General features: G+C 43.3%; 1 protein-coding gene across 3 annotated transcripts; it reads left to right on the top strand.

The window, feature by feature from the left end:
* Window positions 1–3350: 3350 nt before the first annotated feature.
* MFAP3L (microfibril associated protein 3 like) lies at window positions 3351–53744 on the top strand. 3 transcript variants are annotated; one of them, XM_040333236.1, is made up of 3 exons: window positions 3351–3441; window positions 38736–39082; window positions 52652–53744. In XM_040333236.1, exons 2-3 carry the CDS (start codon window positions 38749–38751, stop codon window positions 53491–53493), a joined length of 1176 nt encoding a protein of 391 aa, XP_040189170.1. In that variant the 5' UTR covers window positions 3351–3441; window positions 38736–38748; the 3' UTR covers window positions 53494–53744. The 3 variants fall into 3 exon arrangements, with proteins under 3 accessions (XP_040189170.1, XP_040189162.1, XP_040189178.1); XM_040333228.1 differs by having other exon boundaries at window positions 3368–3450; XM_040333244.1 differs by lacking the exon at window positions 3351–3441 and adding an exon at window positions 38252–38461.
* The last annotated feature ends 7204 nt before the right edge of the window (window positions 53745–60948 follow it).

Below are 60948 nucleotides of genomic sequence, written 5' to 3'. Positions count from 1 at the left end.
ACGAAACGCCGTAACGCACATCGCATTTAAAAAAAACGTCGGGGCGCTGTAATTTTGCGCAATGCACGTCGGGAAATTTCCTAATGGAGCATGCGCAGAACGTTCGGGCGGGAACGCGCCTAATTTAAATGGTACACGCCCCATTTGAATTAGGCGGGCTTGCGCCGGACGGCTTTACGTTACACCGCCGTAAGTTTACACGCAAGTGCTTGGTGAATCAGGCACTTGCGCTGAAAACTTGCGGCGGTGTAACGTAAAGACGATACAGTACGCCGCCGCAAAGGTATGTGAATCTGGCCCTATGTTCCTTGGAGTGCCAAGAAGTGGAACACTCCTCCCCAGTCTGAGATGTGCATCAATTGTGATAACTTTCCATTGATAGGGAAGGAAGAACTTCCCCACTGTTAGGGCTGGTGATCCACCAAGACAGGGAATTCCTTGCGTGGCTGTAAAGGGGCATGGGCAGATTGAGAAAAAATGCCTGCTTTCTCTAGGTGGGCAAAATGTTTATCTAAGAAGTTCTTCTATTGAATTGAGTAAATGACCCTGCCTCGAAGGAAGTGTGTCAGCACGGTTCGCCCCTCCTCCAGGGCGTCATCAAATTACTTTTGAAGACGCCCTGGAGGAGGGGCAAAATGTGTCGATGCACTTCCGATTCACGTTAACCATTGATGCAATTTCCGGCTCCGTGTAGCGCACGCCATACATCGCAAACTCGGATGTTTTCACTGATGCCTGTTTTTGCCAGATATCCTGTAAGTGGCACCTAGATTGCGCTCTACAATTTAATTTAGCGGTATTTCACTATAAGATTTTTCTTTATTTCCCCATCACTGAGCATCAACGTGTCACTCTCTTACCACATCTTCTCAGCTCACTCACTGTTATCAGTCAGGATCCCAGAGAGCAGCGAGTCACAGCATGCCATGAGCAGGGGCCATTTTAAATGATTTAAAATAGGATGCCGAGTCAGCACTGCAGGGGCCACATTCTCTCCCCAGGGGCCATTTCACTTGGGGGGTCTTAGCAGAGCACCACCTCCCTGAAATTAGTTTTGGTTGGGATGTCTGCATTGGGGATTGCACTAAGACCCCTTTCACACTGGGGCGTTTTTCAGGGGCTTTAGCGTAAATAAAAAGCGCCTGAAAGAAGCTGCATCTGCAATCCCAATGTGCTTTCACACTAAAGCGCCTGAAAAACGCCCCAGTGTGAAAGGGGTCTTAGCGTTAAAAAAAAAGTGCCTTTAAAGCGCCTGAAAGAAGCTACATCTGCAATCCCAATGTGAAAGCCCGAGCGCTTTTACACTGAGGCGCTGCGCTGGCAGGGCGTCAAAAAAGTCCTGCAAGCAGCTTCTTTGCATTGCTTTAGGAGCATTGAATACACCGCTCCTAATGCCCCCTTAACGCCAAAGCGCCTGAAAAACGCCCCAGTGTGAAAGGGGTCTTGGCAGCGATTTACCAGCGTTTTTCAGGCGCTGGCAGTGTGAAAGGGCTCTGAAAGCACTTGGGCTTTCACATTGGGATTGCAGAGGAGGCTTCTTTCAGGTGCTTTACAGGCTTTTTTTAATGACAAAGCGCCTGAAAAACGCTCCAGTGTGAAAGGTGCGCGTGCGCGCGGGAGATTTCATTCCGGCATGCCGGTCCTTCAGCCGAGGATCCCCCCTGTGCATGCGCCGCTGCAATCAGCGGTGCATTGCGAGGGGAATATCTCCTAAACTTTACAGGTTTAGGAGATATTGGCCCAGATTCAGGTAGGGGTGCGCACTGATACGGCGGCGCAGTGTATCGTTTTTACGCTACGCCTCCGTAAATTACTGGAGCTACGCTGCATTCACAAAGCATTTGCTCTGTAATTTGCGATGGCGTTTCGTTAAAGGGGCCGGCGTAAGCGCGCGTAATTTAAATGATTCCGTAGGGGGCGTGGATCATTTAAATTAGGCGCGTTCCCACGCCGAACGTACTGCGCATGCTCCGTCGTGAAAATTTCCCGACGTGCATTGCGGTAAATGACGTCGCAAGGACGTCATTGGCTTCGACGTGAACGTAAATGGCGTCCAGCACCATTCACGAACGAGTTACGCAAACAACGCAAAATTTGAAAATCGCGACGCGGGAGCGAAGTCCATACTTACCATTGGCTGCGCCTCCTAATAGCAGGAGCAGCCTTACGGCGAAAACGAGCGCCGGCCGCGCGTACGTTTGTGAATCGGCTTTAGTATGCAATTTGCATACTCTACGCTGACAACTACGGGTGCGCCACCTAGCGGCCAGCGTCAGATTGCACCCTAAGATACGACGGCATAAGAGACTTATGCCAGTCGTCTCTTAGGCTACAGTCGGCGTATCGAGCTTTCTGAATACAAAAAGTAGATACGCCGGCGCTACTTAGCAATTACGCTGCGTATCTATGGATACGCAGGCGTAATTGCTTTCTGAATCTACCCCATTCTTTATACCTACAGGTAAGCCTTATTATAGGCTTACCTGTAGGCAAAAGTCAAAAATTTGGGTTTACAACCACTTTAAATGTATTTTTCTCCTGAAATTTTGCTTTTGATTAAACAATGAATTGCGCAAATATCATGAGGTAAAAAAAATAAAAAATAATTCAACAACCGCTCTCTGAAAATATATCACATTTGGGGGTTCAAAGTCATTTTCTAGGACAAAATGCTAATTTTAAAATGGAAGTGACAAATGACAAAATATCTCCAGTAGGCAAGCAGTTAAAAAGTGTTGACAGGAAAGGATTACAGGACTAATCCTGAGAGGAAAAGAGAGCGCTCACTGCACAGCTGTCACTGGAAGCCTACATCCCTGTGTATATATATTTATTATTTTCCACACAGTGCTGGGGGCACGTTACACCCCAGGAATGTCTCAGTACTGTTCCCCCCACACAGCCCTATGAACAGTCCACTCACACATCCCTCCCCTTCATTTCTCCGCACTCAGCCTAATACCCGAAGTGACGGAAGACACTGGCGCATGCGCTTCAGCCCCCGCTCTGCAGTCTATGCAGTTACGAGTGAAGTGGGCGGGATTGATTGTGGAGGAAAAAAAAAGCTTCAAGCCTGTGGGCGTCTCAACGAACGAGTCAATGACCCCGCCTACAGAGGTTTTTGTTTTTTTTACTTATCAGGGGCGGGACAAGTCAACCACGCCGCGCTTTTATAGGTTGGGTAGGCGGGGCTTGATAAAGAGATACTTTCTAAGAGTTTGGGGCGTGGTTTAGCCTCAGGCTGGTTGGCCGTTTAGTGGGCGGTTTTTTTTACGCAATGCGGGGCGTGTAAATAGTAGAGTAATAGATGGGAGAAGCGTGAAGTGGGTGGGATTTGTTGGATGAATGGGCGGGACGTGAGGTTAGCGGCTGAGGGGGCGGCGCGGTGCTCGGGAGCTGGACGCATTTTGGAGCCGGGGGAGAGTGAAGAGCGGAGGACAGGTGACTGAGGTGAGCTGGGCAGCCGTGCATGGGGCGCCTATGTCTGGGGGGAAGCTGTCATCACATGGAGGTCACAGCCGGCGTACTTGTCAGTGAGCTGCAGTACTTAGAGCGCTGTGTGTGTGTTCAGCCGCACAACTTATCCCTCCTCTGATCATCATTCTTCTAATTATCTCTGGTCATCCCTAAGGGAGGGAGATGTATGGAGGAGTTACATTGTGTCCTATGGTGGGCTCTCTTCTTCTATACATCCAACCTTTCTGATGTCTGCAGTTGTAGCATCACTCTCCTCTGTATGATGTCCTCACTTCTGTGTCATCTCATCATCACAGGGACCCATAGATCTCCTCTGTATAATAACACCTATAGGGGCCCCAGCTTGCACATCACAGGGACCTACAGAACTCCTCTGTATAATAACCACTATAGGGGCCCCAGCTCCCACATCACATGGACCTATAGATCTCCTCTGTATAACACCTATAGGGGCCCCAGCTTGCACATCACAGGGACCCATAGATCTCTGTATAACACCTATAGGGGCCCCAGCTTGCACATCACAGGGACCCATAGATCTCCTCTGTATAATAACCTCTATAGGGGCTCCAGCTCCCACATCACAGGGACCTACAGAACTTCTCTGTATAATAATCTCTATAGGGGCTCCAGCTCCCACATCACTGGGACCCATAGATCTCCTCTGTATAATAACACCTATAGGGGCCCCAGCTCCCACATCAGATGGACCTATAGATCTCCTCTGTATAATAACCCCTATAGGGGCCCCAGCTCGCACATCACATGGACCTATAGATCTCCTCTGTATAATAACCCCCTATAGGGGCCCGGCTTCCACATCACAGGGACCTACAGAACTCCTCTGTATAATAACCTCTATAGGGACCCAGCTCCCACATCACAGGGACTTGTAGATCTCCTGTGTATAATAACCCCTATAGGGGCCCAGCTCCCACATCACAGGGACCTATAGATCTCGGTAAAATCACCTCTATAGGGGCCTCAGCTCCCACATCACAGGGACCCATAGATCTATGTATAATAACCTATAAGGGGCCCCAGCTTCCACATTGCAGGGACCTATAGAACTCTGTTTAATAACAGCTATAGGGGCTCCAACATCACAGGGATCGATATAACTCCTCTGTATAATAACCGATATAGGGGCCCCAGCTCCCACATCAGAGACCTGTAGATCACCTCTGTATAATAACCTCTATAGGGGCCACAGCTCTCACCACAGGGACCCATAGATCTCCTCTGTATAATAACCCCTATAGGGGTCCCAGCTCCCACTTCACAAGGACCTACAGAACTCCTCTGTATAATAACCTCTATAGGGGTCCCAGCTCCCACATCACAGGGACCTACAGAACTCCTCTGTATAATAACCTCTATAGGGGTCTCAGCTCCCACATCACAGGGACCTACAGAACTCCTCTGTATAATAACCTCTATAGGGGTCCCAGCTCCCACATCACAGGGACCTACAGAACTCCTCTGTATTATAACCTCTATAGGGGTCCCAGCTCCCACATCACAGGGACCTACGGAACTCCTCTGTATAATAACCTCTATAGGGGTCCCAGCTCCCACATCACAGGGACCTACAGAACTCCTCTGTATAATAACCTCTATAGGGGTCCCAGCTCCCACATCACAGGGACCTACAGAACTCCTCTGTATAATAACCTCTATAGGGGTCCCAGCTCCCACATCACAGGGACCTACAGAACTCCTCTGTATAATAACCTCTATAGGGGTCCCAGCTCCCACATCACAGGGACCTACAGAACTCCTCTGTATAATAACCTCTATAGGGACCCCAGCTCCCACATCACAGGGACTTATAGATCTCCTCTGTATAATAACCCCTATATGGGCCCAGCTCCCACATCACAGGGACCCATAGAACTCCTCTGTATAATAACCTCTATAGGGACCCCAGCTCCCACATCACAGGGACTTATAGATCGCCTCTGTATAATAACCCCTATAGGGGCCCAGCTCCCACATCACAGGGACCTGTAGATCTCGGTAAAATCACCTCTATAGGGGCCCCAGCTCCCACATCACAGGGACCCATAGATCTCTGTATAATAACCTATAAGGGGTCCCAGCTCCCACATCACAAGGACCTACAGAACTCCTCTGTATAATAACCTCTATAGGGGCCCCAGCTCCCACATCACAAGGACCTACAGAACTCCTCTGTATAATAAAACCTCTATAGGGGCCCCAGCTCTTCTATAGGATATCACCTTCCTGACATGTCTGCACTCAGCACATCACAGGGACCCACAGAACTCCTTTGTTATAATAACCCCTATAGGGGCCCCGGTTATTCTACAGAGGGAGATACTGTAACTCCTCTATATATTATAGTTGATCATGTTGTAAAGTCCCATCAGTTCTTGTCCTCACATGTAGACAAGAGCCAATAAACCTACCAGCATATCTTTTGCCGTGTAGGTGCAAACTCCATGCAATAAGGGTAGGTCCTTGCCAAATGCGGTGCGCAGAACGTTTTCTCACGTGGGAGCGTGCTGCCTACTGCAGATGTGTGCAGGTATTGATTCGCCATGGCAACCCCTTGCATCTGGCGTTCACAGCCACAAAAATGCATGGTACCATGCTGTTTGGTGTGGCAGGATTTTGAAATATGCGCCTACTGCGCTTTTTGCACTTTTAGCAGCTCATTGGAATTAATGGGCTGGGGAAAATGTGCAAAAACCGTATACGTTCAGATGGTGTGAACCTGCCCTTAGTGCCCCGGTGGGATTTGAATGGAGGATACCTGTGCTGCAAAGCAAGCATGTCAACCCCTAATTCGCTATGCTACCCACTTGGTATGTCCTATAGTGTGTCCTCAGCTCTTATGTCTGTTATATAGGATCTAACCTTCCTGAGCAGTCTGTAGTGAGGCTACTTGTCTGTATATTATGCTCTATAGCAGGGATTTGCAATTAGCGGACCTCCAACTGTCACAGAACTACAAGTCCCATGAGGCATAGAAAGACTCTTGCATCCACAAGCATGACTCGCAGAGGCATGATGGGACTTGTAGTTTTGCAACAGCTGGAGGTCTGCTAATTGCATATCCCTGCTCTATAGTGTCTTCGGCTCCCAGGTGTGGTTATAGCTGACCTTCCTGAGCAGTCTGTAGGGGTAATGTTATGACTCCTAATCCTCTTGTATTGAATTACAACTGTAAAACACTGCACAGACCACTGGCACTATAAAAAAATAATAATAATTCCTGTACGATGATGATGATAAAATAAATTGTATAATGCAACCATTCTCAACCAGAGTTCTGTGAAATTCTGGGGTTCCTCCAGAGGGTGCTAGGGGTTCCTTGAGCGGTAGCTGATTGACTGTTCATCTGTTGGTATTTGGCATTTCTCCACTGTTCAGCAATAAAAGGAAATATTTTTCCTATGACCACAAATCTAAGGAGGCGCTTCTCTAATGAACTCCAATGTAAGCAGGCGTCTCTAATGACCTCCAATGTGAGGGAGGTGTCTCTAATGGCCTCCAATGTGAGGAGGCGTTTTTTCTAATGACCTCCAATGTGAGGAGGTGTCTCTAATGACCTCCATTTTAAGACCACTTATTCATGGAGGCGTCTCTCCAGTGACCACCACTTATTCGTGGAGGCGTATCTCCAGTGACCACCACTTATTCGTGGAGGCGTATCTCCAGTGACCACCACTTATTCATTGGAGGCGTCTCTCCAGTGACCACCACTTATTCATTGGAGGCGTCTCTCCAGTGACCACCACTTATTCGTGGAGGCGTCTCTCCAGTGACCACCACTTATTCGTGGAGGCGTCTCTCCAGTGACCACCACTTATTCGTGGAGGCGTCTCTCCAGTGACCACCACTTATTCATGGAGGCGTCTCTCCAGTGACCACCACTTATTCGTGGAGGCGTCTCTCCAGTGACCACCACTTATTCGTGGAGGCGTCTCTCCAGTGACCACCACTTATTCATTGGAGGCGTCTCTCCAGTGACCACCACTTATTCATTGGAGGCGTCTCTCCAGTGACCACCACTTATTCGTGGAGGCGTCTCTCCAGTGACCACCACTTATTCGTGGAGGCGTCTCTCCAGTGACCACCACTTATTCATTGGAGGCGTCTCTCCAGTGACCACCACTTATTCATTGGAGGCGTCTCTCCAGTGACCACCACTTATTCGTGGAGGCGTCTCTCCAGTGACCACCGCTTATTCGTGGAGGCGTCTCTCCAGTGACCACCGCTTATTCGTGGAGGCGTCTCTCCAGTGACCACCACTAGTTTGTGGAGGCGTCTCTCCAACGTTAGGGGGCGTTTCTCTACTGACTATATATTTTGGGTGTGCCACTATTCTTTAATTGTATTTACTTATTGATCATTCTAATGTACTATGAGCTGTAGACATATCAGAGTCTGACAAGTGGCACAGTCAAACGCTTGGCTCTCAGTTGTATAAGTTCCATATTAATTGTAAAAAGAAAAACAAGCAGGAGGTGGCAAGATCACCGCCTGAATGCCAGACAGCAACTGTTTAGCCAAACTCTGAAAAGCAGTCCACTGTGGATCACTTTTCAAAGAATAGGTTGGTGTGAATCTAGCCCAAAAGGTTCTATGTCCTCTTATGCAGGATCTTACCCTCCTGACAGGACTGCCAACCCTGAATCTTGATAATGTGTTTTTAGGTCTTGTATCTTGCTTTTATATCATTTAACCTTTCTGACATATCTGCAGTTATAACATCACACCACATTAATGTTATAGCGCTGCTCATTTTCTGGCAATAAACAGTATGTGAACCCTTCAGATTAACTGGTGTTATGCAGTAATTAGTCATAACAATAGATAAGCACAATGTGCTTAAGCTGATAACTCACAAACAATTCAAATGTTTTGTTCTTTATTGAACACACAAACATTCACAATACTGTAGGAAAAAGTAAGTGAACCTGTAGGGTGCTTGGAGTCAGTAGTTTGCACACCTGAAGTCCAGTTAAAAAAATAATGTTGAGGTGTGGTTTATAGCTACTGTGATTGTTAAGACGCTAAATAGTTTTAAGATTGCTGTTCATAGGAAGCGTCGGTTGATGTGAACCATGCCTTGCAAAAAGGAGCTCTTTAAAGACATACAATTAAGAGTAGTTGATCTGCATTAAAGGAGTTGTAAAGAAATTATTATTTTTTTTTGCCTAAAATTAATGTCTGCAAGGTGTAGACAGAATTGTGTAACGATTCTGTTAAAAAACAAGTAAATACCTATTAAATTCCTTCATCTATATCACCTCCGGCATTCTAGTTTCTGTTCTCTCATTCACTTCCTGGTTTGCGGCGCTTGTTCATGTAAGAACTACATTTCCCAGGATGAATTGCGGCACGCCCAGTAATTGACACCTCTATGAAGTCTCTAACACGTAGAGAGCGTCCTGTCACACAGATGTAGTTCCCAGGAGGGGGTGAGCATGTTACTGACCACCGCAGTAAAGCCTCCCATCACGGTGGTCAGTAAAATCAGACAAGCAGGTAGTGAACAGAACAGAGAAGAAATAGAGCAACTTCTGAGCAAAAACAAACAATGAGGAAGTGAAAAGAGGAATGTCTGCAGGTAAAGGATGCTTATTATGAAAAAAATGTTTTTCCTTTACAACCACTTTAAGCTGGAAAGGACTACAAAGCAACCTCAGTGTTTAGAGATCCATCAGTCGATATTTATTTAGACAAATTGTATAAATGGAGACCATTTAGTACTGTGGTAACACTTGTAAAAAGTGGGTGCCCAGCCAAAATGACTCCCAAGGCACAATGCAGAATCCTCAATGAGGCCCATGAATAACGGCTAAAGACTTGAAGACATCACTGGAACTGGCAAACCTCTCTGTTCATGACTCTCTTATACATAAGCCTTTGAATAGGCAGGGTTTCCATGGAATAACAAGAGAGGAAGCTGCTGCTCTCCAAGAATCTGCAACGCTACTGAGAAAATGTTTTGTGGACTGATGAAACAAAAGTTGAGTTGTATGGGAAGAATATTCAGCACTATGTATAGTGCAAAAGGCCACAGCTTACCAACGTCTTTCCAACGGTGGAGGGAAAATCATGATTTGGGCTTGCTTCGCTGCCTCATAGTCTGGACCACTTGCCATCATCAAGTTTACCAAATTCAAACAGGATAATGGCGGGATGGCTGAACTAAAGCTTAGAAGTTGGGTGATGCAGCAAGACAATGACTCTAAAGGCCCGTATACACAATCCTGATTTTCCAACAACAAATGTGTGATGGCAGGGTTTTGTGGGAAAATCCAACCGTTTGTATGCTCCATCGGAAATTCTTGACAACAAATGTGTGTTTTTTTTTTTTTTTTTTTTTTTTTTTTTAGCATGGTTTCAAATTTTCCGACAACAAATGTGTCTTGCCGGATTATCCGATCGTGTGTACACAAGTCCATCGGAATAAAGCCCAATGTACAAACACGCATGCTCCAAACCAATGCTAACCATAGCGCAACGTTGGCAGAAGTTGCCCAAAGGGTGGTGGTAAAGAGCTGAAAAAACAGAGTTTTGTGTATGTTGGCTGAACAATTTCTGCCGTCTGTATGCATACCAAGTTCACGGCCAACGCCCTTTGCACAAAGTTCCACGGATTTGTCAGATGGAAATCTGATCGCATGTACGAGGGCTTAAGCGTCAAAGTACATCCACAACAGACTGGTTTCAGAAAAATAAAATGGGCCTTTTGGGTGGCCCAGTCAAAGACAGGACCTTGCCCCCATAGAGATGCTGTGGAATGATCTTGGGAGCTGATCACACTAGACATCCAACAAATGTGTCTGAGCTGGCGCAGTTTTGTAAAGAATGGCCAAAAATTCCTCCTGAATATTGTACAGGTCTGATCCAGAGCTACCTAAAGTGGTTGATTAAAGCGGGTTGTAAACTATATATATATATATATATATATATATATATATATATATATATATATATATATATATATATATATATATATATATATATATATATATATATATATATATATATATATATATATATATATATAAAAAATTTTTTTTTTTTTTTTTTACACCTGCAAGGCAAAAGCCATGAAATACTTACCTCGGAACGAGGAGAAGAGAACTTACCTGGTTCACGCCGAGCGAGATGTCATCTTGACTCGGCGTGTCTTCCAGGTATTGCCACTCCAGCGCTGTGATTGGCTGGAGCGGCGATGACGTCACTCCCGTTTATGCGCACGGGAGATTTCATTCCGGCAAGGGCTGGCGGCGGCCGGCCCTTCAGCCGAGGATCCCCCCCCCCCCCCTGCGCATGCGCAGCTGCAATCAGCTGCGCATTGCGAGGGGAAGCAGATTAAACAGGACAGTGCTTTTTAATCTGCCCTCTCTAAACTCCCCCAAAAAACTGCCTGATCCTGCCACTTCCTGTATCCCCCTCTCTGTGCTGACTACGAAAATCTCAGCTTTCCTCTCTCCACCTCACCCCCTCCTCCCTGCCTGTCTGCTCTGTGTTCTTTGTCGGTCTCTGCCCCCACCCCCGTCGCTATTGGTATAAAAATGTTATATATGGTCATTGCCACCCCCTCTGTTATAGTTGGGCATAGCACACTGTATTAGACTTTTATAAAAACAAGGCTTGTAAATACTGTTTTTTTTATTTATTTATTTATTTTTTTTGCGTGATCTTGTACCCGACTTTACCATGGATAAGGATCACATTTTATGGCAAATTACTGAAGAAAACCAGTTAATGCCAAGGGGTTCATATACTTTTTCTTGCCACTGTAGACACAGCCCAGTAATTTTATCATCTTTCTGTGTATGTCATCACTGTTTGTCTTATTGGTTGCTTGCAGCCTTAGCTCACCTTGCGGCTTTCCTTCTCTAATACTTTCGCCTTCTGTTTTTTTTTATAACTGTATTATCTTATCCTTTGTGATAAGGGCCTGAGGCTATCTTTCTATTCATTTGCATTTATCTCACCTAGATTGTAATTATTGTTTCTTTTGTAGTTTTTTATTCTAACACCTCGTTATATTTTATCTAATGTGTGTTATATTGGTACTTTTTTTTTCTTTCTTTTTTTTATGCTTGTAGCTGCCTAGACCAGCCATTTTCACTAATTTTACCCTGTAGGAACTATGAGGTTTACATTTAGTTCCCAGGTAACCCCTGAAAACAATATCTACAGGGTACAGTACATTGGCATGATCAGAAAGTTGTAGATATATTAATTAAAAATGAATACATGTACTTCCCTAATGCTTTCTTTTTGCCATCCAAAAGAAAACCATTAAAAATAATCACCATATAGGAAGGCAAACGGTGTAAATTGTGAGGGCCCCTTACATTAGTCGTCAGTAGAGAAACATGAACACCAGAAATACGTAGGCAATGTCGGGCAGGAAATATGGAAGCCACTGCTTACTCCTTATGGATCCCCTAAGGACACCAGCAGGAATTGACAGATTGAGATTTTGTTTTCCTCACCACACTTGCAGATGGAAGGGAATACATCAAATGTAGTCTGATCCATTCGTCTGCATTTGGGGTCCTCAATATTCAAAATGTTCAAATAATCGCTATCGGTCAAACTTGGACAGACCTCCCTCTGTGCCCACGTTGCGCTCTCTACAGTCTCTGAAAATGCTTCTATGAATACTATTTAAAGCAGAGGTCCATAAACCCCAGGCCATGAAGGCAGCTCTGTCAGCGGGGCAGCAGAGAGATGACATCTTTCATGTTCCGCCCCTACAGCAGGGCCGCGAAGGCTGCTCTTGACAGCTGCTGCCATGGTCGAGCAAAGAGATCGTTGCAGCATCTCTCACCGCCCACATGTGGAAGTTTACCTGCTTGGGAGAGGCTGCCAGAAGTAGTAAGTAGTGACCGGCTGCATCTGGGTGGCTGGTGACCGGCTGCATCTGGGTGGCTGGTGACCGGCTGCATCTGGGTGGCTGGTGACCGGCTGCATCTGGGTGGCTGGTGACCGGCTGCATCTGGGTGGCTGGTGACCGGCTGCATCTGGGTGGCTGGTGACCGGCTGCATCTGGGTGGCTGGTGACCGGCTGCATCTGGGTGGCTGGTGACCGGCTGCATCTGGGTGGCTGGTGACATGCTTTTATAGGTATTTGTGCAATTTTTCTATGTTTTGGGAAGCTATTTTAAAAGAGAAGTAAAGTAATTTTTTCCCTCCAATGATACTTGCCTAGGTGGATGCAGCATTGGTTTCCCGGCACCTCTGCACTGAGAACCGAGTGATCGAACACGGCCAATCACTGGGTTTTCAGAGCTCCGTAAGCAGCAGGCTGTCAGTGTCGGCTCTCTGCTCTTCTTCCTCCTCGCTCACTGGAGCACTGAGCTGTGGAGGGGGCGGAGAAGCCGTCTCAGTGACTCGCTAAAACAGGTGTCCGTCCAGGCACCTGGCGGAACCAGACTTTGTCGTTGGGATGACGCGGTGCCTGCAATGACATTGGTGATGTCGGCAGAATAAATTGCACTCCTGTGATCCATAGAAGTACAGCCAAACGAGCTTTGGCTGTAGTTCTCCTTTTTTAATACGTTATTTTTTTTAAAGCACTTTATTGTTTACTTTTAATGTATAACATTTTCATAAACATGTTCAGTTTATACCAAGTTTGTGTATCAATTGTTTGAGTTTTTAAAGTGGTTGTAAAGGTACAATGTTGTTTTTTTTTTTCCCCTAGATGGCTTTCTTTACCTTTTTAGTGCAGTCGTCCTTCACTTACCTCACCCTTCGATTTTTGCTTTTAAATGTCCTCATTTCTTCTGCAACGTCCTCACTTCCTGTACTTCTGTCTGTAACTCCACACAGTAATGCAAGGCTTTCTCCCTGGTGTGGAGTGTGTGCCGATCCTGACCTCCCTTGGGGCCCTAAGCAAAATTACATGTCACATTAAAGATGAGAGAAGCGGGGGGGCGCTGCTGACAGTGACATGTCACATTAAAGTTGAGAAGCAGGGGGGTGCTGGCTTCTTACCTCTTCTCCCATGCAGCCAGCGAGTTGAGAAGCGGGGTGAGGGTCCGAAAATTACTTCTCACCAGGCGGGGACTCCAGTAATTTGGGGGCCCTCCGCAGCTTTGCGGGGCCCTAAGCGGCTTGCATAGTGAGCCTATAGGGCTCTCTACGTTGCAGCTTGAGAAAGGAGCTGTGTGTTAGTGGGCATTCTGACTCTCCTGTAGTCCAAGGGAGGCGGCGAGCACAACACTCCACACCAGGGAGAAAGCCTTGCATTACTGTGTGGAGTTACAGACAGAAGAACAGGAAGTGAGGATTTCTCAGAAGAAATAAGGACATTTAAAAGCAAAATGGAAGGATGAGGTAAGTGAAGGAGGACTGCACTAAGGTAAAGGAAGCTATTTAAGAAAAAATTGTACCTTTACAACCCCTTTAAATGTACAGAATATCGGCATTTGTTATCGGCTGATAACCTGAAAAAAATATATATATTGGTCGATTCCCTAGTCTGCATGCTTGTCTCAATGTTGGTGCCTTAGATCTAGTTACATGGGAGGCCAGAGGGTGGTAAAATCAGGAATTTTGTTTCACAGCCGCAGCAAAAAATGAAATGGTAGGTCACATTCAACGTGTAGTACTGCTGCCAAACATGACACATTCAAGTATATGGGGCTGTGCCACAACTCCCCTGCCGGGCGGTTAACGCCATATCACTTCTTCCCTGCCTATCCAATGCTTCTGAAAAGTGATCCACTGCGGCTTAAGTTGCATGTACATGTGTTTTTGGTGCATTCATGTGTGTTCTGCAAAATGCGAAAAATTCGGTTTTCATAATTAACGACATCTCCGTGTTTGTGTGTGACCGGCTGTGATTAGACACAGCCGATCACATGGTAAAATTTTCACCAAACACTTAGACAATGTTTGGTGAAAATTCTTCTGTAAGCAGTAATGTCGGGTTATAGAAGCTGCAAATGATTTATCAAGCTATTTATTACTAACCATAAATAGTATGCGTGCCGGATTGCTGATTTACCTGCTTTGCCACACACTGTTACTTTCAGATTGTCAGTGGAAAAGGGGCATAATTAACCAAAGTCCATGATGGGTATCTTTATTGTGATGAACCTTCATAATTAATAAGCCTTTATATGTTTGTATGCATTTCTTGGGCTTGAGAATGTATATTGTAGTCTGCGCTGTCTCCACCCAAACAACCATAAACTACTCAGTCGATGCGTGTTGTCATCTCCTGAACTTCATTTTAATAATCCGGTCCTTAAAACATGTCTTTGCATGTGGGAGGAAAACCAGTCCGGTAGCTCGCCCAGTCCATGCTCGGCAGGAAACGCTGGGAGATGTTCAATCCCGCAGCCAGGCATGTTCATTTTTACTTGTCTATGCTTTATTTGCATCACACAGGAGTGGATGGATTCATTCAAAATGAACATGCTTGTGTTTTTTGTTTTTTTTTCTCCTTCTTCTTCTAATTAAGACCAGCAATACACAGAGCAAATTTCTTTCCTGCAATCATGGGTAGTGATGGTGTTGATGAGGGAATCCCTCCTGCTAAACCATTGTCTTCTCCTGGTGGGGGAGCTGTCACGCCAGGAGAAGACCATAATTATTGCTAGTGTCTCGAACAATAATTTGAGGTAAAACCCAGCAGGTTGGTTGTGTTCAAGTTGATTATCTTGGTGCATTCAATTCAGCCTGCCCATACACGGTTCAAATCGTGTTCGGTTCCTACTGAACCCAGCCGAGATTCAAACCGTGTATGTAAACTTATGAGCACAAGAGACATTTTCGGGCTAGTACGGCTTGCGCCTTTCCAAACCTCATGCCTACAAATTACCACATACATGGTAGAACATATAGCTCATCGTCAACCGATTACTGTATTTATTGGCGTATAACACTCACTTTTTACCCTTAATATAAAGGGTAAACTGTGCCTGCGTGTTTTACGCAGGGGGACGTGGAACGTTTTTCCCTGAAACTTCCCTCTTAAAGTTAGAGTGCATGTTATACGCCGATTAAATGTGGTAATTGGTAAATCATTATATGAAACTCTTTATAAATGCATATCTTGGAACCAAATAATCAACCGATGTTCCCACCCCACAAAGAGTACGTCTGTCGGTAACCTATGTAGAATGAAAAATAAATGAATGATCAAAAAAACAAAGGCTGTACAATAACTTGTGGTATATGAACCTGTACAATGATGTACATGCATATCTGCCATATCACAAATAAAATAACAAAAAAAATGTAATATATGATTCTAAACCTATAAAAAAATAAAAGTCAACATCTAAATTTAACCCCTTCAGGTTGTAGGGTATCAAGCTGATGTATGCAACTGACCTCCCTTTTTTTTTTATTTCCCCAATTCCTGTTCTCTATTTCCTCCCCGTCTGTTTTTGGATACACCATCAATCTAAGTTGTGATGCTGTATGCCCTTTTTCTATATACTGTGTAGCTAGTGGTAGTTTTATACAACTTTATAACTGATGGAATATTTGTGTCTCAATACTATCTTTGACTTTGTGTGGTCTCCCCCACATAAAGGAGGCCACAGAGGCATTTTATGTATATGACATGGGAGGCTTGGCAGGTTTAGTGATCTTTTATTCAGATGTCATAACCTTAAGGCCCCTTTCACACTGGGGCGGGAGGTGCGCTAACGGGATTGCGGCGCTATACCGTCGGAATTGAGGTGGTATTCGGCCTTTAGTGGTGTGGTTTTAACCTCCACTAGCGGCCAAAAAAGGGGTTAATACCGCCGGCAATGCGCCTCTGCAGAGGCACATTTCCGGCAGTATGACCGCGGTTTCCCATTGCTTTCAATGGGATGGAGCGGTAAACACACCGCTCCAAAGATGCTGCTAGCAGGACTTTTGGAGCGGTCCTGCTAGCGCATGGTTCCAGTGTGAAACCCCTTATGCCGCGTACACACGGTCGTTTTATGTGATGAAAAAAAATGACCGTGTGTGGGGGAAAACGTCGTTTTATGTCTTCTAAAAAACGACCAAAAAAAATTGAAGCATGCTTCAATTTTATGTGTCGTTTTTCAAAACGTCAACTTTTACTTCACAGAAATTGACCGTGTGTAGCAAAAACGTCGTTTAAAACGACGTTTTTTCATCCGCGCATGCCCAGAAGCTACTTATGAAGCGAGCTTCAATGGAAAAACGTGGTGGAACGTAACCTCGCTTTGCTAGAGCATTGTGAAAAAACGATGGTGTGTAGGCAACGTCGTTTTTGAAAATTGAAGTTTCAAAAATGTCGTTTTTTACTTCACAGAAAATGTCATTTTTTTTCATCACATAAAGTGATGGTGTGTATGCGGCATTAGGCTTTCACACTAAGATTGCAGTGCAGGAGTTTTTCAGGCGGTATTTAGGCGCTTTTTTTAGTGCTAAAATAAAATGCCTGAAAAACTCAGTGTGAAAGGGGTCTTATGGGGGTGAGAGAAATTCTTACACTTAATCATACTTGTACATTGTATACAGTAGAGACGACGGAATGATCCCTTGGTTTTTAGGACCTAAAAAGTCGCACAAGGGGTAGGTATAGACTATTGGTCAGATTTTACTAGTCTATCATAGATTGTTCTCCCTCGACGGTACGAGGGCAAAGGGGGATGGTAAAATTCTAGGACCGTAGGATAATTGCTATTCAGAATCGACCAGTGTTTGTTTTCTAATGTTATTGATTTGATTAGAAAATGGATGGACTTGAGAAGCGAAAGGTTTTCTGCGACTCGTGACATTCATTTTATTATCTAGATTGATACGTTCTCTATGAATAATTTCTTTAGGATATACTCATTGTCGCAGTCTTCCATTTTTTATATATATATATATATATATATATAATTTTTTTTTTTCCTTACGGTCACCAGTCGGTGTCCCTGATCATCGCCACACCGGTTATATGAAGACACTGCACTGGTGACTCTGTTAAAATAAAATAGTTAATCTTAGTTTCTTTTACCAGACAAAGTGAGGAGAACTTTCCAACCGCTACACAGAAATAAAAATGCTCCCCTTTAGTAGGGTTGGGGCAGGCTAGAACCCCTGTCAGAATTTTTTTCTGTGGCTCTGTTGTAGATTTTTCATAACTTCTATTGTCGGCATGACAGGAAGTAAAGGTTAATCTTGCCAATGGAGCCCCTGTAAAACCAGACAGTGGTTCGCAAGTCAAAGTTCTCATTCTTTTCAGGGGTTTTTGACATTTTAGGTTATTGCAGTAAAAATCATGTTTGCACAAGTGTGGTGTTTGAAGATTATACTTGGGAATGTATCTAGTTTGTAGCTCTACCTTAGGGCTTGCATGTTCTAATGTGTAAAGTAAGTCCATAGTATAAAACTAGCTGGGCTGCCCATAGGCTTCGTTGTGTGGAGTTGCTATCCTGGAACAAGTATGCAGATCAGCAGCCGCCTACACGTCTTGTAAAGTCATTCTGGTTACCGCTTGTTTGCATTTATTGGAGAGCTCCAGGTTATGTAAAAAAAAATGAAAATGAGGATCTGCTAAATTTTAAAAACTGTGACCAAGGAATTATTTTTGCATCTCTTGCCTGGCTGTGGGAGAGCAGCAAATGTGCCGTTGAGATTCTAACATGCTGGTAATTTGTGTCTGTACCTGCCACTTTAGCATGCTAATTGCTGGCACTATGCACATAGGGCAAAATAGCTTCCATTATATCATTGGAGACAAACTTTTTGTACTTGTCCCAGTTCAGACATGTCTAGTAGGATGGCACAGACATTCCTGCAAATGAGTCGGTCAAAGTTCCTGGAAATTACGGCAGTAATTATCCGTTTTTAATACATTTTAGCGGCTGACAGTACCGTGATATGTCTGCCCTAGCTGCCAGAACCTGGTAATGTCGCATCTAGTTTAAAGGCAAAACTTTTATTTTTAGACTTTTATATAGAGTGGTAAGGGGTTAGAACCTCTGACATGTTGTATTGCTGTTTGTGCTTGATAGAGATTCACTCTTAATTGTCCTGATGACTAATCTCAAAGGGAATGAAAAGTGTAAATCCAAAATTTTGAGTTGGCACTAGAACAGGAATAAAGGGAAAGTTGTCTAATGGGGACATTTGTTCCTGTAACAATGCTCTAAGGCGGTGGTTCTCAACCTGGGGGTCGGGACCGCCTCGGGGGTCAAATGACAATTTGCCAAGGGTCACCGAATCATGGGCTGTTCCTGAAGCCTGCAGCACTCTCAGCCTTTTCGCAGCCATCCAGCAGGGCTGTCACTGGAGCCTGTGGCTGCCCAGCTAGGCTGCTTCTGGAGCCCGTGCCCGCCCATTCAGTTCACAGCATGGCTGTGGGGCAGGGACTAGAGGTCAGCTGACTGGTGAGAAATGTGAAGTGGGAGGGGCTGGAGGAGACCCTATCTCCTGATTTCGGCATAGGTGTCACTGCTGCGAGACACCACAGAGCTGAAGACACATTGAGTAACACTTTCTGTGATTAGAGTTGCCATTTTAAGTCCCCACTACAGTTCCCAGATCAGCAGATGATCTTGATAAAGAGCATCTAAGCTGGCTGAACAAAACTCCCTGCCAGCAATGCTGTGATCAGCATTGGAAACCATATAACCTACTATCTAGATAAAAACTCACTGGACTGTATGTGGTGTGAAGCGGCCCTAAATGTACTGGTGGTATAGTTTTATTAACCACTTGCCGCCCGCCATATAGCAAAATGTCAGCAGCAAAGTGGTTTCAATACCCTGACTGGACGTCATATGACGTCTTCAGGATATTGAGCCGGGGCGCGCATCGCGGCGATCGTTGTTGCGGGGTGTCAGTCTGACACCCCGCAACACTGATCTAGGTAGAGTCTCTGACGAAGACTCTTTACCACGTGATCACCCGTGTCCAATCATGGCTTATCACGATGTAAACCAGGGCTCGACAAATCCCGGTCGCCATGGCGACTAGAAATAGCGTCCTGGCGACTTGGCTTGGAAGGCGGGCAAAAAAATAAATGAATACATTTTGTTCCATAGGACCGGCGCTCCGCGGACTAGGCCGAAGCCGCGGCCTCGCCTAAAACATCCTGTCCGCCGCGATCCTGGGAAAAGCCTTTTCCCAGGATCGCTGCGGGCAGGATGTTTTGGGTGAGGCCGCGGCTTTGGCCTAGTCCGCAGAGCGCCTTTTCCCCAGGATCGCGGCGGACTAGGCCCCCACCTCCCCCCGCCGCTCGGTCGCGGGGGGCCCGTGATGTCCAGTAATTGAGGCCGCGGCTTTGTGAAGTCCCCAGCTCTTCCTTGTGTGAGCTGGCTCCATCTGGTGGTGGCCGTTGGTATTACAAGTTAAACAGCAATTCTAATGTAATTTTTCACTGCCATCTTCTTCCCTCTAATTAGAACCCCCAAACATTATATATATTTTTTATCCTAACACCCTAGAGAATAAAATGGCGATCGCTGCAATACTTTCTGTCACGCCGTATTTGCGCAGTGGTCTTGCAAGCGCACTTTTTTGGGAAAAAATTACACTTTTTTTTTTTTATAAAAAAATAAGATAACAGTAAAGTTATCCCCATATTTTTTTTTTTTATATTATGAAAGATAATGTTATGTCGAGTAAATTCATATCCAACATGTCACGCTTCGAAATTGCGTCCGCTCGTGGAATGCCAACAAACTTTTACCCTTTAAAATCTTCATAGGCGACGTTTAAAAAAAATCTACAGGTTGCATGTTTTGAGTTAGAGAAGGTCTAGGGATATAATTATTGCTCTTGCTCTACCAATCGCGGCGATACCTCACATGTGTGGTTTGAACACCTTTTACATATGCGGGCGCTGCTCACATATGTGTTCGCTTCTGCGCGCAAGCTCGTCGGGACTGGGCGCTTTTTCTGGCTCCTAACTTTTTTAGATGGCTCCTAGATTCCAAGCAAATTTGTCGAACCCTGATGTAAACAGGAAAAGCCGGTAATCGGCTTTTCCTCACTCGCGTCTGTTAGACGCGAGTAGAGGAGAGCCAATCGGCTGCTCCTCTGACAGGGGGCATTTGTACTGATCATCAGCGCAGCCCCCTCCCCCCGAGGATGCCCACCACAGGTATGCCACCCTAGACCACCAGGGATGACAATCAGAAATTTATAATGGATGCCAATCAGTGCCTACAATGGATCACTGGCAGGCATTATTGTTTGGCACTGATTGGCATCCATTAGTACAACACATTACAGTACATTAGTGCCACCTATCGGTGCCCATCCGTGCCGCCTATCAGTGCCCAACCGTGCTGCATATTGGTGCCCATCAGTGCCGCCTTATCAGTGCCCATGAGTGAAGGAGAAAACGTACTTATGTACAATGTTTTGTAACTGAATAAACAATTTTTTTTTTTTTTTTTTTTTTTCAAAATAAAATTTTCGGTCTTTTTTTTTTTTTTTTTGCAGAAAATAAAAATCCCAGAGGTGATCAAATGCCACCAAAAGAAAGCTCTATTTGTGGGAACAAAATGATAAACATTTAGTTTGGGTACAGTGTAGCATGACCGCGCAATTGTCATTCAAAGTGCAACAGCGCTGAAAGCTGAAAATTGGTCTGGGCAGGAGGGTGTATAAGTGCCCAGTATGGAAGTGGTTAGGCAACGTGCTGGTTCACTTCAGAGATGTACGTTTTCCTGCAGCCAAGTCCTTCAGGAGACAGTCGCTTGGTTTTTTAGTTTGTAGCTTCTGTATTGTTTTTGTGCAGTGTCATTCCCTGCATGGGACCTGATAAAGAGCGGAGAAGGAATTGAATGTAGATTAAGAGAATGCACATAGTCTGCAAAGTCCTTGGTTAAATGTGAATAGTCGTGTGGTTAGTCGTGTGCTGTTATCGCTGGGTGGTCTGTATCATTTTCCTCACTGGCAAGTTTTTTCTTCTTCCTCCATAGAGATGTTAGATTTGTGCCAGCTCAGACTCATTTTTTTGACATAAAAGGGCATTGCAGCTGCTGAGCTCAACATTGCAGTCAGCTGGGAAAAAGCAAGCACTCAGGCAAATGAGGGGGCTTGATTCGCTTGAATGGCGACAGAATGCGTGAAACGAGGCGACTAGCATGGTGTATGTGCTGTGTAAGTAGTCTGTTTATGCAATATTCCACTATTGATTTTATCTGCTGTGTCGGCATTTCTCATTTAAAATCTTTCTTTTTAAATATGTGTTTATAGATATTATGTCCTGATTGAAAAGTGGTCAGAAGCTGAAAAAGCAATATTCATTCATACACATAATATTTATTATAGTTTTTATTGGCAAGGTCAAGATTGTGTCACATATGAGTAAATTATATGATTCAAGTTTCCTTCTTTAGGTCCATATTGCTTACTAGGCCTCATTAATTTTAATGTAAAGCTTTTTGGTTCAATCAGGTCAGTATTTTTATGATTATATTGTCAGCTGCCATATTGGGATTTTGTTCTGAATCCTTTTGGTTAGAATGTATGCAACCGGGTTGATTGTCTGCCTTTTTTTTTTTTTTTTCTGCAAGTAAAGGCATAATGGACTAGTATTCAAACTATGCAAGTGTGTGAATGTTCCACTTGCCTGCAATGTCCCCGCTGGTGGCCACATCCTTCTTCCTTCCAGGGCCGTGAACTCCGGCTCTGTGACTGGCCGGAGCTGCGTGACATCACTCCCACGCATGTGTGCGGGAGCCGCCAGTCATGGCACAAGCCCCTTGGAAAGGGCACGATTTTCAGCTTTTAGCTATGTCCCTTTTTAAATGACAGTGTGGTCATGCTACACGGTACACAAACATTTTTTTATCATTTTGTTCCCACAAATGGAGCTTTCTTTTGGTGGTATTTGATCACCTCTGTTTATTTTTATTTTTTTTGTTTTACGATTTTGTAAATAAGGAAGGGTATTTTTTTTTTCCTCTCTCCTTCACTGATGGACATTGATAGGCGGCACTGAAAAAGACTGCACTGATGGGTACTTATGGGTGGCACTGATGGGAATTGATACAAGGCACTGATTGGCATCTGCCTGGGCATCCTTTGTGGCCCTGCGGGCATCCCTGGTGGTCCCAGGTGGGCATCTGCGCGCCGGGGGGGCTGCACTGATAAACAATCAGCGCAGACCCCTTCCCCCTGTCAGGAGAGCAGCGGATTGGCTCACCTCTGTCAGACGCAAGTGGGGAAAAGCCGATAAATGCCTATTCCTGTTGATCAGCTGTGACTGGACACGGCTAATTACGTGGTAATGGGCCTCCGTCTAAGGCTCTTTACCGAGATCGGTGATGCGGTGTGTCAAACTAACACGCCGCACCACCGGTCAGCGTGCAATCGTGGCTTATCCTGCTGGACGTCATATGACTCCCAGTCAGGATAACTGAACCACTGAAGTGGTTAAACATCCTAAGACCCATAAGTCTGGGTGTCGCAACACTTCCTCAAACTCAACCTGTCAAAAACTGAGGTCATATTTCCTCCCCCACATGCCCCTTCCCTGACTAGATTAATGGCACAACCATGAACCCATCCTCGAATGCCAGGGTGCTTGGTGTTATCCTAGACTCGGATCTCTCCTTTCGGCCCGACTTCCACCCACTCTCCAAAGCTTGCCGCCTCAACCTCTGCAAACCAATCCAAACCAATGACACCACAAAACTAGTTCACTCCCTGGTTATCTCTCGCCTCAACTACTGCAACTTCCTTCTCATTAGCTTACTTTTTTAAATGGACTATTCTTCCTTCAGTCCATTATGAATGCTGCTGCCAGACTCATCCACCTTACAAACATCTTAACGTCTGCTACCCCTCTTTGCCAATCCCTCCATTGGTTGCCACTCATCTAACCCCCCCAAATACATAACTCTCCTAGTCTCAAAATGCCAACCAAATTGTTCCTCCCAAGACCTCCTGCTCTCTAGTTAATTTGTCACCTCTTTCTATGCTCGCCCCCAGGACTTCTCCCATCCTTTGGAATTCCCTACACCAATCTGTCTGACTATCTCTAGTACTATCCATTTTTAGGCGATCCCTGAAAACTTTTCTCTTCAGAGAAGCCTATCCTGCCTCCACCTAACAACTGTACTTTTATTTTCTCCATCAGCCCATCCCTCACAGTTATTATCCTCTTTCGCTTGACCCTCCCTTTTTTTAAATTGTAAGCTCGAACGAGCAGGACCCTTGCATTCCTATTGAATTGTATTGTAACCGTACTGTCTGCCTTCACGCTGTAAAGTGCTGCACAACTGTTGGCACTATATAAATTCTGTACAATAATAGAAATCTAAGTATATTCATCGCCTGATGAAGGGGATTATCCCCGAAACGCGTAGTCTGTGATCAAGCTTTTTGCACCTCCCTCCCTATGCTGTGTGATCAGTGACCGGCTTGAGACTGTTCGGTGGCTGTAGCGGCCGGCTCGTGCATGGACTCGGCGGCTCTGCTCCTCTCCCTGCTCTTGCCTCTTTCCATTGCCGGGACCGTACAGCTCCACATTGTTCTACCGAGTTCCAGTACTGAGTGAGCTCTCCTGGGGCTCCCTGTGCCACTCCAGGACTTGATGAAGCATTTTTTATCTGGCTCTGCCTGGAAAGTTTGGGGGCTGAGCTTTTACAATGGACATCACTGTCCCTCTAAATCAGCCCTAGGGCTTAAGACAGGGGTGCCCAACCAGTGGCCCGCGGAGCCCTCTGATGTGGCGCACGGCCTCCTTCTCTGGGATGGAATAAAATGGAATAGAATACTGTTATTAAAGGTAAATTTTACTAAAACCACAGTGTATATATGGACATATCTGTTCTGCAGTGGTTACTGGGCTGCTTTCAAACTAATCCACAGGTGCAGAGAAGTGCACCTGCGGGTTACCTGCACTAAGCCATAGACTTCTGTTACCTGCGCGTTTGGTGTGCTGAGAGTAGAGTGGGCTCTATAGAGCCGAGTGGGCTGCTATCCACCCGCTCTGCTCATTATGGCCCGCGACCAGTTACGAAGTTGCTTAAGTGGCCCTTGCTCTTCAAAAGGTTGGGCACCCCTGGCCATCCATCCCTTTCGGCTCTGCGGAGATCACACGGAAGCCATGAGTTGGTGTTCACAGGGCATATTCCTTCCCCTTGGTTTTATTGTTTTGGAATTTTGATACATTTGTTTCTGCTACATGATTCTTCTATTTGGAATTAAAGTCTGTTACTTTTACATCAATTTTTACCTCCTAATTATTCCACTGGAACTGTGCTCCCTTATGTTGATATATTTCTGTTCTCATCTGGTCTTTTGAGATTGGGAGCAGCGATTTAGAGAACAACTTTTATTTTTATTACAAGTTTCCTTTGGATGCATCCATGCACCTTGCTCTCTTGTTTATAGAAATCTAAGTACCCTTTTCCTAATCGATATACAGTTTTCACATGACCATGGGTTTTTCTCTGGCCGATGCCGATATTTGGAAATCGGGGCGGCCGATATGTGTTGCCGATTTTTGCGGCCGATATTTTAGGCCGATTTTATTTATTTTTTATTTTTTTTCCCCTCATTTCAAAAAACCTAGGGTGGGGAGGAGATAATTGTTTAGGGTGGAGAGGTGGGGTGCAGCCCGTTAGTGCCCACCAGTGCAGCCTATTAGTGTCCATCAGTGCCACCTCATTGGTGTCTATCAGTGCCCTCCAGTGCAGCCCATCCGTGCCACCTCATCAATGCCCACCAATGCACCAGTGCATCAGTTTGGGAGATATTTCCACTACCTATACGTAAGCCTTATTCTAGGCTTACCTATAGGTAGAAGTCGCAAATAAGGGTTTACAACCACTTTAAACTTCTCCAACTTTTATCCCTGACCTGTCTGGTGTGTTCCTTGGCATTCATGATGCTGTTTGTTCACTAAGGTTTTCTAACAAACCTCTTAGGGCTTAAGAGCTGTATTTATACTGATATAAAATTACACACAGGTGGGACCCTATTTGGTAATTGGGTGACTTCTGAAGACAATTGGTTACACTAGATTTTATTTGGGGGTATCGGAGTAAAGGGGGCTGAATACAAATGCACGCCACACTTTTCAGGTATTTATTTGTAAAAAATTTGGAAACCATTTTGTAACAGTCACCACCGTTTACGACCTTCCATCAACCCACGACAGCTTATCGACACTCCACAATCGGGCAAACGAACACGACCCATAAGAATTCCCCCCCAGACACGAGACACAGCTCTGTTCTGGTTTCAAATGAAAGACAACTTTAATGGTTAGCTCTCAAGTTTATATACAGTTCAAGCATGAAAGGAACCATCAAACTCTCCACCCACACATCACACCCTGGGGGGCTTCAATACACCTTCAGATGGCTAATTGCTAAACATTCCAGACATCTCGGCGCCGGGCTATAATTATCACTGCACCTGAGAAGTCGCATTCCTTCATTAACAGAATTCAAACAAAACCCCATCACACAATAAATCCCTCTCAATCCACACCTTTAGACGGATGTTCTGTCTCCGCATGAAAGGTATTCACACCTCTGAGCATCAATAGGCTTTAAACAGTGTTATCACACAATGAAAGGCCTTTCAAGAGCCAGCCTTATTTAACATGTCAACAGTCTACACAGAGAGATGAGACATAGAATAAACCAACACTTTGCAATATCTCCAATTGCAATATGAGCTATCAGTAATGTCCCCTGTCCTGTAATTTAGGATATAATTTCTCAGTCACCCTGTGGCTCTATCGGACATAAGGTGACCCTAGACATAAGAGTTGTTATTGACGCTGGCACAGGAGTACCCCTCATCCTTCCAAAGTCTCTGTTTGTCCCGGGTCATTCCGTTACACATTTGTCCCGGGTCATTCCGTTGCACATTTGTATCACTTTCTTTTCATTTCACAATGATGTGCCACTTTGTGTTGGTCTATCGCTTAAAATCACAAGAAAATACATTTACGTTTTTGATTGTAACCTGACGACAAAATGTGGAAAATTTCAAGCGATATTATGAATACTTTTTCAAGGTACTGTATATTTGCATGCCAATTTTAAAATGGTTTATTGGCATAATTTTATTCTTCTAAGAGCTTTTTAATCTTTATTTTGAATATGTGACCAGGGGCAGAGGACTAGAAGCGCCTCCTGCTGTTTCTCCAGGCTGGGAGAAATCTAGGTCATGTGACAGCTGTATATGGATTAGGAAAAATGCACAAAGGGTTTTTTTTTTTTTTTTAAATAAAAGAATTGGTGCCATCATCCACATACAGAAATAGAAGGGACTATGTGAATTAAACAGTGTGTGTTTAGTATCACTTTAATGCACAATATAGTGTTCAGCTGTTTGGAAAGGAGTGCGGCGCTCAAATTACTCTCGATATGCTCAAAAGATATACGTGTACATATAATCTCCGTGTTATACTTAATAAATTAATTGCACACATAATATGAAAACTATGCAAATTATTAATCAAAGTAATAACGCAATCATTGACTTAACAAAATTATACGATGTGGCCCAATTTCTCTCCTTAACATATGTTGGACTGGGAGGATTGTGTATGAAGTAACGTTGCTTAAACCTATGGCATATGCCCTGCTGTTTCCATCTTGTCTGGTAAGCCTTTCATCTTCATGGTGGTGGATTGCCTACAGACAACTATATACAGTCACTTTTATCACAGTGGATCAATTTTGGACTTTATATTTTATTGGTTCACTAGCACTTTTTTGGTTTATTTCCATCTTTGGTGCTTCACTTTGTATTTATTATATTTATTTATATAATATTGGTTATTTATTCACTATATTCATTTGGTGCATTTTCAACCTACGCATGTTATTTTGGATCTTATTCAAAATTTGGACAACACAATTTTGTTAAGTCAATGATTGCGTTATTACTTTGATTAATAATTTGCATAGTTTTCATATTATGTGTGCAATTTAATTAAAGTGGTAGTAAAGTCTTTACTACCACTTTTACCTACAGGTAAGCCTATAATGAGGCTTACCTGTAGGTATAAAGAATATCTCCTAAACCTGTACGGTTTAGGAGATATTCCCCTCGCAATGCGCCGCTGATTGCAGCGGGGATCCTCGGCTAAAGGGCCGGCAGCCGCCGGACCTTGCCATAATGAAGTCTCCCGCGCGCATGCGCGGGAGTGACGACATCGCCGGTCCAGCCAATCGCAGCGCTGGAGCGGCGATACCCGGAAGACACGCTGAGGCAAGATGACATCTCGCTCGGCGTGGACCAGGTAAGTTCTCTACACCTCGTTCCAAGGTAAGTATTTCATAATGAGCTGGTATGCGGTGCATACTAGCTCATTATGCCTTTTTGCCTTTTCAGGTGTAAAAAAATAAATAAATTATTGGGTATACAACCGCTTTAAGTATAACACGGTTATATGTACACTTATATCTTTTGAGCGCCGCACTTTCTCTTTTCCACTTGCTTTATATACAGTATATCTTTTATGCAGGCAGCTACTTACATTCATTATTGACAGCGCGGTTTTCCTTTCACCTTTTATATCCAGTGTTCAGCTGTTTGCTTGGTGTCTGTCTTTTGATGGCCGTAACTATGTTGTGAGCATTAAAAACTGTGCAGACACTTTCTCATGAACAATTTTATGTGCCTAGGAATGTAACCATATTTAGAAATCTTTGCTGTGGACTATTGTCACCGCTGGGTTAGGATGTGTGAACATTAGTGTTTTTCTACGTTGCCCTGTGCATAAGCTGCATTCTTTTCAAATGATGTTGAAAGCAGCTGGGGGCATCTGAGGTGAAACAAGTGTGTTATCTATCTGGCACAGAGGCCAAGCACATTAAAGAACCAAGCTCTTCTTCTTTTTTTTTTTTTCTTTTCTTTGTTCTTTGCATTAATAAAAAAAAGGGGGGGGGGGGCGACTCACTGCCTGGTTGCCAAGGGCTGCTGCACTGTGCAGTTTGTTCTTTGCCTTAGTCCCCTTTCACACTACCGCGACAAGTCGTCCAAAGTTTGAAGTCGTACTAATATGAATGGTTGTCATTGGAAATCATGGAGGAATGACTTGTCATGCCACAAGTGTAAAAGGGCCCTACTAAATAAATAAAAATAAATGCGTAGTGCAGCAGCCCTTGGCCACCAGGTAGTGTTGGGGCGGGGGGGGGGGGTTATTTTTTTATTTACAGTAGACTGACCAGAACTGATACTGACCCAATTGCTAAGCTCTAACTGCATAAGATTGCTCAATAAACCTGTCCCTTTTGTTGCTTATTCAGCCTCGAAGCACATATTTTTCCTGTTTAAAGTGGAGTTCCACCCATAAGTATAACATTACATCAGTAGTTTTAAAAAAATGTCATTAGTCCTTTACGGAAAATTTTTTTTTTTTTTAGATGCCTTCAAAGTGTTGTTGCTAGGCAGAATAGTTAATCTTCCCACTTCCTGCACCTAGGTGCTTAATGCTTCCTAACCTACACCGCACAGACTCCTGGGAATGTAGTGGGTGTAACTTTCTAGGAGTCTGTGCATTCCCCAGTCTCAAAGAATCATGTGACTTGGACAGCACAGGTGCTGAAACCTGATCTGACACTGCTTGTGCAGCACTGAGCATGTGCGAGATTTGCAAGGCTGAAATCCAGGAAGTCATACAGTCTGGCTTCATGATGCCCACACTTAAGATGGCCCCAGTCAATTTCTATTTTATAAAGTGTCTAAATGCTGTAACAACCTAACAAAACGGACCTTAGTTTACAGACTAACTTTACTAGAATACATTAAGCTTGTGTATTTATATTTAAAAAGTGAATTTGTGTCCGGAACTCCGCTTTAATTAGACATAAGAGATTTTAATTGGCATCTCTGAGATGCATCTTGTTGGGGAAAAAAAAAGTACGGTGCTAAATTTCTAGACTGCCAATTCTAAAGCTGGCCATGGAGGGAGGTCAGCCATGATCTGTTCACTTGCTTTCCTGATTATACGCAGATTAAAAGGAACTTGTCATGAGACTGATACATGGCCTGCCACTGCCGATCTTCTGCTGAAACATTTTAAATTGCCCGGTTACAATGGTGACTTTATCTATATAACATTGAGTCAGGACGAGTGGTCTCGGTACCACCTGATTGTTTAGAAGATATACGGTCCTTTCCCTTCCATCATTCCTTGTAAAAGTTCTGCCCGTGTTACACCTGGTACTCCTGATTACACAGGACATTAGAGTGATGATCTCCTTTTAATACTTTGTGTCCTGTACACAATCCGGTGTTGATGTTTTTGAAGAGTGAACCTTCTGCAGGTACCCACAGGCACATACAGTGGATATAGAAAATATATATTTTTTTTATTTTTTTTTAATCCAGCTGTATTTACTCGGTGCAACTTATAGCATCCAAAGAAAAGATCTAACACCAACATGACAGAAAAAAAATCAAAAGCATAATCACGGAGTTGGAAAAAGGATTACCCCCATTTGTCAATATTTTGTTGAACCACCTTTTGCTTTTTAACCACTTGACCACTGGGCACTTTAAACCCCCCCTTAATAACCTGACCAATTTTCAGCTTTCGGAGCTCTCACATTTTGAATGACAATTACTCAGTCATACAACACTGTACCCAAATGAAAGTTTTGTCTTTTTTTTCCCCACAAATGGAGTTTTCGTTTGGTGGTATTTAATCACCGTTGTTTTTATTTTTTGCGATATAAAAGAAAAAAAGACTGAAAATTCTGTAAAAAAAAAAAAAAAAAAGATTTTTTCTTTGTTTCTGTTCATAAAATGTAGCAAATTTTGTAATTTTTTTCTTTATAAATTTTGGCCACAATTTTATACTGCTACATATCTTTGGTAAAAAGAAGTACAAATTGGTGAATATTTGGTCTTTGTGAAAGTTATAGCGTCCACAAGCTATGGTGCCAATATCTGAAAATTGCGCGGGGGGTATTGCGCGGGAGGGATGGCTGGATCTGTGACTGCAATAGTCACAGATCCAGCCCACAGCGCTGCTGACACCCGCTCTCTCCTCTCTGTACCGATCGGTACAGAGAGAGGAGGGAGGAACCAGCGTCATCAAATGACAACGGTTTGTTTACATGTGATCGATCCGTCATTGGCCGGAGCGATCACGTGGTAAACAGCCGCTATCAGCGACTATTTACTGTGATCCGTGATGCGCCGGGTCCTCTGGACCCGGCGGTCACGGACACTCCCATGTGCACGCCCCAGAGAGTTAAGGAACCGCCTTGTAGACATATTTTGTCTATAAGGCGGTGATTAAGTGGTTACAAGGGTTGTAACCACTTGAGGTTTTTCACCTTTAAAGTGTTACTAAACCCACAACAGTAATATCTTTCTGTATATGCAGCATAGCATGCTTGTTATACTCGCTGTGGAACTTAAGGGGTTAATTTTCTGCATTGTGTAAAAAATCAGTTTGATCCTGTATGCACAGATCCTCCCCCCTCCTGCACTGTCTATCTGGGGAAGGTCAGCTAACACGCAGGCAGGATACCCAACCTGCACATGCTCAGTTGTGTCTTTTATGCTGGAGCGAACATTTACTTTTTCTCAGAGCTAGCCAGGTCTCAGGATATTGTCATCACACATGTGGACATGTATACAGGCTGCAATGGAAATCTCCTCCTACCGTTCAGTGAGAAAGTGGTAAAAGCCCCTTCCCTGCTTCCACACATACAACACATTGCATTATATTCAATTTGTATTTAAAAAAAATCTAGTATACCTTTTCATGCATTCTTCTGGATGGTCCACTAACATCACTGGTCCTTTCTCAGTAGCAGTAGAGGTTTTTGGGTCTGGAAAACACTGTGCTCTCATAGTAATGAGTGGGGGGCATTGCTGTCCAGGACTATTGTGAGCCCAGGCTTGCATTATGACCTCACCTAGAGGCTCTCAGGAAGCATGTTAAATGTCAGAGACTGGAAACTGCTAAGGATTCAGGGTATTGCAGCCAGAATTGCTTTAAATCTACACCTGCTGAGTATCCCTTATTTCTAATTTATTTTTAAAAGGTGTAGTTGGGTTTAAACACAAGATGCACATAAACCATGCACCCTTATATCCTATTAAAGTGTAGCATTAGGGGCCATCTGTGTCCCATAGGGGAGATTTCCCTTCACTTCCTGTCCCATAGCAAAATGGTAAGGCTTGTTTCACATAGGCTTCAGCTTGTATAAGAGCTGTGTGAACAGCAAAGGTTTAAAAAGCCTTTGCAGAGCTTTTTGAAACGTCTGTTGAAGCCTTTAACCACTTCCCGCCCGGCCTATAGCCGATTTACGTCCGGGAAGTGGTTATGAAATCCTAACAGGACATTCCAGAACGTCCTGCAGGATTTCATGCCGCGCGCGCCCGTGGGGGCGCGCATCGCGGCGATCGGTGATGCGGGGTGTCAGTCTGACACCCTGCATCTCCGATCTCGGTAAAGAGCCTCCGGCGGAGACTCTTTACCACGTGATCAGCCGTGTCCAATCATGGCTGATCACGATGTAAACAGGAAGAGCCGTTGAAGGCTCTTCCTCACTCGCGTCTGACAGACGCGAGTAGAGGAGAGCCGATCGGCGGCTCTCCTGACAGGGGGGGTTTGCGCTGATTGTTTATCAGCGCAGCCCCCCCTCGGATCGCCACACTGGACCACCAGGGTGGGTTAAAAAAAAAAGCCTGCAAAAAAAAAAGTCTAAAAAAAAAAAGATGCCAATCGGTGCCCACAAATGGGCACTGACTGGCAACCTGGCAAAATCAGTGCTCACCCACAGTGTCCATAAGTGCCACCCCACAGTGCCCATCCATGCCCATGAGTGCCCATCTGTGCCGCCCATGAGTGCCCATCTGTGCCGCCCATGAGTGCCCATCTGTGCCGCCCATGAGTGCCCATCTGTGCCGCCCATGAGTGCCCATCTGTGCCGCCCATGAGTGCCCATCTGTGCCGCCCATGAGTGCCCATCTGTGCCGCCCATGAGTGCCCATCTGTGCCGCCCATGAGTGCCCATCTGTGCCGCCCATGAGTGCCCATCTGTGCCGCCCATGAGTGCCCATCTGTGCCGCCCATGAGTGCCCATCTGTGCCGCCCATGAGTGCCCATCTGTGCCGCCCATGAGTGCCCATCTGTGCCGCCCATGAGTGCCCATCTGTGCCGCCCATGAGTGCCCATCTGTGCCGCCCATGAGTGCCCATCTGTGCCGCCCATGAGTGCCCATCTGTGCCGCCCATGAGTGCCCGCCTGTGTGCCGCCCATGAGTGCCCATCTGTGCCGCCTATGAGTGCCCATCTGTGCCGCCTATGAGTGCCCATCTGTGCCGCCTATGAGTGCCCATCTGTGCCGCCTATGTGTGCCCATCTGTGCCGCCTATGTGTGCCCATCTGTGCCGCCTATGTGTGCCCATCTGTGCCGCCTATGTGTGCCCATCTGTGCCGCCTATGTGTGCCCATCTGTGCCGCCTATGTGTGCCCATCTGTGCCGCCTATGTGTGCCCATCTGTGCCGCCTATGTGTGCCCATCTGTGCCGCCTATGTGTGCCCATCTGTGCCGCCTATGTGTGCCCATCTGTGCCGCCTATGTGTGCCCATCTGTGCCGCCTATGTGTGCCCATCTGTGCCGCCTATGTGTGCCCATCTGTGCCGCCTATGTGTGCCCATCAGTGCCACCTATGTGTGCCCATCAGTGTCGCATACCAGCGCCGCCAATCAGTGCCACCTCATCTGTGCCCGTCGGCACTGATGGACATCGATGAGGTAGTACTATCTCATCAGTGCCCATTAGTGCCGCCATATCAGTGCCCGTAATTGAAAGAGAAAACGTATTTACAAAAAAATTAACAGAAAAAAATAAAAACATATTTTTTTCCCCAAATTTTCAGTCTTTTTTTAGTTGTTGCGCAACAAAAAAAAAATCGCAGAGGTGATCAAATACCACCAAAAGAAAGCTCTATTTGTGGGGAAAAAAGGACACCAATTTTGTTTGGGTACAGTGTAACACGACCGCGCAATTGTCATTCAAAGTGCGACAGTGCTGAAAGCTGAAAATTGGCTTGGGCGGGAAGCTGCGTAAGTGCCTGGTATGGAAGTGGTTAAAGTACCATTCAGCTCCAGTTTGCAGTTACTGAACACTGATCCTAATGGGAGTGCCGACTGCCACTTTGAGCAAGCTGCTAGTCGCTTCTTTAACGTGATTTGTTGGCTTTGCAGTTAAGATCTGTGTATAATATTTCCATACAGCAGCTGAAGGGCACTTTAAAGGCTTTGAAAAAGCTGCCCGAAGCATGCCAAAAGCTTTGCAAAAAAAACAATCAAAGCCCAAATGAAACATGCCTAACTGAGGTAATCCTAGTGTGTCACCACTAGTGTTCTTTTTTTAAAGATTTCCCCCTTATATTGTTTGGGGGGGGCAACCCAAAACGTGGGATTTTCTTTAACTTTTTTTTTTACCGGTAAACGGGGCAAATAGGGAGGGTGAATCTCTCTCTAACGGGCATAGACGGCAGTAAAAACCTGACAGGTGTTCTAATCCTTTTCCACCCTATCTACAGCTATAAAAGATTTTGCCTTTATAAATCTCTGTGCATTGGCAAAAACATTCCAACCAATATTTCACAGCAAGAAGCCTACCAAGTCCCTGTCTGTAGGTACCAGTTTAGTGTAAAGTAAATACAGGTCATGTAGCCATCAGGAAATACTTTGAGAAACAATTGAAATGTAGTAAGATATTTCCAAAATGGCAGAAGTGAAGCTAGGTCTGTATTCCAACTTTTTTGTTGGTACAATATAAGTTGGAAACTTTCTTCCAACCTTGCACTTGGCCCAACCTTCTTTTTTATTTTCAGTCGAAAAAAGTTTTCAAGCTAGAGTATTGGACATAAAGTTGTAAAAATTGCATTTTGTTATAACTGTTTATTTAATGGAAAAATAAATATAGTTGGTAAAAATGTGTAAATTCACAGGTAAGATTAAAATCTTCCTTGGGTAGGTATTTTAAGTGTCGGTATAATGTACATTGCACATAGCTGGTAGACTGTTCAGGCAGCACATTGGAACAAATTATACTGGAGAGTGTCCAGTCCTTGACAATGATGCCCATTCATAGACACTAAGTGACTTGGAACAAAGAGGGGTTTCATCAAGGCTCTTTTATAGTATGGGAATACTCCTGTTTGGAAAGACACTGGCGTCAGTGTGTTTACAAATGAGAAAACATGAGGACAGCGATGTGGAAATTTTTGCTTTTTTTTTTTTCTCCATATTTTGGGCCTCTCCAAGCTGGTTATAAATGCTTTCCTTCTTCAATCGAGAATAAAAGGGTTGGTTTTTAAAGCGGGGGTTCACCCTATAAACCCAAAAAAAAAAAAAAAAAAATTTCTTCTACCATAAAATCAGGCATTGTAGCGCGAGCTACAGTATGCCTGTCCCGATTTTTTTTTTTTTTTTTTTTTATTATCCCCGTACTCACCGTGTACTCGTACATCGAAGATACCGACTCCCCTCGGGGAATGGGCGTGCCTATGGAGACGGAGGATGATTGACGGCCGGCTCTGGCGCGTCACGCTTCTCCGGAAATAGCCGAAATAGGCTTGGCTCTTCACGGCGCCTGCGCATAGCCTGTGCGCAGGCGCCGTGAAAAACCGAGACCTACTCCGGCTGTCTTCGGGGAGAGTGACGTGCCAGGGCCGGCCGTCAATCATCCTCCCTCTCCATAGGCACGCCCATTCCCCGCGGGAGCCGAAATCTATAATGTACGAGTACACAGTGAGTACGGGGGTAAAAAAATCGGGACAGGCATACTGTAGCTCGCGCTACAATGCCTGTCTCGATGGTAAAACCCTGTCACTGAGGGTGAACCACCGCTTTAAAGAAAAATGTACCCAAAAAGTATGTTGGATTAGTTACTAGATTATCTGCCATATATATACACATAAGTAATTTTTCAGATTTCTGCTTAAAGTGGTTCTGATGCCGCGTACACATGACCATTTTTAATGGTCTAGAAAAAAAGACTTTTTTTTTTTTTTTCTAACCCGATTTAGCCTAGGTTCACACTGCTGCGAATTCAAAATCGCGGTAAAATGTGCGATTTCGCGGCCGCGATTTTGCCGCGATTTCGGCCGCAATTTAATGTAAATCGCGGCCCGAAATCGCAAAAAGTAGTACAGGAACTACTTTTTGAAATCGCAGATGCGGCGTCGCACTGATTAGGACAGTGCCATTGCCGCCGATTTGAGATGCGATTTGACATGTCAAATCGCATCTCAAATCGTACCCAGTGTGAACCAGGGCTTATTGTTAAGCCTGCCTTGCCTACACACGATCGTGGAAAAAAAAAATGCTCGAGCAAAGCACGGTGACGTACAAAGGCACTATAAAGGGGAAGTACCATTCGGATGGCGCCACGCTTAGGGCTGCTTTTGGTGATTTCGTGTTAGTAAAAGTTTGGTGAGGGACGATTCGCGCTTTTCAGTCTTTCAAAAATTTTCGGTCTTTTATTTGTTTAGCAAAAAATAAAAAACAGAAGTGATCAAATATCACCGAAAGAAAGCTCTATTTGTGGGAACAAAATAACAATTATTTTTGTGTACAGTATAGCATGACCGTGTGCAATTGTCATTTAAACAGCGACCGTGCAGAAAGCTGAAAATTGGCTTGGGCAGGAAGGGGGGATAAGTGCCTGGTATTGAAGTGGTTAAAATAACGCTCTGCCGTATTGCAAACAAATGGTCTGGTCATGAAGGGAGGGGGTTAAATCTTCTGGAGCTGAAGTGGGTATTGCTGCCTGAGTAACCTACATAACATTAAAAAGTAGGGCAAAATGTAAAGTTAAAGCTCAACTGTAGTTTCACAGAGCATTTGGTAGCCACATTGATGTTACAGGAAAATACCATTTTATAATGTCTTGTTTTTATAAGGCTTTTAACCAAGCTCCAGCACCATTGTGAAGTCCTTTTTCCTGGGATAGCAGGCTACAGATAATTCAGAGAGCGCTTGGCCTAGCTCTAGCTATGACTCCGCTGGGGGAGGGGGGCAGAGTGTCAGATTGTTTCTGGGAGATTGCTGCTTTTATAAAGGGAGCAGTAGATTTACCACGCTGCTCTCTTAAAAGCCTTATAAAAATAAGATTTATTAAACAGTTTTCATGCACTATCAATGTATTCAATTAATACAGCAAAACTACAATTTGGGTTTAGTGTTTCTATCAAAGTGTAGTGTTTAATGTATCTCCTATCGGCAAGACGGGTGAGTTTATTCCAGGTTCTAGCTGATATCTCAAGGTCATCCGTGGATCAGGTTGTTTAAAACCTAAGGAGATGTTTAAAACATTCAGACCCAAAGTATTGTACCACTCTTCATATTTAGGTTTCACGGGGAGCTGTGCCTGTGGTATAGAATTTTTATAGTGTGTGTGTGTGTGTGTGTGTGTGTGTGTGTGTGGTTTTTTTTTTTCTCTTTGACAAGGAGTCCTAGAACTTTGGCTATTGCATCCAGTTTTCATTCTCTGAGGATTCTTCTAGTTCCTGCCATTGCTGTTGTTTGAGCTGTTTGGCAGCCATGGCATATCAAAGGTGTGCACTGCAGAAATTGCCCCTTTTTTTCTTTTTAGGGCCAATCCACACCACAAACTGCATGTTTGCATTCCTTTTGATGTGCGTTTACCTGCATTTGCTGTGCATTTTTCCCTAAGTGTTTCCCTTCCGAGGTCACTTTTATGTGCACTGTGATACATTGAAATGCAGCTTGCGGTGCTTTTTTTTCTTCCCTCAATGCACTGCCCTGTAGCGGTATCAACTATGCCCATAGAATGAGCTGGATCTTGGACTGTCTTTATCAGGGGTGCCCAACCTTTTGAAGAGTGAGGGACAATTAAGGGACTTGGTAACTGATCGCGGGCCACAATGAGCGGAGCGGGCGGATGACATGTCCCTGTCCACTTTGCATATGTAGAGCCAGGGCCGTTTGAAGGAATTTGGGGGCCCCAAGCAGAGAAGCGGGGGGGGGGTTATTTAAGCAGTGTGGGGGGCGTGGGGGTTTGTACAGAATTTCAGATTTTTTTTGGGGGGGGGCTGCCGAAAACTGCATTGATTTGTAATACTGTCTAGTAACGTTTGTGTGGTCAGTGTCTCCTCTGTAGGTCATGATGAGGGGCGGTCTGGGCAAATGTTAGCGACCATGCGGTACAGGAGATTCAGTTTGCTGTTCCCGGCTGGACTGAAAGGAAGTGAGCACTCAGTGTGTGCACTTCATGTCAGTCTGGTCGGGAACACAGGAAACTAAATCTCTTGTCCCGCTCGGTTATGGTCGGACTGCAGGAGGAAGCAAGAGGAGCTCCGCCACGCTACAGGCTGCAACATTTATAGGAAGCTGCGACGGCGGCAGCTGGGGCCCCAAGCAGTTGCTTGCTTTGCCTGTCTTGTTCCGACGGGCCTGTGTAGAGCAGACATGGGCACAGTCCACTCTACTCTGCCCTCCAATCCGCCTAGATGGAAGACTAGGGATCCCCTGCTGTTTGTGTTATATATATATATATATATATATATATATATATATATATATATATATATATATATATATATATATATATATATATATATATATATATATATATATATATATATATATAAAATGTAGGGGGGTGTGAACGGACACAAGGGCTGCTCCATAGAGATTAAACTTATGGTAGTGCTTTGTTGTGGGCTGTAACCCTGGTGTGAAGCTGTGTTGGAGTGCCATTCAAAATGAATGGTACCACAGCATACCAAGAAACATAATGTAAATTCCCACAATGCAGTGGTGTTAATGGGCCCCGGGTACGCCTTTGCAGCTGGCAGGACATTCTGCCACTTGTGGATTCTTGTCTCTGACCTAATTTTCTACATATCTAGGTGAATCTTCTGACTACATTATAAATGTACCTTGCAGAAACCTACTTTCCCTTTTGTGTGTTTTCTCTTGGGGAGCAAAGTCTTCTCTAGGAGAGGTCTAGATAATTGATACTTGCACAAAGCACAGCCAGCAATTTACACAGATCTGCTACCTGGTTACGATCTGTTTTAAAGTACTGTTTTTTGTTTTTGTTTTGTTTTTTAAGTGCATCATGGGATGAGTAAATATAAAATTGTTGGAAAATGCGGTCATAGAGATGACTAGACGGGCCAAGTGGAATTTTACTTTTCTCCTTTTTTTTTTTTTTTTTTTTTATTTTATTTTTTTTAGCAAAGCATATTTTGCAACCCACCATTTGTACCTGGTCATACTAACGCTAAAGAATGAACTGTGACCTATTGATTGCATAAGTGCAAACTGTTGAATATCTGTTTTTCTTTTTACAGGTGAGACCTCCTGATGGGCCAGACACGCTTTTTCCATCTTGGGACTTCTGTGCGGTTAATCGTGGAAACTGACCTCACCATGACAGGCTGCAAATTTTGGTGGAGACCATCATTGTTCGTCATCCTTTTGTTTTCTTTGGCGACCGCAATAAACTCGGCAGAGACTAATAATCAGACTGCCAATTCTTCAGAGGCACTGGATTCATTACCTGTGGTCACATCAATAGTAGATCATATAATTGCGAAAGAAGGGAACAGCGTGATCATTCACTGCAATATTGAGGGACACCCTGATCCTCATTTCCAGTGGTACAACTCCCATGGGCATCTACTTCAAGAGGAAAATGGTAAGCTTACTTAAAGGGTTTGTAAAGTGTTTTTTTTTTTTTTTTTTTTTTTTCTTAATGGCTTCCTTTACCTTAATGCAGTGCTGTTTTCATGTCCTCATTGTTCGTTTTTGGTCTCAAGTTGCTGTAATTCTTCTCTGATCTCCACACTTCCTGGTTGTCTGTTTCCTGATAACCACAGTACTGAGCTTTCTCTCTGTGGTCACTAATCAAGGAGGTGTGATTACTGTGTGTCTAAAACCCCTCAGCACCAATCAGTTTCGTTTTCCAAACCATCACTGCCCTGTATTGGCTCTGTACAGCACAGAGGCAGGAAACGACATGCAAAAACGAAACTAGAGACTACAGGTACATTTTATACGATTTGATTTTTAATCGTTTTTAAAAGGAATCGGTTAACTATTATGTCTCTATACCCTGTAAGCAGTCATTTCAGCAAAAAAAAATTTTTTGTTTACAACTCCTTTAACCACTTACGGACCCCCCACTGTATATATATACGTCCTCTTTTTAAACATGGATATCTCAGTAACGGCAGCAGCTGCTGCCACAACTGAGATATCCATGTTTTCAGCTGGCGGCCGTGTAAACGATAACGGCGGTCTCCGCGGCGGATTCGCCGCGAGATCGCCGTTATCGGTGGCGGGAGAGGGGCCCCCCCTCCCGCCGCTTTTCCGCGCCCTCCGCCGCTTACCGGAGCCGTCGGTAGCGGCGGAGGAGATCCGATGCTGCCGCCTGGAGAGTGAGGACTTGAGTGAGGGCAAGATGGCCCCCACCCGTCCTCATAGCTCTGCTGGGCGGAAGTGACGTCAAAACGTCAGTCCCGCCCAGCCTCTTAAAGAGACAATTTTTTTTCTGTCATTTTTTTAAATGACAAATTTTCCTTTTTTTATTTTTTTTTTTGCATTTAAGCCTAAATATGAGATCTGAGGTCTTTTTGACCCCAGATCTCATATTTAAGAGGACCTGTCATGCTTTTTTCTATTACAAGGGATGTTTACATTCCTTGTAATAGGAATAAAAGTGATAATTTTTTTTTTTTTTATATTTTAGTGTAAAAAATAATAAAATCAATAAAATGAAATAAGAAAACAAAAAAAAAATTTTTTTAAAGCGCCCCGTCCTGACGAGCTCGCGCGCAGAAGCGAACGCATACGCAAGTAGCGCCCGCATATGAAAACGGTGTTCAAATCACACAAGTGAGGTATCGCCGCGATCGTTAGAGCGAGAGCAATAATTATAGCCCTAGAGCTACTCTGTAGCTCAAAAAATGCAACTTATAGAATTTTTTAAACGTCGCCTATCTAGATTTTTAAGGGTAAAAGTTTGACGCCATGCCACGAGCGGGCGCAATTTTAAAGCGTGACATGTTGGGTATCATTTTACTCGGCGTAACATTATCTTTCACAATATATAAAAAAATTGGGCCAAATTTATTATTGTCTTATTTTTTAATTCAAAAAAGTGAATTTTTTCCAAAAAAAGTGCGCTTGTAAGACTGCTGCGCAAATACGGTGTGACAAAAAGTATTGCAATGACCGCCATTTTATTCTCTAGGGTGTTAGAAAAAAAAAATATATAATGTTTGGGGGTTTTAAGTAATTTTCTAGCAGAAAAAAATGTTTTAGTCTTGCAAACACCAAATCTGAAAAACACCTGAGGTCTTTAAGTGGTTAATAAATGCATTCAAATAGCCCACTGCTCTCTTCGTTCTCCTAGTCTTCCCATAGTCCATAAAGAAAGCAAACTAAAGGAAGCTGCAACCAGTTAAAAAAAACACAATCCAGAGAGGCACACCTTTTTTGAATTCCCTACTAATGCTTATATGTAGTAATTATTCAACAAACACTTAATTTTTTTATGTACGTGTGCACCCTGCCTGTTTGACTAACGCTATTATAAATTAAGATGACCGTGTCTCCCTTTGGACAACCGATAAATCCGTGTGTATGTAAGGTTTCCCGGATTTCAGTATTATGTGATCATATGATACAGGGACAGATGAGACCATGGCCTATAAACTAAAGCTGGCCTCAGAACATTTTCGAAAAAGAAAATTGAACAACTGTTCAGAAAATTTCAAAATGGTTAGTGGGGTAAAACTAATGTTAATTTTCGACTGTAGTTACTGGCAATTCAGAGCAGGATGAAAATTGTTTTCTCAAATGAAATGTTGTTTTTTGTCTGTGAAAAAACGTACATTTTTGTGATTTAGACTAGGTTGACACTGCTGCGAATTCAAAATCGCGGTAAAATTGTGATTTTACCGCGATTTTGCAGCTGCGGTTTTGCCGCGATTTCGGCCGCGATTTAAGAGACATCTGTGCAGGGTTCAATGTAAATCGCGGCCCGAAATCGCAAAAAGTAGTACAGGAACTACTTTTTGAAATCGGTGCAGCGCCGCAGATGCGGCAAATGCCGCCGATTTGAGATGCGATTTGAGATGTGAAATCGTACCCAGTGTGAACCTGGGCTTAAACCTGTTTTAGTATTCAAATGGCAGGTCTGGATAACCTTTTTAAGGGCTTTAAAACCAAATTAGTTGATTCAGTTGTGGCAAGAAAGAATGTAATCACTGTTTGGCCAGTTTTTGTCATGTTCTCACACGGGCATTCCTTGTGTCCGTTTTTTTTATCCATCCGTTGACTGGTGAAAAAATGGACATGCATGTATCTCAATGGGATAGCGGACGTTGGAGGATGATCATCCGCTGGCATCCGTCTTTTTTAAGCTAAGCTTTGTTCTTTTAAGATGGAAGAAAACACAATTTTTCTTCGTTTTAAGAATAAGAATAAAAACAGAACGGACGAAAAACGAATGTTGGTGGATGATCCGCTTAAATCTCTTTTTTCAACCCCCTTTTTTTTTCTTTCATTATGTGCACTGTGATACATTGCAATGCAGAAAAATGCAGCTTGCGGTACTTTTTTTTTTTTTTTTTTTTTTTTCCCTCAATGCACTGCACTGTAGCGGTATCAACATAGAAAACACAATTTTTACTTCCTTTTTAATAAAAAAAAAAAAAAACAGAACGGACGAAAAACGAATGTTAGTGGATGATCCGCTTAAATCTTTTTTTTTTTTTTTTTTTTTTTTCTTTCATTAAACAGACTGTATATAGCCGGTTGCTAAGGTGAGGGTCGGGAAGCTGGCCACCAATGAGTCATCAGCTGTTAGCGGGGTTTTCCGCTGACAGCTGAATGTAAATAAAAAAAAATGGCATGGGGTTTCCCCCCCAGGTCCATACCAGGCCCTTCGGGTCTAGTATGGATTCGGATGGGATCCCCCCATTGCCCCCCCCCCCAAATCCATACCAGGCCCTTATCCGAGCATGCAGCCTGGCAAGGGAGGGGACGAGCGCGTGCGCCCCCCCTGAACCATACCAGGCCACGTCCTCAACATGGGGTGGTGTGTGCTTTTGGGGCAGGGGGGCACTCCAAAGCACCTTGCCCCCATGTTCATCGGGACAAGGGTCTCTTCTCAACAACCCTGGCCAGTGGTTGTCAGGGTCTGCAGGTGGGGGGCTTATCAGAATCTGGAAGCCAGTTTTAACAAGAGGGGGGGCAGACCCCCCCCCTTTTGTGAATGTGTTTCGGGTACATTGTACTGTCTTGCCATTTTCAGCTCTCAAGAAATTATAGGCCGTCAGCAGAAAAAGATTGATCAATTTTCAAATATGTATACACCATAGTTTGTAGAATCTGACTTTTACAAAGACTAAATATACACTGATTTGGCTATTTTTACCAAGAAATATAGCAGAATTCGTTTTGGCCTACATTTATGAAGAGAGGGTATTTACAGAAGTTTAATAGAAACAAAGAAAAATGCCACCGACAAGAAGGCTCTATCTGTCTCAAAAAAATAACAATTTTAATTGGTTACAGAGTTGCATGATTGAGTAATTGTCATTCAAAGTGTGAAAGCTGAAAATTGTTTATTTTATTCAGCTGTGTTTACGCAATGCAACTTGTAACATCCAAGTGAAAGATCTAACATCAAGTCCGATAAATTAAAATTCAAAAACCGAATCACAGAGTTGGGGGGGGGGGGGGGGGGGGGAGATCACCCCCCTTGTGGCAGAAGTTTATTGGACCACCTTTTGCTTTAATTACAGCCTTTAGTCTGTTAGTATGTCTCTACTAACTTTGTACATCTAGACATTGCCATATTTGCCCACACTCTTCTTTGCATACCTGCTTAAGTTTGTTGAAATTTAATGCTGACCATTTGTGGACTGCAGTCTTCAAGTCATTCCACTGATTTTCAATTGGGCTTAAGTCTGGGCTCTGACTAAGCCATGCAATGACATTCACATTTTTGCTGTGTGCTTTGGATTAGAAGGTAAACCTTCTTCCCATTGACAACTTTCTGGCAGAGGGCAGCAGATTTTTCTCAAGAATTTGATGGTATTCTTGCCCATCCATTTTTCGTTCTGTCCTGACAAGTGCCCAAGTCCCTGCTGCAGAGAAACCTCCCCATAACAGGATGGCACCACATCCATGCTTTACTATAGGAATGGTATTTGGATGGTGAGCTGTGTTGGATTTCCGCCAGACACATTGTTTGGTGTTGAGGCCAAATAGTTCAATTTGTGTCTCATCTGACCATAACGCCCTTTTCCATGTGGCCTTAGAATCTTCAATGTGCATTTAAGGTAATCGGATGAGACAAAAATGTAATCATTTGGCCTCAACACCAAACAAAATGTATTGTGGAAATCCAATACAGCTCACCATCCAACTAACGCCACTCCTGCAGTAAAGCATGGAGGTTTTTCTCTGCAGCAGGGACTGGAGCACTTGTCAGGATAGAATAAAAATGGATCAGGCAGAATACCCATTAGTTTCATGAGGAAAATCTGCCCTTTGCCATTAAGTTGTCAATGGGGAGAAGATTTACCTTCCAACATGGCAATGACCCAAAGCACACAACAAAATGACCACACAGTGTTTGAGGGAGCAACAGGTTTATGTCCTTGCATGGTCTAGTCACAGCCCAGATTTAAACCTCATTGAAAATATGTGGAATGGCTTGAAGACTGAAGTCCACAAAATTTACACCATCAAATTTACGTGAACTTGAGCAGACTTGCAAAGAAGACTAGGCAAATTTTGCAAAAGTCTAGATGTGTAAAGTTAGTAGATATAAAACAAAAACTGCTTTTAATTTCAGGTTCCAAAGCAACAAAATGTGATTGTTTTAAAGGGGGGGGGGGGGGTGATTATTTTCTGTTTCTACTGTACTTTTCTGCTGTGTTAAATGGTTTTGCACAGAGCAGCCCTAAATCTCTTCTGGGGTCCCCCAATGGCACTCTGAGCTCCTCCTCTGACCTTGTACCCCTAAACTCCCCCCCAGGTCCATACCAGGCCCTTCGAGTCTAGTATGGATTCGGATGTGACCCCCCCCCCAAATCCATACCAGGCCCTTATCTGAGCATGCAGCCCGGCAAGGGAGGGGATGAGCGAGCGCCCCCCCCCCCCCCCCTGAACCATACCAGGCCACTTCCTCAACATGGGGTGATGGGTGGGAAAGTCAAAAATCTTGTTTTCATTAAAGGAGTTTTAAAGGCAGTTTTTTTTTTTTTTTTGTATCTTAACCACTAGCCGACCGCGCACCGTCATTATACGGCGGCAGGTCGGCTCTCCTGGGCGAGAGCCCGAAATAATACGGCGGCTCTTTGAGCCGCCACTAGGGGGCGCGTGCGATCGCCGCCGGGCACACGCGATCGCTCGTTACAGAGCGGGGAACGGGAGCTGTGTGTGTAAACACACAGCTCTCGTTCCTGTCAGCGGGGGAAATGCTGATTTTCTGTTCATACAATGTATGAACAGAAGATCAGTGTTTCCCCTAGTGAGGCCACCCCCCCCCCCCCCCCACAGTAAGAACACACCCAGGCATACTTGACCCCTTCCCCGCCCCCTAGTGTTAACCCCTTCACTGCCAGTGGCATTTTTATAGTAATCCAATGCATTTTTATAGCACGGATCGCTATAAAAATGCCAATGGTCCCAAAAATGTGTCAAAAGTGTCCGAAGTGTCCGCCATAATGTCACAGTACCGAAAAAAAATCGCTGATCGCCGCCATTACTAGTAAAAAAAATATATTAATTAAAATATCATAAAAATACCCCCTATTTTGTAAACGCTATAACTTTTGCGCAAACCAATCAATAAACGCTTATTGCGATTTTTTTTTACGAAAAATATGTAGACGAATACGTATCGGCCTAAACTGAGGGAAAAAGGTTTTTTATATATTTTTGGGGGATATTTTACAGCAAAAAGTAAAAAATATTAATTTTTTTTTAAATTGTCGCTCTATTTTTGTTTATAGCGCAAAAAATAAAAACCGCAGAGGTGATCAAATACCACCAAAAGAAAGCTCTATTTGTGGGAAAAAAAGGACGCCAATTTTGTTTGGGAGCCACGTCGCACGACCGCGCAATTGTCAGTTAAAGCGGCGCAGTCCCGAATCGCAAAAAGTCCTCTGGTCTTTGGGCAGCAATATGGTCCGGGGGTTAAGTAGTTAATGCATCATATGTACCATGGTGGGGCTGCTGCACACAGAAGGCTTTTTATCTTAATGCATTAAGATAAAAAGCCTTCTGTGTGTAGCAGCCCCAACCCCCCTAATACTTACCTGAGGTCCCTCTCTATCAGCGATGTCCACGAGTGTCTCAGCTGTCCGGGATTCTCTTTCCTGATTGGCTGCGACACAGAAGCGACACTATTGACTCCTGCTGCTGTCAGTCAGCTAGCCAATCAGGGGGAGAGGGGCCGGGGTCAGACTCCATGTCTGAATAGACACAAGGAGCTCTGACTCGGCTTGTGTTCCCCCATAGCAAGCTGCTTGCTGTGGGGACACTGAACAGGAGGGAGGGGCCAGGATCACATTAGAGGGACCCGAGAAGAGGAGGATCCGGGCTGATCTATGTGAATCCACTGCAACAGAGCAGGTAAGTAGAACATGTTTTTTTATTTTTATTGGAAAGAAACTTTAATATTAATAACATCTGATAAGTTAGGGCCCAGCTAGTATGTTTTGGGATGCATTTGTACTTGAGATTAGCCATCCACTGCATGACTTTGTGGAAGATACAGTTCTGCATTCTTAAGCATGTTGGGTCTACATTAATCGCAGAAAACCTTTTTTATTGGGCTGAAAAAAATTATAGTTGACTGTGAGCCAAAAACATGTCATGGCAGAGTTGTAATAAGCTACAAAAACCTTCTCTGCTTTCAAGGGAAGCTAGAGCATTTTTGGTGAGCACCTATTTTTTAGTTATGTTAAAATGTGAATAATAAAAACATTTCTTAAAGGTTTTTCACCTAAACGCATTCTGTGTGTTGGGGTGAAAAACCTCCTGTGATGCAGCAGCCCCCCTTTTACTTACCTGAACCCAGTCTTTCCAGCGACGGGGACGAGCACACCAGCTCCAGCCAGTGTCTCAGGTCATGATTGGATAGATTGATAGCAGCGTCTCTAGCCCTCACTCTGTACATGCACTGGAGGCTGTGGCAGGTAAAGGGGGTGCCCCGCCTTCTTTTTCAAGCTAGCCCATCCATAGGGTATGGGTATATAGGATTTGTCAGGCTGGCTTTGTTAGACCAATAGGATGGTCATGGGTGGTGTCGGCAGCATGGAGAACAATGCCGGCAGACCACAAAGCCCAGCCACAGTGGTTTCAGAAAGTGAGAGCAGGGACGGTGGAGGAGAGGGGGCAGGAGCTGGAACATGTTGCATGTTCCACCCTTTTATACAAATGGAACATGTAACCTGTTCCAAAGGTTTTAAGCTCGGTTTCCACTAGTGTGACTTGTCATGCGACTTGGGACTGCAAAGTCGCATGACAAGTCGTACCCCTTGATTTCCAATCAGTACCGTTCATATCTGTGCGACTTCAATGTAGTCCCTACGCTACTTTGGTCCCACTTTGATGCCATTTGAGAACAGGCATACACAGCAATTGTTTCAAGTCGCATCAAAATTGCGGCAAAATCTCGTGACTTGCAGGTTGCCATAATGGAAACCTAGCCTAAAGGGAAAATAGACCCCATAAAATTATGCCCACGTGTGTTGATCATCTAAATTAACAATATTACACCTGGCATAGTCCTTTATTTATATTTCAAACCGTCCAGTGTACAGTAAATATGACAAGCTATCTTCATTGGGCTGAGAGTTTCATGAAACTGAACAGATTTAATTTATGTAGCACTGATGGTCTTGCTGCTAATAGAAAAGTAGCTAGCAAAATGTCATGCCAGTATTAAAATTAATCCAGGAAGGACGTTCTGTGCTGTAGTGCATTCATTACCTAGTACAAATTCTGATAGAACGTGTTATTTCAGATCTCTGTTATTTCCTGCCATTCAGACAGTGTGTTCTGACTCAGGAAATTGCAGCCATGGTACACTACTTTGTATTCTCCAATAGTATAACCGCAGAAATGAGCAAGTCAAATACATTAAGGCTAGGTTCACACTGCTGCGAATTTTACCGCAAATTCGCGCCCGTGATTTTAGGGAATGCCAGTCTATAGAGTTGAATTTGCAACGCACACGGATCAAACTCGCACAGGACCCTTTTTTCCCCCGCAGCTTAGATCGCACCACACTGATGTGAACGGCACTAATGGAAAACGATGTTATTTTAATGACTTGCGAATTTGAGCGATCGCAACAGCTCAAATTCGCAAAAGAATTTGCAGCAGTGTGAACCTAGCCTTAACCACTTCCCGACCTCCTCATGTACATTTACGTCGGCAGAATGGCACGGACAGGCACATCAACGTACCTGTACGTGCCTGCCTAGACGTGGGTGGGGGGTCCGATCAGGACCCCCCCCGGTACATGCGGAGGTCGGGTCCGCTCGGGGAGCGATCCGGGAAGACGGCGCGGCTGTTTGTTTATAGTCGCGATCGCTCCCCGGAGCTGAAGAACGGGGAGAGCCGTGTGTAAACACGGCTTCCCCGTGCTTCACTGTGGCGGCGCATCGATCGAGTGATCCCTTTTATAGGGAAGACTCGATCGATGGTGTCAGTCCTACAGCCACACCCCCCTACACTAGTAAACACATACACAGTGATCCCTAAATGTTACAGCGCCCCCTGTGTTTAACTCCCAAACTGCAACTGTCATTTTCACAATAAAGAATGCAATTTAAATGCATTTTTTGCTGTGAAAATGACAATGGTCCCAAAAATGTGTCAAAATTGTCCGAAGTGTCCGCCATAATGTCGCAGTCACGAAAAAAATCGCTGATCGCCGCCATTACTAGTAAAAATAAATAAAAATGCAAAAAAACTATCCCCTATTTTGTAAACGCTATAAATTTTGCACAAACCAACCGATAAACGATTATTGCGATTTTTTTTTTTTTTTTTTTTTTTTTTTACCAAAAATAGGTAGAAGAATACGTATCGGCCTAAACTGAGGGGAAAAAAAAAATTATATATGTTTTTGGGGGATATTTATTACAGCAAAAAGTAAAAAATATTGCATTTTTTTTTTAAATTGTCACTCTATTTTTGTTTATAGCGCAAAAAATAAAAACCGCAGAGGTGATCAAATACCACCAAAAGAAAGCTCTATTTGTGGGGAAAAAAGGACGCCAATTTTGTTTGGGAGCCACGTCGCACGACCGCGCAATTGTCTGTTAAAGCGACGCAGTCCCGAACTGTAAAAACCCCTTGGGTCTTTAGCCAGCATATTGGTCCGGGGCTTAAGTGGTTAAAGAACTATTGCATAAAGTGTTGGATGAGCCATTAAGAATATTAAGCAATAGCTAATTATTATTGGTAACTATTTACACAGCGGATGTGCTATGTTCTTAATATGTATTAATAATGTAAAGCTGGAAACTAAAAATTTCAGCACCAAGCAAGGAGCTAAATATGTAAATGGGTCTGGTCACTAAATGTTTTATTTAGCCATTCTTGTAATGCAGGTATCTCTACCTCAAAGCATAGTCAGTCAAGTTGTTGACTGGAAAAATCCCCCATCCCTACCCTACATCCGAGTTCCTCCCTTTACATCAGACACCCCATCAGACCCCCCCTTCCCCCCAAGTCTGCAAACTCCAAAACTTTAGGATACCGTTACCATCCCAGTCCTTACTGATGCAGTCTGCACATGCCTAGACTTGGAGCTGCCTGTGTTGGCTACAGCTAAAGTGACTACTAGCCTGGGTTCTCTTGAAAGCCCCCAACCCGTTAAGAATTTTCCAGTGCATTTCCCTATTACATCTGTTATTTTCCTTGTTGGGTCGATAACTATAAAATATCTTTGCCCCTCCAAAACATTTTTACCCAACAATACCCTATGGAGGTGGTTCCTAAAGTGGCCTGAGTGAGTAAATAACTTGTATAGCGCTACAAATGCGAACTGAATCGCCTTCAGGCGCTTGGCCTGTCCCCATTGTGGACCAAATGTGTTTTTGTCTCAACCAGACTTGACTGTCCCTGCTGAGAGATTCCTGGTTTTCAAAGACCCAGTGGATAAAAGGATAGAAGATCTCTAAGGCTTGGTTCACATTTGTGTGGGTGCAGGAGTACATGTAAATTGCACGCATTCCTGCAGCCCCACACAAAATGTGCTACTTTAAGAAAACGAGTGTGGGTGCCATTAACTCTTAATGGCATCCCACACGCTGAAAAACATGGTGCAATTACATGGCCATGTTTTTAAACAGGTACTGGTAACTTTTTCATACAGGAAACGTAGGCACAGCAACCGATTTCAAATGAATAAACTGCTGTGCACTTGCAAATGCATAATGCAGAGCCACATATATGTGAAATCTAGGGTAAGACCTTATTCTACCTTGCAAGTCCTAACCTGCTATTGTGACTATATACATATGCCAGATCCTAGAGTTCTAGTTCAAGGTTATGTCCTGGGAATCCTGCATCTGCCCTTCATTAGCTAGAGCTCTGGTCTGTGGACCCCACTCTATATTGAGTTAAAAGGTTAGAGCAAGGGTAGGACTTGTAGTTCTGCAACAGCTGGAGGGCCAAAGGTTGCCTACCCCTGGGTTAGCAGATATTATTTACCAAATATAAAAATTGGGACTACAACAAAACACTACTTGGCATATAGTGAGCTCCTCTTAGTAAAAATGGCTTCAGCTTGGCCTCCTTCCCATGGGAATATCCTCACAAACATGTTTTGTCCAGTAGGGGCTTAATCTTGGAGGCCTCTGATTAAGCCCCTACTGCGCGAAACATGCTAGGAGGGGGTTCTCTCATGGGTAGGAGACCAAGCTGAAGCCTTTTTGTTTTTACCACAAAAATTCACTATATGCCAAAACAGTGTGCAGATGGATATCCTTTTTGTCCTCTGGCTAAGAGGCGAAAGAGTACGCAAAGGTAACATTTTCTGTGTGAAACTCTACTCCTGAGGCTAAAAAGAGTTTTAATTTGGTTTCTCTCAAGGTCCAAGGCAAAGCCTGAAACTCTGTTCCACTGTAAATCCTGGATCCCTAAGCGCCTTAAGTGAGCAAGTCCTCCTAACAATTAGGGGACTTCCTCACTTGTCATATTTTGGGGGTACAGTCTGTTTATTCATCTGGTCTGAGGACATTTTAGACTTTTTTTTTGTTTCAGAAAGTCGTATGCATTTGACCCAAAAAAAGGAGAGGTTTCTATTCAACCCTGTTTACTGTCCTCAAAGCAAAATCTGCCCCATACTAGATCTAAAAAAAAAAAAAAATGTAAACACTCAAGTACACAAATTTGGCTTAGATTCCACCTGGTCTGTTATGGTTTCCCTCCATGAGAGAGTTTCTGGCCTCTGTGGACATCAAGGATACTTGCATACATATCATCATTTTTTTGGGTACACCAAGGCTACTTTAATTTCACTGATGCATAACCTTATAGATTTAAAGCCCTTACCTTTTGGCCTGTCCACTGCACTTCGGGTCTTTACAAGGGTGTTTGCCCCTGTTCCTGTATTGCTTCGCTCCCATGGCATCCAAATGGTAGATATCTGGACAACCCTTTTCTGAATAAATAGTTAACTCTGGCTCTATCAGCCAAAGACCAATGGGCCCTGCAGATCTCAGAGAGATCTGGATAGATACTAAGTCTCCAGAAATCTGCACTGAAAACATTTCTATGTTTTTTTTGTTTTGTTTTTTTAGAATGTCTGGGCCTGGTTCTAGACATGGCCCTTTACAAGGTTTTCATTTGGATACAGTTTAGTCTCCTCTCCGACATTCAGATTCTGCCGTGCAGGAGCTATCTGGCCCTCCTTTTTTTGTTTGAAGGTCTTGGACCTAATGGTATTTTTTTTATATGCCTAATTTCACTCAAAACTTTAGCAGCTTGATATTCTGGTAGTGTGTTACAAGAGGGTACGGTCTCTTAATTGTTCCATATGCCTAACCAGGCTTGTTCTAGCATGGTGTCTCAAAAGTTTGACACAGAATCTGGAAATCCTTCCAATAGTTAGGCTGGCATCTGCCAAAGGCGCCTTCCAATCTAGCTGGGGAGGAATCTTGGGCACCCTCCAAGTACAGGAAACTTGGTCGTTGGAGGAAGTTCAGCCTGATGAACATTCTGGAACTCGTGGTAAACTTGGTTTCCCTTTTAACGCTGGAATTATTTGCAAGGTCGCTCAACTAAGAATCAGATATCAACCATTAGGGAGTCTCGCTGCTCAAATAGAATCAGATCAGATTCTGACTTGGGCAGAACTTCATGTTCCAGCCCTGGCTGCTCTGCAGACTTCCCCAGTCATCAACATCTGGACACTGGAAAATTATCTCTTCCTCCCAGAGGTGTTTCAAGACCTCTGTCATAGGTAGGGCATGCCAAACGTGGATCTCCTGGCTTCCAGGTTCAACAAAAAAACAGACGTTTTGTCTCCAGGTCAAAGGATCTTCTGTAAGTTTTATTGGGTGGATGTTCAGGCCTCAGCTGTTGCCAGCTCCAGTTTGGTTCTTCAGGCAGTTCTGTTGAGCCACCTCTACTAACCTGTTTTTGTTTGCCCTCTTACTCACTCTTCAGTGGATCTGCTTTTCACCTTCTCTAATATTCCTGAACTATTATCCTGTATCCCATAATGTACAACTAAGAAAATAGATTTTTGAATTGCCATAAAATCCTTTTCTTGGTGTACATTACAGAACACAGGCCCCTTAATTCCACCCTTAAATCCACTCCTCCTATTGCTTGCTAATAAATCGAAGGCATGCTAGGAGCCAGAGGGGTTATTCCTGCAACTTTGTTTTGCCATTGTCCAAATCTCCAGAAGACTGCATTATAACCATATGTATCGGAGTTCTCATCCTGCGTCCTGTAATGTCCTCCAAGAAAAGGATTCAAAAATCTTATTTCGTTCTAATATGCCCTGTTACCTTTTTTATATGTTGTGATTCATAATATATTTTAGTCCATACACATTATGACTTGTTGCATTTACTCCCATTTTCACATATAGCTGTTTGTATTTTGTTGCCTATATTTAATATACACACTTTCTTTAGCAGGTGAAATACGAGAAAGTATATTTTATTAAGAACCGACAGTATATTAATCTCCTTGTCTTTTGTTTTTTCAGATGGAAAATGGTGGTTTTTTGATAGTGGACTTTTAAATATCACCAGTGTATCTTTCGAGGATAGAGGAAAATACACTTGTGTTGCTACCAATGCCCATGGCACTGTAAACAATACAGTTACTCTGAGAGTAATTTTTACCTCTGGTGACATGGGAATCTATTACATGATTGTCTGCCTGGTGGCATTTACCATAGTGATGGTACTGAATATAACAAGATTGTGTATGATGAGCAGTCATTTGAAGAAGACAGAAAAAGCCATTAATGAATTCTTCAGGACAGAAGGTGCAGAAAAATTACAAAAGGCTTTTGAGATTGCAAAAAGAATTCCCATCATCACTTCTGCCAAGACACTCGAGCTTGCCAAAGTCACTCAGTTTAAAACAATGGAGTTTGCACGATATATTGAGGAACTGGCCAGAAGTGTTCCTTTACCCCCTCTTATCATGAACTGCAGGATAATAATGGAAGAGATCATGGAGGTTGTTGGCCTGGATGAACCAGGACATTTATTTGTAAGACAGGGAGCTGTTGGTCAGGAAGTTTGTGATGTGGATGACGTCTTTACCATCCCTAATGCTTTGCAGCGAAGCGATTCTCCAACAGCTGAGTCGGATGCCTCCTCTATACATGAGCCCTCTCGGCAAATTGCTATAACAGTGTCTGTACATCCAATGGCCAAGAAACACTGTATGGATACAGAATCACAGGACAGCATACCATCAAGTATAAAAGAGGACTCCACAACAAGAGAATGTACTCAGACTTCTGAACCTACTGAACCAACTGAACCTCCCCCAGATAATCCCACTACGTGTATTATATATGAAAGCCATGTCTAGATGGGAAATCTATGCAGATCACTAATAGATACTTGGAGCACCTTATAGAGAAGATGTTAACAAATTGCCACCTAGCCTTACTAGAAAACAAACAACCATTTCCTCCCCAAAATCATTTAGTGGCTGGCTCACCTGCAGCTTTGATAACAAGGTGGAGTTTTATGGCATTCAATGACATACCACCAGATATACACCTGCACTCAAAAGTTGCTATCACACTAAGAAAATATAGCTACAGTAGACTCTCTAAATGTGTATTTATTATTTTGTTGTTAACCCACTGGTTTATTTTTTATTTTTTTATGTCCTGCCGATGAAATGTCATTATACATTTTTGTAAATATTGTTTCAGATTGAAATGGCTCTACAGCTGAAGGCTGCGAATGACAGGGAACATTTGCTTTAATGGTATTTCACCTTCGACAAAAAATGGAACTAACCATGGATAAGCTTTCCAAATGCATTAGTAAGCCCGAGGGCCTTGTCATTTGACAATCGGAGTGCTGCTCTTCTATTGTCAAGTGTAAAATCAATATATTTTGTCCTTTTTTAAACAGATTACTGTTTTAGAAAGGTCTGGTTAAAGTGGAGGTTCCATCAAAAAAAACTATTTTGCTTTAAACTCTAGCTTACGACTAAAAGAAAAAAAAAACGTTTTTTTTTTTTTTTACTCATCTGGAAATGCCTGTTGCTATGCGGTCCCACGTAATCTGCCTTTGAATCCACCTAGGATTCTGACATCTCCCTCTAATGCTCCTGGGAAATGTGTGTCATCATTTCCCAGGATGCAGTGCGCTGTCCAATTATCACTCCCCCATCCAAGACTTCCAGGAAGTAAGTGCTTGTCGGCTTCACAATGCCCACAAGCAAAATGACAACGGTGTAGACATTAGTTTTATAAACTATCTTTTTTGAATATCTATGCGGATCGGCGGCGGATTGTAAAATAGTAAGTGACCGGATTTATATTATAAAAACGCAGGATGAAAGGACATACATTTTAAAAAATGCTAATTGTGGTTGGAACTCCGCTTTAAGTCATCAGTTTTGCCCAAAAAAAAAACTTTTTTTTTTTTTTTTTTTTTTCTCTCTCTACTGATCATGCTTTGAACGAAGTGGACAATACTGTATAATGTAGTGCTTTGAGCTGAGCTCATTGACATGTCAGAAAATGCCAAAGAGGAGGGGATCGTTCTTCCCCAATTACATAAATGCTATATATGAAGGTAAGGTTATACTTTTTAGACACACCCTAAAATCTGTACAGAACTCCCTAAATACAGACCTGTTTGCCGTCAAACAGGATTTCTCATTGTTATTTATAACTTACAGTTTGGGCATAGGCCAGAAGCAGTGTAACTGTGCAGGGAGAGAACAGAATGTTCTTAGACTTTGCTGTTTATCACATCCTAGGCCATATTTATAAATTAGAGTGCCTGAGATTTTAAAGTATTATTAACGTTCCAGTACAAGCCCTGTCTTCCTTCTAATTTGAAAATAAAGTGGAAATGTAGTCAGTTTTGCAGTCACCTTGCACAGATTGGAGTATGTCTAGAACAGTAGTACCCAACTGGCAGTCTTCTGATATTCCTTCGAAGGATTCTTGGCTTGCCATTTTATGCTGTTTACAATCAAACTCTTAGTATAATCAATTTTTACAAATTTATTTTTTTAATAGCCGTTTTTACAGCGGTAAACAGGAAAATAAGAGATGACTGTTTGCAGATCATCATCTGTTTAGCTACCTTTCATTTCATTAAAGGATGCTATGGTCACTGAGGAGATATTGAAGGCTAGTTGTACTTCTAATTATTTCTGTACTCCTAATTAAAAAGGTTAATATGGAGACCATTGGAGGCAGTGTAAGGTAATGGTTTCAGTTGCAAGGATGGTAACCTCTCTCACATTCCATCATCTATACAATTCTGTTAAAATATACACTTTTTTTTTTTAAATATCTTTCTTGTTCATTGAGGTACATATGATTCAGACACATTTTGGGTTATACTGCCACCTGCAGAAAAATTTTGGACACTGGCAAAAAAACAGGGACTAGCCTGGAATAACCTCAAACATTCCCAGCATACCTCCAGATTTTTGCTAGAAGCCTTTAACTATTGAGAGAAAAGTTTTTTTGTTTTATTAGCCTTTTTTTATATTTTTTACTTTTGTTCAAGACTTAATAGACATGCTGCTGGTTCTTCATGCAGCTAGATTGGTGTATCCTTAGCAATAGCTTCGGAGGCCAGACCTCACTGAACTTGACAATGTTGGGGCCTGCCTGGAATGTGAAATTTGGGCACTGGGCTTGTTAAATTTATTTTCTGTGTACATATAGCCACAGAGCAATTTCCAGAGTGCTTTCCAGGTCCAGAGGTGTAGTACAGCCTTTAATGTGACCCGATCCCTAAAGACTTGTTTGAGTATGCCATGTGGACCAAGCACCAGGAGCTACTTTGTTTCTTTAGAACTCTTTTGGTTCCATAGTAGCCCCTCTTTTGTTCTTCGCACAAAGGGTTAAAACCTCATCTCTAGTTGGAGTGGCGCACGTGCACACACTCTGCGCTCTGCCTTATTGCAAGAGAGAAAGCATTTTAGTCCTTGCTGCCACCTTTAGTGACCTGATCTAGTCAGATTTTTTTTATACATCTCCTACTTCAGCAGTCAGTCCATAAGTGATCAAGGTTTATACTTGTGTTAGGGCGAAGTTGTTCCTATTTGAGGTGCAATATATTGAACCCCAAACATAGGAGGAGCAGTTCCGCTGAATTGGGTCTTCTGGCTCACAATCGGCTAACAATTTTGGTCCAGCCTGCAATGTTCCCTCTCAAGAGCCCGATACTAACAGCCTAGAAGGTTCTCCCCTACTTGAGTCTTAACATTCCTGAGAGTCCTCCATTGGGTCTGGACCACTTCCAGAGAAATTCACTGCAGTTATGCAGGATTTTATGAGCCAAATAGCAATTTTAATTGCTGACTCTAAACATGGATATAAGCATACCTTGATATCTTCCCCTGCATTATTTAATATGCCTGCAGCTTTAGTGGCCTTTAAACCTTAGTTGCAGAGGCTCTGTGAAGAAGAGTCTCAGAAATCCTGGCCAGATGAGGTTGCTCTTGGGGAGTCGTAGGCAGCTGCCATAACATCTAGGCTTAAAGAGACCATTTTGGCTCCAATTGATGTTGTGCGTACCAACTTAAAGATAGAGGTGCAACTTATGGTTTCAGTCCATATTTCCTGGTAGGTCCTAAGACTACTAAAACTTCTCCCATGCACACGCTATTTTCAGGTTTTCTGTACCCCACTGACTGGAAAAACTAAATGGGGGGGGGGGAAAATATAACACATTTTTAAGTGTTTTGCGGTCCAATACCAGTTTGAAGCCTTTATTAAGAAGTGGCTGTTAACCACTTGCTTGCTGGGCACTAAAACCCCCCTCCTGCCCAGACCAGCTTTCAGCACTGTCACACTTTGAGACTGGATTCACACCTGTGCTGTGCGAATTTCAGCTCTGTTATCTCTGCAGAGAGATAAAAAAAACTGTTCAGCAGATCATCTCTGTTTTAGCTGCGAATTTGGAGACCTGGGAGAGGGGAGGGGGGAAGTGTATTAAGGTGAATGAGAGAAATGAACACTTCTGCGAATCAGATGCGTTCCCATAGAAGATAATGGGCCTGGATTCGCACCTGAGCTGCACCGCAATGCCTAGAAAATGCACACGTTTTTTCGGCTGTGCGAATGCATTGCACATATGTGAACCAGCCTCATTGGAATCAATAGATTTTATAATATGCGAATTGGGATGCGGTTTAAGCCGCAACCGATTCGCATAGGTGTGAACCCGATCTCAATGACAATTGCGCAGTCATTCAAAGTGTATCCAAATTCAATTTTTATAATGTTTTTCCCCCACAAATAGAGCTTTCTTTTGGTGGTATTTTTTGTTAAAAAAAATTAAAGACCGAAAATTTTGAAAAAAAAATACAAAATGGTTTTATATTTTGTCAAAAAAAAATTGTAACAGGTAATTTTTTTTTCTCCTTCATTGATGTATGCTGATGAGGTGGCACTGAAGGGCAATAGGTGGCACTGATGGTGACGGTGATAGGTGGCATTGAGGCATTGCTTGGCACCACTGGTGGGCATTGATAGGTGGCACTCCTGGGCATTGACAGTTGGCACTGTGTGGGCACTGGCAGGTGGTACTGGTTGGCACAGATGAGGCGGCTGTGCCTCTTCCTCTTCGGGACTGATGTCCCTTACCCTGATGCCGATCCTTCTTTTTTTTTTTTTGCTGTTTTTTTTCTCATGCTGTCAGCGTGAGGCGGAAAAAAACGATTACCGATCTTCTGTTTACATTACATTTATCCGTCACTGGTTGACAGCTAAACACGTGGTAAGGGGCTCGGATCGGCCCCTTGCTTTCGATCTGTGATCACCTGAGTCTCATTGACTCAGTGATCACAGCGCGCACCCTGCAGTGTGTTCAAAGGGGAGGATGTCTATTGACGGCCTCCCGGCAATGTAGGTCCACGCTGTAGCCATCATTCGGCTATAGTGCGGATGGCAACAGGTTAAAGCAGTTGAACCAGCAGTGTCCAGTCTTAAGCTGAGTATACACTAGTAGAATTTCAAATAAAAATTTTGTACAAAAATTCTCAGTACATTGAAATATTTTGTAGTTTAAAATTCGATTTTGTTTTTACTTGATTTTTGGAATAAATCGACAACAAAAAACACACTGCTAGTAATTTGTACATTCGAGAGAAAAAAATGCTGCTCTTTCGAATTTTGTAGTCATCACTGTTGAAAACAACCATCGATTTGACCTCACTAATGATTGGAAAAATTAAAGAACATTCTTACAACATTTTCTAGAGCGTAAAATGAATTCTGGTAGTGTATACCCAGCTTAAATAAACCTCCTGAAGATCCCCATAGAGGATGCGCAGGTGTATAAATATCTAATAGATAAGACTGGAAACGCTCTCCAAAACCCTGGTTTGCATCTCACCCTGCCATGGCTGTCGTGATCTGTCAAACATTAGGGCAAAAGACTAAACTCGTGATCCAAATTTAAGTGCGGTACACACTGAGAAAATCGGAAGAAACTTTTCGTACGAGGCACGATCGTTTGATTGTCGTATAGTGTGTACACAACCTTCGACATCCGATTTCAGACGTTACAAGCTTCAAAAAATGTTTTTGTACGTGAACAGAACTAGCGATTTTTGTTTTAATGTGTACTGTTTTTGTATGAGACCAACAAAAAAGCCTTTGTCGTACAAGAACTTTCATACAATTAGTATCATTTTCTGATTTAACTTGCTGCGAATCATTGAGGAAAACTGGAGTTTCAATTCATATGCAATCAGGCAGGCCCTTGCACTACATGGTTTTGGTAAACCTGAATAGAAAAACCTGCAGGAAAACTGATAGTGTGTATGGGGCTTTATTCTTTAATTGTGGAACCTGTTTATGGTGATATCCTTGTACTGCTATGTAGAGAAGAGTTGGTGGATGTCTCCCATCTTGTTCCCTGTATGAGGCTGATGTCGGTAAACATGTGTAGAACTCTTTTGGCTAAAATGTTGGACTGTAGGGTTGCAACTAATGATTATAATAATAATGGGTTAGTTGGCCAATTGTTTCGATCGAATGAAAAGCTCAAAGTTTTTGGTGTATAATTCAGTTAATATGTAAAGTTTAAAAAAAGAAAATGTTTCTTTGAAATCTCTCTATGCAGTGGTAAATATACGTAAATGGCTATATGGTTGGGGAACAAAATATCTAATGCATTCTGAGAATAACAGACAGAAGCGATGTGTATATACTATTAGAGGTTGGATCTCTGGTACACATCATCAGACAAAGATCAACATTTTTATATATGCGTGATCCTGCACTTCCAGGTAGTGGGCATGAAGGTGCGCCACCAACAGATTGCACCTGTAATTATAATGCTGTAATTATACAGAGTGGGGACCTTGGACTCTGTCCGCTGACACCCGCCGATCATCCCACAGACAGAACGGAAGTCTGCCTATGTAAACACGGCGGTTCGCCGTTCTGACAGGAGGAAAGGCACGTATCCCATGTCTCTGCAAAGCATGGACAAGGATCCATCTCCAACACCTGCGACAATGTAGTAAAACACTGGCTAGGCACACAGTTAACCCTTTGCCCCTAATGTTAACCCCTTCCCAGCCAGTATCTTTAGTACAGTGACAGTGCATCCTTTTTTTTTTTTTTTAGCACTGATTGGTGTAAATGGTATCCAAGAAGTGTCAGTGTCCGAATGTCTGCTGCAATATTGCAATCCTGCTAGAAGTCGATCGCTGCCATTACTAGTAAGAAAAATATATAAGTATGTAGAAATATTCCATAGTTTGACGCTATAACTTTTGCATATTTGGCTTTTTTTTTTTACCAAAAAAAGTAGCGGAATACGTATTGGCCTAAATTTTATGAAGACATTTTTATTGGATTTTTTTTCATAGCAGAAAGTAAAAAATATTCAACTTTTTTTTTTTTTTTTTTTTTTTTTTTAAAAATCATTGATATTTTTGTTGTCTATAGCATAAAAAATAAACTCTGAGGTGATCAAATGCCACCAAAAGAAGGCTCTATTCCAGGGATAAGCAATTAGTGGACCTCCAGCTGTTGCAAAACTACAAGTCCCTTCTTGCCTCTGTCTCTGGGTGTTATGCTTGTGGCTGTCAGAGTCTTGCTATGCCTGATGGGACTTGTAGTTTTGAAACAACAGCTGGAGGGCCGCTAATTGCATATCCCTGATCTATTCGTAGGAAAAAAAAGGGACGTATACATTTTATTTGGGTAAATTGTGGTTAAAGGAAAACAAAAATTAAACTCCAAAACGGCATTTTAGATTATTTTCAGACAGATTTTTTCCTTTCCAATTTTTGTCTTAAGAACGTTTGATTTTCTTACAATCGTTAGTGGGGTCAAATTAATGTTCGTTTTGGACCACAGTGACTGGATATTCAAAGGAGCAGGATGGAAACCTTTTCTCGATCAAACACATTTTTAGACAGTTCAAAGATTTACAATTTATTTTAAAAATGAATGTTCGAAGCAAGTTGCATTTTAAAACAATTGTCCATTTATCAAATGTACAAAGAATCTTTGTATCCAAAAATCGATGTGTGTATGGCCAGCATAAGACATTTAGTAACGGCAGCATGCTTTTTTTTATTTTTATTATTATTACCTGTCAGGATGGTGTTAGAAAATCTCAAATTAGCCATTTATAGTACAAAAACAGCAGATAATCACTATAAGGGGTTCATTTTATACTATAAAATGGTGAAAGTAATAAGAAATACACCCAGCAGTAGGATATACAGGGTATTTGGAGTCAGACCTGAAGCTACATGTAAGGTGGAGAGGGATCTTTTATATTAAAGTAATACTAAAGGCTGAAACTTTCATTG

The sequence above is a fragment of the Rana temporaria genome, chromosome 1 (genome assembly GCF_905171775.1).
Source record: "Rana temporaria chromosome 1, aRanTem1.1, whole genome shotgun sequence".
NCBI classification, from domain to species: Eukaryota; Metazoa; Chordata; class Amphibia; order Anura; family Ranidae; genus Rana; species Rana temporaria.
This window is presented reverse-complemented; position numbering and strand designations above follow the sequence as displayed.

Excerpts from the sequence above, each read along its gene's own strand:
- MFAP3L (XM_040333236.1), top strand. The coding sequence starts at position 38,749 with ATGGGCCAGACACGCTTTTTCCATCTTGGGACTTCTGTGCGGTTAATC. Across the intron at positions 39,083-52,651 it reads TCTACTTCAAGAGGAAAATG|ATGGAAAATGGTGGTTTTTT; the intron begins GTAAGCTTACTT and ends TTGTTTTTTCAG.